Genomic DNA, 72,089 nt, shown 5'->3' with positions numbered 1-72,089 from the left:
TGGCGTTTAATCGAAATTTTGTTATCCGTTTCCCAATTTGCTTACTTGGCACTACTTAATGGCACACAACTTTAACCCACTTAAGTTTTAAACTTAGAAGAAGATCCCGGTTTGAATTTAGGTTTCCGATTAGCTCCTACCGTTGACTTTGGAGGTGATTTATTTTTTATAATTTTTTATTGGATTAAAGTTGATAGAAAGAGGGAATTCTTTAAAATCTCATCCTCATGCGCTCTTGCATTGTATTGGTATGTTCTTTATGAAATGATGCAATGAAGAAAAAGGTTATGGGATATCATTTCATGAAAAATAAAGATTTATGCATACTCAGATTCGGTGATCGGAAATTTTGTGAGTCCGGTTTCCCAATTTGGGGCGTGACAGAAGTTGGTATCAGAGCATAACTTGGGAATACCTGAAGATAACATCACATATCTGCTGATAGGTACTCTACACTTTATGATTGTTGAGAACTTAGAATGATTAGATCCCCGAGTTTGAATAACTTAGAGATTTTCCGATATAGCTCCCTACCGTTGAACTTGTGAGGCTGCATAGTATTCCTTTTTCGATCATTTTTTTATTCCGGATCCGAAGATTAGTAGGGTTACCATAGTGTTGATGAGGCATCTTGGAAGCAAGAGCCTGAGGTTCGTAGGCATTATCCCCATCTCTTAAGTGATCGATTATGTTAATATGTTTTGCGATAGATAGCCCCTTCCTCGGTGAGCTCTGTATTGGTTGTAGTGTGTTTTAAATTTCGAGGACGAAATTTTTATAAGGAGGGGAGAGCTGTAAGACCCGTATCCCAACCCGTACCGTTTCGTAGACTTCCATGATTTTTTTCGGTCAAATTTCGGCAACCTTCGACCCTTAACCAGTATTTACGCGCGACCTTGAGTGTCATTCTGTAATTTCGAGTCGGCTTGGCCTAAGACCTATGTCATTGCGACCGCATCGTCGCTGCGGTTCCAACGCCGCGTCTCGTACGGCGTTCCGAGTTGTACATCAAAGGATATAGGTCGCGCTCTATTTGGACCATTGATTGTGTTTTGGTGGGGCCCACCTATCATGTTGGCACTTCTTCCAAGGCTAGGGTGACATCACCCTAAGCCATCCATGATTTCTAGTCAAAGCAATTATGAACCTAGCCTATACTTACTACCCTTTTTTTCCAAAACATTTATTACCTAGCTAAGAGAGAGAGAGAGCTATCATCATTACTCTCTCTCCTTCATCTCTCTCTTCCCTTTTTCATTCTCTATTTTCCACCATGGTAGCAAGACCTTGGACGTCCCAACTCTCCAAATTCCTACCACCTTTCTCACCTTAGATCCCCCATATCCTACCATCAAAAAGCTCATCTCCACCATTGAAGGAGCCCCATTGGAGCTTTGGAGCATCAAGGAGGAAGGTGGGTGTTTCTTTCTCTCTCTCTCTTCCTTATTTCTTGTGATGGTGTGGCCATGTGGCCCACTCGGATGGACCCCACCTTGATGTATGTTTCATCTATACCATCTTGTACATTTGGTGGCCCACGTGAGCAAGGCCCACCTAGAGATACATGGTATCCAAGATCCGTCCAGCGTCTTTGGACGCTGGACTTCAGTGAAGGGTGAACGGACACTGGGGTGTCTTGTCCGTCAAAGCAAACATCAGGTGGATTTAAAATTTTGGATGGACCCCTCATGTAGGCTCCATCTTGATGTATCGGTCTAATCTAAGCCGTCCATTCCACTCCTTAGATCATTTCAGGCGTTGAGCCGAAAAATGGGGCCAATCCAACCTTCTGGTAGGCCATCCCTTGGAAAACTATAGTTTTCACCGTTGAAAACCCACCCTGATGGTTCTATGCACTGAAGTATGTCCAATATTGGACTCGTTCGGTCCATCTTGATCAGTAGAAACCAATGGATGGAGTGGATTCATCAGATGCGGGCCCCACATGTGATATTCTTAAAAAAAAAAAAAAAAAAAAAAAAAATAATATGCAGCGGCAGCTGCTGCTGCCGCTGTCAGAAGGCAGCAGGCCTGGCGGACGGACGGGTAGCACAGCACCCACGGCTCTAGCCGTGGGGCCCACCATGATGTATGTATTACATCTAAACCGATCACGAGGTGGCCCCCTCCTTGAAGTGGGCCCCCTTCAAAACTCAGGCCCATCCAAAGCTCGGGTGGCCCACACCTCAGGAAACAGTGTGAATTGAATTGTCTACCATTGAAACCCTTGTTGGGCCCACAGGAGTGTTGGATCAAAATGAAATTTGTTTTTCCCTCTCGTCTAGGTATGGGTGACCTTATGAATGGGTTGGATGGAAGATAAACGTGATGGTGGGCCCCACGTGGGACCCACAGTAATGCATGTGTTTCTTTTGCACCGTCCACTGACGGTGGACGGTGGCAACCCATCCTGATTCATGTATTCTATCCGCACCGTCCATTGCATTGGACGGTGGGACCCACCCTACATGTGTGGCTGCACCAATATGTGTGTGTACGTGTGCATATATATATATATATATATATATATATATATATATATATGTGTGTGTGTGTGTGTGTGTATCATATATTAAATATATATATTATATTGTATGTTATATAGATATGTATTATATATTATATTATATAATACATACCTGATGGTGGGCCCTTCGTTGAACCCTTGCCGTCCATCTATGAGGCCACCTTGATATATCTATTTTATTTCTGAACCGCCCATTTGGACGGTGCCGTGTGAAACACCACCATGATATATGTGTTTTTCTCCACGCCGCCCATCTTTTTTTTTTGGGTGTGGGACCCACCCCTCATGTGCTGCACTTGTGGGGGGGACTGGGGCCCACCTTGAGATACGCTTTGTATATCCAGCTGTCCATCTGAATGGGAGATGGAAGCAGATGGGCTGATGTACCTCACAACCAGCTAATAGCTGTTGTATTGACGTCAGTAGTAGTTTGACCATGAGGTATTTATTATATTCAAAATGTCCATCCACTTGGCAGGTGGGGCCCACCATGATCTAGTGTTGTAACCACACCGTCCACTGTTTGGGACAGTGGGACCCACTGTAGTGTGTTTTATCCTCGCCATCCGCCCAGACTGTGGAACTCCACCGTGATGGTTGTATTGCACAGCGTCCGTCTGTAGGGCTAGCTGTGATGTATTTGTTATCCATGTCGTCCAACTCTATGGACCCCCCACCAGCAATTCACTTGTGGTGTCAACGTCAGCAAGTTTGGCCTGATCATGGGTATGTGTTATGTCCCAACCGTCCGTCCATATGGACAGTGGGTCCCACGCTGCATGATGTCAACAAGTTATGTGGGTCCCATTTGATGTATGTGTTCTTCACATCGCCCATCTGTTTTGCCAGGACCCACCATGTTTCATCCACACCGTCTAGGGGGTCTGGACAGTGTTGGACAATGTTTGGATAGTGCTGATTTACATGGACAATGTTTGGGCGGTGCTGACCATCGCTGGTGCGTCATGTGCTAAATAGAACGATAGTGTATAATGATACACATGTTATACCTGCCACTATTGAAATGATTTTAGATGTAATCCAAGCTCTCATCCACATCCTAGTGGGACTCATCGTGATGTATTTGTTATCCAAGCCGTCCTTTGGCTGGACCGTTGGTAGGCCCATCTATGATGAGTAGGCCCACTTGCTGCTGTACAAGGCCCACTTGTGAGGTATATTTGAGGCTTGCCTATTGTGTATTTGAGGCCCGTGTGATGAGGCCCATATGATGTATTTGAGGCTCAGGTGCAGGGCCCACCTGTTGTGTATTCATGGCTCTCTTTGGCGTGGTCCATTTAGCTATAGTTGTGGCCCTTGTGAGGTGTATTGGGCCCATTAGTGCTGCCCATGTAATGCTGCCCATGTAATGTGACCCGCTTGATATTCAAGGCCCATAGGCGAGGCTCAAAGTGATGTATTCTAGACCCATGGGCGAGGCTGAAAGTGATGTATTCAAGGCCCATGGACGTGACCCATTGTGATACACTCAAGGCCCTTGTATGAAGCCCAATGCGATGCATGTGGGGCCCAATGTGATGCATGTATATCCACTGCGTTGCGTATAAATCCCTTATGTGGGCCACTCCTTAGGAGTAATGTTGGTTAGATGCCCTCATTGAGGGGCAATATGGTTAGACGTCCTCATTGTGACCTTCCCTTAGGCCTTGTTAGGCCTGTTCTCTTCGTGGGTTAACCCAAATAAGTGGGCCCCATTCGCTATAGACGGATGACTCTATGCCATCAGATTTGATATAACCACGGCCGAGTGTCGATCTTTATACTATGGTTAATCGGCTGATCACCTATGGACCCCGTTCTGTTTATCTACTGATTATCGGTGCTAATTATCGAGGCCGTTTATCTTGACTGATCGCCGATTAGCGATCGAGGCCGTTTATCATGACCGATTGTCGATTAGCAATCGAGGCCGTTTATCTTGACCGATTGTCAATTAGCAATCGAGGCCGTTTATCATGACCGATTGTCGATTAGCAATCGAGGCCGTTTATCTTGACCGATTGCCGATTAGCAATCGAGGCCGTTATTGTGACCGATTGTCGATTAGCAATCGAGGCCGTTTATCTTGGCCATTGCCGATTAGCAATCGAGGCCGTTTATCATGCCGATTAGCATTCGGGTTTATCTTGGCCGATCCGATTAGCGATCGGAGTTATCATGGATGTGAATTTGGAGGCCCGTGGGTCTTGTGTAATTAAGGCGATGAGGCCCGGTTTTGTATATTTTCCCTTGTTAGGTTAGGCCATTTAATTTGGTCGAGGCCATTTCGAGGGCCAATAGGGTTAAATGCCACTTGTTGAGGCCCTTGTGATGTGGTTCCCATTGAAAGGATGGTAATGTGATTAAGGTCTTGATAAGGCCCATGGTTTGATTTTGTTTGGTGGGTTGGGCCATTATATTTTTAGGGATTTTATGAGGACTTCCCGAAGGGCAATATTTTAAATGGCCAATTTGCGGGATTGATGCATGCGGATTGATATCATTATGGATTGTGTTGCCCTAGCACATGATAAGCCCTCCACAGCATGTTTGGATGGGTGGGACCAGAAATTTCTTACAGGGTGTTATAGAATTCCACGGGGGAAAGTCCCTAAACCCCTTGGTTCGAGGTTGTCAACGCTGGAGATGGATCATGACGGCATTGGGCCCTAACCAGTAGGCCTCCCACCTGTCGTGGTGGCCGGGGAAGGGCCCAAATCCAAGGGGGTGCTATGATACCATCGGGGAAAGGGTCCCTAAACCCTTTGGGGGTTGAGGTTCTTTCAACCCTACCGGTTGGGCATGGGCGCTGGGGGTTAATAGCCCGTTTCCCAAAGGGTTCGGTTGGAATGGGCCTTATGGAGGGGAAGGGGCAATTCTTACCATTCCTCACTTACTCGGGTGGGTCCGCTATTTGACGGACCCGGGCCCGATTTCGGGCGGAAATAGTTTGGAGGTTTCCCTTTCACTACCTTGGTTGGGCGATTTGGGGGCCTTTGGGTGGAATAGCCGGTTATTTCCCCGATTAATCCAGTCATTAATTGGACCTTATTAAGCAGAATTGCAATTTAATTCATTTTCCTTATATCCATCGTGTGGTTTCGTAACTAATTTTGTTACTTCCTTGCATAACCAGGATTTTGGTTGGCCGCAATTGAATTTGGATTTTACCACATTGAAGTCTTATTATAAATTTAGGATGGGACGAGTGCGCTGACCTAGTTTTAGGTGGGTCATCGATCTACAGGAGGACCTGTGATGCTTGATGGATTTCCTTCATGTGCTAGGCACTTATGGAGGTAGCACAATATAGTTGCATTATCATGGACATGGTTTCGTGGATTTGGGTTGCCTTTGGCTGCTTTTTTTCAATTCCAAGCAATTCGGGAATAGTTTACTCTCTTTGCTTCGAAGAATCTGAGTCCTTCGTATCTGCTTGGCCTTTAATAAGCGCGGCCATAATAAAGACGCTTACTGTCTGTTCTTGATTCACTGTGTATTGACATAAATCCCATTGACGACCATTGGGGCGTGACATGGGTAGTGTCCAGAACCGCTCAACTTGAGCCGAAGGACGAGTGCATGAGAAGCGCAAATACCCTAAAGAAAGGAGTTGAAACTTAAGTGAATTGAGTCATCCACTCTTATGCAAAGTTGAGGATTTCGAACCGTCGGTTTGCGACCAAACTTCACACGTGGAGTGTAACGTCCCGTTCAATCGGTACGTTGTCCTGAGGCGTCCACGTAGGATTCTCCGCAGGACCGAACGTTTAAAACATTCGTGGCAGGGATACCATAAACTAATTAACCTGGAATTAGCCCGTTTGAATAAACCAGACAGGCCTTGGAAGGACCAAGTGCGGGCCGCCAAGCTGGATGACCATTTACACTGAGTGACAGCCCGTGCGGGCTATACCGCGACGCTGAAAGGTCAGAAAAATCTAATAATTTAGGGAAGCATAGAGCTCACTGGGCTTGTAGTCCATCGCGGACCGCGGACCCGGCAGACACCTAGAAGCGGGATCTGGCACTGACTAAATGCACCCCACCTATGCCATGACCAAATCTGACGCTTGCAAATGGAACCAAGATTCCAGGTTATCCGACCATCGGATCTCTTCCATATTTACCGTGGAGGCCTAATGGATTTTCGTACACCTACCCATCAACACTGGGACCCGATCGTGGGCCGGTGACTGTCGATCACAAATCGGACCCGTGCGATCAAACCCCTGATCCGATCGTCCCCAAATTTTACGTGGCCCTTTATCGGGCCATGAAGCACCCATCCTAGAAATTTCATAGCCTGAGGACCACCGAAATTACTCAAATCACTAAAATGGACCCCACATGGCCGTTTAAAGATCAAAACCGTCGACTCAAACCCCACAATCGTTCGTCCGTTTGTTCCCAAATTTTACGCGGGCCCTAATCGGGCCATAGGACACCTACCCACTGAATTTGGTGGCCAAGGGAGTGTCAGGGCCGCTCCAACTCAAAAAGAGACCTTGTAGGCTATTTTGGGAATATGAGGGAACTTAAGGCCAAAGGGCCCAAGTCTAGGGAATAAACCCCATCCCTCATAACTCCCTCTCCCATTTGCTACAACTACCAAGAGAGAAAAAAGAGTAAAGGATAGTAAAGAGGAGAAGTGGAGGTGAAGGAAATCCAAGATGGACCCTAGATCAAGGTGGGGCCCCAAGTGAGCAAACCCCTCCAACTCCTTGCCTCTTTTACAAGGAGAAACTCTTCTCCTTGGCTTCTACAACCGTCCGTGGGTCGCCTAGGTGAGATTCTCACCCATCTTTCTTGAAATTCGTGTAGTATTGTGGATTTGGGTTGGAATTCTAATATGCAATAGCTTGATTTAGGGATTCCAACCGTTCTACCCAAAAGCCCTCTTTCCTAGGGCGTTTTCCGAGTCTCCATCAAGCCATAGGTGCGGACTATTACTCCTAGGTGGCCTAGCACCAATTTCAATATGAGTTTAATGATTATGATTGTTTAGTTGATGCATTTAGAGAGTGTAGAGAAAACCTAGGAATTTATACCTATTTTAATGGTATGGAATTGTATGTTTTATTTGATTTCCTCACACGATGCTATTCGTGCTTCTTACATGACTTGTTAAAATTTGATGATCGCTTGTTGATGACTTGTTGGATTGCTCATATGATTGATGCCCTATAGTATGCATGCCCTATTTACCACATGTGTAATTTGTTTCCATGAGTTATAGGAAGTGAGCAACTTCCCCACCAACACACCCAACACACATGCACCATTGCTCATAAATTGTTAGCTTGCTTATTAGGTGAATCTGGATTATATGATTGAGGTATGAGAACATGACGATCTTGCCTGTTGATACCCCTGTCCGTTGACATGTTGTGGACCACCATTCAAACCCTGGGGTTGGCCAAGGAAACAAGGAAAGCTAAGGTGGTCTCGTTGGTAGGACCGCCTTGAGGCTAAACCCATGGATTTGGGCGAGTGTGTGTGGGCGACTGTAGTTAGACTACGTGGGTTGCTTGCACCCGATGTCGTTCCGCCATACGCTTGCCTGGACTTGTGCGGTCTAGTCTACTGTCTGGCCAACCACGATTGTTAACCCTGTTTGCTCACATTTTTATGGAACCTGGGACTCTCTACAACTATTGTAGCCCAACAACAACCCACTTGAAATTGGTCCACAGCCTCGTGAGCCGGGTATGGTGGAATGGGACACTGTGTCTGAGCTGTCGGCCTACGCTGGGGTACCGCGCCTCCCCATAGTGACCGCGAGCGATCCCTTTCTCTTGGCATTCCTCATGTGCTTGAAGTCGGAGATGAGGAACCCGGTGGGATCACGGACTGTGGGGCCTCGGCCTCACGCATTGGGGGGTCTTGGTCTCGCAACCAGTTTAGGGCATTAATAGATGGGGTGTACCAGATTCCCAAATCTGCTGGATGAATGAACCTAACTAATAACTCGACTAACACGACCGCATCGCATCGCATTAGTTAGGTTGGCGACTTGGCAGTCGAGGTCGCACTGAGGGATGTTGGCATTGGCGATCGTTAGACGGCGTCGCACGAGGGAGTGTTGGGCGAGGGCATACATCATATCATCCTGCATACATGCGCATTAACAAGACTAGACAGATGCTGATGATTGATCACTTTTCATTAAATTCTTATTACAATTGATGCTTGTTATAACTTATGGCTAATAACACCGACTGAGTTGATCACTCACTCCCACTCTGGGACGGTGTTTTAAAACACCAACCAGACATTTTCATAGATGCAGGTGACTCAGGACTGGAGGAGCCTAGCGAGGCGAGCCTGGACCAGGAGTTGGAGCTGTCATACTTCCAGCTGATGGAGGGTTCGCCGCCTGCTTGAGAGGCGAGATAGGATGGCTGGGCGCTGGGCTCAGTCTCATTCTTTTGGGACATTATATTCTTTTGCTATTTTGTTTGGGCAACGCCTTGCGCGACCCATTTATTTTTAGATTTGTACATATATACATCGCCCTCGTTCGTTTCAGCAGACTGGTGCTTTCATGTTCCATGTTCAGAGAATTACAAGCTGCACAACTTAAACAGATTAAATGCATGTTAATGAAAATCTGTAATAGTGACTCTCGGGAACTCGGGAGTTGAGCGGATGCGCGACCTTCGATTTCCAGGGTGTTACATGGAGTAAGGATATTTCCCTGCTCATATCCATATAGTCGTGGCCCCGATCGACCATCGGTGACCGTTGAACAGATTTCTAATCATATCTATCAATCGGCGCATCCAAATGGCGGGCCGATCATGTTCATACGTAGATCATCATTAGGGCTAACTATCCTACGGTGTGTATTAATATGTATACACTATAGTGGGCCCTAGATCTTGAAAAGACCCTCCCATAGGTCTAGTATAGTAAAAACCCAACACTTGGGGCTATTTCCACCAAATCTGGCATTATAAAAGGGCCTCATTTGAGCTCTCTCTCTCCCCATACGATTTTACCCTAGAGAAGGAAAGAGAGAAGAGAGAAAAAGGAGAAGAGAAAGAGGAGAAAGGAGGAGAAAGAGAGAGGAAGAAGAGAGTGAAGGAGGGTGTTGTTGATGGTGGGGCCCAAGAAAGCTCAACCTTTCAACTCTCTACCCTTTTCTCCAAGGAAATCCCTCCACCACAACCACACATTCGCTCCGTTGATCGTCTAGGTAAAATCTCTCACCCCTTTTTCTTGAAATTCATGTATTGAGGAGAGATTAATATGGATTCTAACATACAAATGCTTGCTTTAGGGATTCCGGCCGTTCAACCCCAAAAATCTCCGCTCCTAGGTCGTTCCCAAGCCTCCATCGAATTCGAAGGTGTGGACTATTGTTCTTAAGTGGCCTAGGACCAATTTTAATGCGAGATTAATGATTTTGATTGCTTGGATGTTATATTTGAAAGCCTAGGGAAATCCTAGGAATTGTATGTTGGTTGGAATGGTATGGATTTATATGTTTGGCTCTCTCTCATGATGTCGTTTATGTTTCTCACATGATTTGATGTATGGATGATCATATGCTCATGTCGTGTTGATTTTTATACGTTGTTTGCTTCATATTACGTATGATTTCATTACTCTTGTGTACATGATTTCTCAACATGGAGGAAGTGTTAACTTCCTTACCAACCCACACCACACACATACACTTTATTCATAATGTTAATAGTTTGCTTGTTAGATAAATTTGAATTGTATGTTGAGCAACATGAGAACATAGTGTTGAATATGCTTGATGTTACTTTGGTAGTTGGCATGCTATGAGTCCCTATTTCTATCCTTGGGTTGGTCAGGAATTTGAGAAGTGACGGCAGTCCCATCGGTTGGACTATGCTATGGCTAGACCCATGCGTTTGGGCGGGTGTGTGCGGGTGACTGTAGTTCGACTACATGGGTCCTTGTGCTCGATGTCACTCGCCTCATGCTCGCCCGACTCAGGAGGTCTAGCCTACCATCTGACCAACCTTGATTGTTAACCCTGCTTGTTCACACTTGTATGGAACCTGGAACACCATACAACCATTGTAGCTCATCAATAACCCACTTGAAATTGGTCCACAGCCTTGTGAGCCGGGCATGGTGGAATGGGACACTGTGTCCAAGCTGTCAGCCTATGCTGGAGTACCGCGCCTCCCCGTAGTGACCGCGAGCGATTCCTTTCTCATGGCACTCCTCATGTGCTTGAAGTCGGGGATGAGGAACCCGACGGGATCACGGACCGCGGGGTCTCGGCCTCACGCATTGGGGGGTCTTAGCCTCGCAACCCGTTTAGAGCATTGATACGTGGGGTGTACCAGATCCTCAAATCTGCTGGATGAATGGACCTAACTAATCACATGGCTAACACGATCGCATTGCATTGCACTAGTTAGGGTGGCGACTCGGCAGTCGAGGTCGCACTGAGGGAGTGTTGGCATTGGTGATCGTTAGATAGTGTCGCACGAGGGAGCGTTGTGGTGAGGGCATACATCATGTCATGCTGCATACATGCGCATTAATAAGATTACTTAGATGTATGTGATTATCTGCTTTTCATTAAGATCATATTATAATTGATGCCTGTGATAACTTAAGGTTAATAGCACCCACTGAGTTGATCACTCACTCCCACTCTGGGACGGTGTTTTAAAACACCAACCAGACCCATTCATAGATGCAGGTGACTCGGGCTTGAGGAGCCTGGTGAGGCGAGCTTCGAGGAGGAGGACGAGCTGTCCTACTTCCAGTTGATGGACGGTTCTCCGCCAGCTTGAGAGGCGGGATTGGATCGCTGAGCAAGGGCTCAGTTTTATTCCTTTTTAGAGTTACTATTCTTTTGTGATTTTGTTGGGTAACATCTTATGCGACCCATGTATTCCTTTGGACATATATATATATATATTTATATTTGCATTCAGTCTCTTCATTTCAATGGACTTGTGTGGATGTACTTCATGTTCTAGGAGATTCCAGGCTGCGCATTTAGATTTGGTTGCATATTAATGAAAATTGGCTATAAGTGACCTCGGAAACTCGGGAGTCGAGTATATGCATGACCCACGATTTTCAGGGCGTTACACTATCCTAATGCTAAACCCGTGGATTTGGGCAGTTGCATTTGGGCGACAGTAGTTAGACTACATAGGTCGCTTGTACCTGATGTCACTTATCATATACTCGCCTGAACCCGTGCGGTCTAGTCTACTTACTGACCAACCTTGTTTGTTAACCCTATTTGCTCACATATGTATGGAACCTGTAACACCTTCCAACCGTTGTGACCCATTGATAACCAAATTAAAACTGATCCACCGACTCGTGAGCCGGGCATAGTGGAATGGGACACTGTGTCCGAGCTGTCGGCCTATGCTGGGGTGACCGCGAGCGATCCCTTTTCTCAGCACTCCCCATGTGCTTGAAATCGGGGATGGGGAACCTGACAGGATCAAAGATCGCGAAGTCCTGGCCTCGCACGTTGAGGGGTCTTGGCCTTGCGACTAGTTAAGGGTATTGATACGTGGAGTATACCAGTTTTCCCAATCTGCTGGATAAACGGAACTAACTAAATACTCGGTTAACATTATTCATGCATTGCATTAGCTAGGATTTGGCAACTCGGCAGTTGAGGTCACAATGAGAGTGTTGCTCATGTGCGATCGTTAGACGGGGTCGCTCGAGGGAGTGTTGTGGCGAGCTCATGCATCATATCATTTGTCACGCATATGCATTAACGAGATTAGCTAAGGATGTATGAATGTTTGCCTTTCATTAAATTCATAATGTAATTGATGCCTGATGTAGCTTAAGATTAATAGCACCCACTGAGTTGATCACTCACTCCCACTCTGAGACGGTGTTTTAAAACACCAACCAGACTCTCCCGTAGATGCAGGTGACCCAGAGTATGAGGAGCCTGGCAGTGCAAGTCTTAAGGAGGACGACGAGTTGTCCTACTTCCAGCTGATAAACGGTCCTCTATCGGCTTAGTGGACAGGTTTTGGATTGCTGAGTGGTGGACTCAGCGCACTATTCTTTTCGACTTGTCATTCTTTTGTGATTTTGTTGGGCAACGCCTTGAGCGACGCCATTTACATTCTTTTGGACTTGTATATATTTGACCTCCTTTATTTCAGTAAACTAATTGTGATTATGTTTCATGTTCCAAGAAATTCCATGCTGTGCATTTAAACTTGATTAAATGCTAATTAGTAAAAATCAGTATAAGTGATACCTGGAAACTTGGGAGTCGAGTGTATGCATGACCCCCAAATTTCAGGGCATTACAGATATGCATGATTTCACTGTACTAGAAATGAACCCTTAAGTGTTGAAGTGTTATTGAATACAATCCATTTTCTTGGTTGGTCAGGGAACTGAGATTGGTGAAGATGGTCCTGTTGGTAGGACTATCTTGTGATTAGACTATCAAATTTGGGCGACAGTAGTCGGACTACGTGGGTCGCCTACACCCGATGTCGTCCGTTACGTGCTTGCCTGAACTTGTACGGTCTAGTCCACTTACTGACCAACCATATTTGTTGACCATGTCTATTCACGCCTGTATGGAACCTGGGACACCCCTCGCCCACTGAATCCTACCAACAACTATTAAAAACCGATCCACTGTCTCGTGAGACGGGCATGATGGAATAAGACACTGTGTCCGATCTTTCGGTCTACGCTGGGGTGACGAACCCCCCCGTAGTAACCGTGAGCGATCCTACTTCCCAGCACTCCCCATGTGCTTGAAGTCGAGGAAGGGGACATCGATGGGATTAAGGATCGCAAGGTCTTGGCCTCGCCTGTTGAGGGGCTCAGGCCTCGCAAATGGTTGAGGGCATTAATACCGTAGGATGTACCAGTTTTCTCAATTTGCTGAATGAACGAAATTAATTAAAGACTCGGCTAACATAATCATGATAATATTGCATTAGTTAGGTTAGTGACTCGACAGTTGAGGTCGTAATGAGGGAGTATTGGTCATGTCCGATCGTTAGACGAAGTCGCTCAAGGGAGTGCTGTTGCGAGGTCATGCATCATACCATAATTCATGCATATACATTAACAAGATTAGTTAGAGATTTGTGAATGTATGTTTTTCATTAAATTCGTCATAAATTGATACTTGATGTAACTTAAGACTAATGGCACCCACTGAGTTGATCACTCACTCGCACTCTGGGATGGTGTTTTAAAACACCAACCAGACTCTTCAATAGATGCAAGTGATGCTGAGCATGACAAGCCGAGCGGTGCGAGCATAGACGAGGAGGATGAGCTATTCTACTTCCAACTGATGGCAGGTCACCGTAGATTGAGCGGGGTGATTATAGATTGCTGAGTAGTAGACTCAGCGCACTATTCTTTTAGACATATCATTTTTGGATTTTGCCATGCGACACCTTGTGCGGCCCGTTGATATTTTTTGTAGGCTCGTATACATTAGTCGCTTTCATTACAATAACCCAGTTGTGATTGTGGTTTATGTTCCTGTCAAATCTATTCTGTTCATTAAATTGAATTATATGTAAAACCTTAAAATTGATTAAAATTGATACCTGGGAACTTGGGAGTTAAGTGTATGTACGACTCCTAAATTTCAGGACCTTTCCAATATCCATTTCATATGGGTCAAAGTCAGACCCCAGCCTGGACAATGACTCATCATCCACCTTCCTCGCATCATATACGCAAAGTAATCTTGACCGTCCAAATCATGAAGCTAGCCCGCTGGGATGGATCATTGGCTGGCAAACGAAATGATCGAATGATCCTAGCCATCCGAATGGTGAACATTGGATAGATGGCATCGATATAATTAAAATAGTCAGCCGCCAAATTTCAACCGCCTGATTGCTGTGATATTCGAGCTGAACGTGATGTACAATGGGACCCACGATGTGAACGGTACAGATACCTGTAAATGCATGCCACGTGTTCGGCGGAGGCCTTGCGAGGGAAGCGGATTGCCTCTGACCCCGGGCACAGAGATATACCTGTGCCCGGGGCTGTGTGGGGTCCACAGAGAAATCTGTGACAAATTTACTCCGTCCATCTGCTTTGAAAGAACACGATAGGACAGGATTTTAAAAATCAGTAATATCAAAAACTCAGGTGGACCACACCAAAAGAAACAACCGGAAGCGGATTGCATACATACCCTGCCAGTACCGATATCACTACTGATCGGTGCTATTTGGACCACATCATGATGTATGTGTCTTATCCATGCTGTCCATCCATTTTTACAGATATTTTTATATGATGATTCCAAAAATGAGAAATATTAAACTATCAGATGGACCACACCATAGGAAAACAGTGACGATTGAATGCCTGCAATTAAAAGCATCATAGGCCCATTATAATGTTTATTTTCCATCCAGACCGATGATTAGATAACACAGACCTGGATGAAGGGAAATACAAATCTCAGCATGATCCAAAATTTTTGACCCCAAGATGTTTTTTTTTTACGGCAGGCGTTCAATCACTGCTTTTGTATGTGGTGTGGTCCACCTGAAATTTTGATCTTCCTAATTTTTGGTACCATTCTCTAAAATGAGATGAAAAAATATATGGATGGAATGGATAAATCACATACATCATGGTGGGGTCCACAGAGCACCTACCAGTAGCGAGTTTGTTACTGGCAGCCGCAGGGTCAATGTCAGTATGCAATCCGCGTCCGTCTCTACCTCCACTCTTCCTGCGCAAGTATGCTGGGTGGGGCCCAATGACATGTATGTGAGAAATCCATTCCGTCCATCCGTTTTGCAAGCTCATTTTAAGATGTGTGACCAAAAATGAGGTGGATAAAAAGCCCAAATGGGTCACACAAGAGGAAAAATTGGGGAAAGAAATTCCTACCGTTGATGTTTATATGCTCTCCAAACCGTTTATAAGGCTTATTTTGAATTTATGTTTTCAGGCCCAAGACCGGCCCATTGACACCCTAGTTGCTTAGGCCCACATGGGAAAGCCCAAACAGGCCCATTTATGGATGCAGTGGGCTGGCCTTCCAAGTATTATGCAGAGCCATACCCACGTATAATAAACGGACGTGATTAGACGGGCCTAGAAATGGAATTGAGCTTCAGTAAAGGCCTACAGGGGGCCATTCTCACGTTTAACCCATATACAATCGAGAGCAGCTCGAGCAGTCCAACAACAGCAGACGGGTTCAATCATGGGAAGTTCCTGTGAGCAGAAGCTATATGGAGCGCACTGCGATGTTTATATGCCATCCAAACGGTTCTTAAAGTTATTCCCACTGAGATGAACTGAAAAAACAAATATTAACCTGATCTAGAACAGTTAACCCTAAGAAGGTTTTCAAGGGTGAGCATTCAATCTCCATTGTTTCCAGTGGCCTGATCCACTTGAGTTTTAGATCTGCCTCATTTTTTGGTTCCTATCCTTTTATGAGCTTGTAAAACTGATGGACGGAGTAGATACCTCACGGACAACCTAAAGGCCTCCACATAGCTTCCACCTAAAGAAACTTCAGGAGGGCAATTGGCATCCCTTCAAATGAAATTCTTTTTTGTGGACTAATACATTAAAAGCCCACATACCAATAGGATTAGTTTTTGGAAAATAAACCGACTGTAGTTGCCAGAAAACCCTTCTTGTGGAAGTTACATCCAAACAAACCTCAAGAAGATACATCATCAACAAACGTGGAGTTGTGTTGTGAGGACAAACAGCAATTCTCCTCCATAGGAATATAAACTACTTAATTCTCCTCCATATGGAACATATCAAAATTTTCTCCTCCATATGGAAACATACCACAAAATAATTTATTTAGGATTTTTATTTATTTTATTTTATTTTATTTTATTTTATTTTTGAGAGAGAGAGAGAGAGAGAGAGAGAGAGAGATTTGGCGTAATAAGGCAGTTCCATCAATTTTCAAAATATGCCAAAAAAAGTTGATCGCTATTAGGAAAAACCAACTAAAAGTAGAATTTGCAATAACCGTGAATAAACAATTGTGCATGGAGAAGCTAGAAACTACACAAATCTTAAGAAAATGACTCCGAATTTGAAAGATGCAGAGGGCCTTGATCTGCAACAATCTCCACAATGACTCAAGGGAAATGGTTATTGGAGATGTTTTTAAGCCGAATTAGCCAAGATGTGCTATTTCCGCCTTCCTCCACAAGCTCTTCAAAATCTATATCATTCATCTTCTCCAGCTGCCAAATGCTAGAAAACTCTTTCAGTGGATAAGAAGTGAAAAAAGACAGCAAGAACTTGAAGAAGAAAATGTCAGCAATCAAAAGCAATTTGCAAAAGCATTAAATGGGTATTTATGGATGCAATGCATGACATCCATGTAATTTAAGAGAATCTTAACAACAATCAAAAGGACAACACAAACACATGCGACTTAATGAAACGCTTTAAAATGAAGGCTAAAATAGTAACTAACCAAGGTTTGTAGGAAAAATTAGTTACAAGGAATATTTTTCATTCAAAATTTGGGAGAGAAAGGTAATTTCACACACTTAAATTAGCTAAGTAGGAGAAAAGGCTAATCAAAACACGTTCAAGGGCATTTTTTAACCCCTAAATATTTCAAATTTGGAGGGAGAGACTTCGTTGAGTCAGAATGGCGTTTCTGTAAATTTTCTGCCAAGTTATTGCATAAACAATATCCAGACAACCATTTCGTGAGGCCTACCACCGAATTACACACGCATTGAATCGGAGTGATCTTGGTACCAGCAGAAAGCTTAACAAAGAATTACAAAATGGATTCAATGATCAAGCAAACTAGACACCTTAATTAGAAGAAAATGGGCCCTACAAAAAGGCAGTAGAAGTTTAACCGCCTTCCCCCTATCAATTCCCAAAATTATAGTGTGGACCCCAAAAGTAAAATTGGGGCCCATACTTCCTCTATATTAAATTCTAATTGCTAATTTATGGTTCACATGAGAAATTTGGCTCAATTTTGCCACAAATTCAAGTAAATCTTAGAATTTTTAAAACATAACTAAGCTCAAAAATCACAATAATACGACAACAATTTATAAATCCAGGATCATATCAAGGCCATCTATTTTTATCAAATACGATGATTGAGTCCACGTACAAAAGTGAGGTGCCAGCAGTTGCCCCTCTTTGGTAGATGTTGCGCTCGATTGAATGTCAAAAGCAAAACAAATGCTATAAAGGGGCATAAGAATCGTCAAAAAATAGAAACTATCACAGAATTTACATTAAAAGGGATGCAAATACAGAGCAGATGCCCAATGCCTTGCAAACTTACAGAAACCCATCTGTGAAAAGAGGAGCTCAAAGCAAAAATAATCGCTATAAAGGGGCATATGAGAAGAAGAGAACCCAAAGAGAGGCGACTGCAATTGAGGGCATAAGAACCAGTGGAGAAATTGAAACAATCCCAAGATATATCAAATTTCATTCGCAATCGTGCCCTCTGATATGAATCTCATTTGAGCACTTTGATACTGAAGAAAAATTGATCATCGAAACTAATCAATCAACAAACACATTTCAATCAGTCCAGACTCAAAGCTCAAACTGACATTTGGGTTCAATCAGTCTGACACAGCTAGTTAGCTTTGATTGACATTTGGGTTCAATCCACTCAGAAAGTATAGAAAGATTCTTCAATGTCTCCAACACATGTAAGAAGATTATGAAAGCATGAAAACATTCGACCATATGAAATTCATCATTGAAACAACCTCCTTGAAAGTAGCACAAATCCCTTTTTCCAAATGATATTTTCATAATCCACCAAAATAGTGCATATATAACCCCACATATAACAATATACAAAATGAGTTCGACCAAAATGGATGGTGTTGATTTGATCTTAATTAATGTAGTGTTGGGGTATTATTGTGATTTTTTTAAAAGTATTATGACCCAGATTTGTGGCAAATTTGAACCTAATTTCTCATGTGAACCATTACTTAGCAATTAGAATTCGATGTCGAGGTGGAGTGGGCCTCAATTTGACTTTTAGGGTTCATAATGTAATTTTGAAAAGTAATAAGGAGGAGACTGTTAAAACCTTTACACAAATCCAGGGGTTCCAGCATATTTTAACATCTTCTCAAGGGGGTGGTTAAACTTTTCCTGCGCATCTGCATAAATAGCCATTTTTTAGCAATTTTTTATCCCTCGTCGAATGTCCCTTTTTATGATCTTGGAGTCAGTGTTGGAGATTTTAAAGGGCTTTCAAACATGAGATTTGGAGTTGTGTAAAAAGTTGTAGGCCATGCAAGTTGAGGATATGCAATCAATAAACTGAAATTTTTGACAAAAAATAATTTTTAAGCTCATTTTTCTCCCAATTGAAGTGTCCATTTTGCTTGATCTTTAGGTCCATTATAGAGCGCTTGGAGTAAGCTTTCCTTTGGGATCAAGATCCAATCCAATGAGCGTGCAATTGATGGCGAGCCCCGCCAAATAGACGACTGGATATTGCTTTCTGCAATACCTTGTGCAGAAAATGTCTAGAAACACCTTTTGACCCAATGGAGTCTTTGCCTATGAAACTTATTTGAGTGTGAGAAAATTGCCTTTTTCTCCACAAATTTCAAATTTCAAACGAAGAATATTCCTTGAAACTAATTGTCCCTCCTAATCTTACTCAATTACTATTGTAACCTTCATTTTAATGATTTTTCATTAAGATGAATGTATTTGTGGTTGTGCTTTTGATTACTCCTTAGGATTCTCTCAAAGAACATGGATGCCATGCATTTCATGTATAAATACGACTTTCTCTTGCAAATGGATTTTGACCACTGAAAAATTTCTAAATCCTTGCTTTCTTTCTTCTGTTCCAAGTCCTTCAGGGAGTTTTCCAACACAAGAAAAGGAGAAGATGATGAAGGATGGAGATCTTGAAGAGCCTTGTGGAGGAAGAGGTAAAGAGCACGTCTCAGTTGATCCTGCTAGAGAAACAACTTTGATAACCATTAATCTTGAGTTATTGTGAAGATTATTGCAGATCAAAGTCCTCGGAGGCACAACGGCTTCCATACTTGGAGAAACACTACACTTTGATGAGATCTTCTTAACCTGGAGGCAATATGACTTTTACTTCCATTTAACACCTTGCTCTCTTTGCCATCAAGGTTCCATATGAAACCTCTGATTCAAGACCACTTTCGGAATCATTTCCTCAACATATGTGTGGTTTTTAGCTCTCCCTGCAAAATCCTACCATTTCTAAATAATGGACAACTCTAACCTCTTAGTTTTTTTTTTTTTTTTTTTTGACCCTTAATAAAGAAAGCAATGTGTCATCACCTCCTTCAAACTATTTCAAAGAAGGCCAAAGGATGAACATAGGGGCCTGGCATTCTTCTCCACACAATTCTGACAATGTCTTTAATTTCATCATGCTCTATCAATCAATCCAACCACGTCGAATCCGCTTTTGATAAATGATCAGATTAGAGGTTCTCAAGAGGGGGACCTGCTCCAATTTCCTTTTGACAATTCAATATAGAAATGCAAATCCATAGTGACCTTCCAACCTATCCATGTCAACGACCAAACTTTCCTGTTGAACCTTCTCCTTGCATTTGTAATTCCATGGAAGAACTCCGTCTTTTGTCCCTTCTTCATCCATAAGACTCCAGATCTATGCCTCATTGATTTTCTCCTTTGCCTTTTAGACTCGATTTTAAATTCACACATATGCAACATCTTCGGGACGGAAATGCTACCTTCCTCCTTTTTGTTGATCTCTTGAATTTTTCTTAAGATCCTTACTTTGGAATCTCAACTCTCCCAAAGTGCCCCCTTCTCAATTGCTTGATTCTCAATCTATCACCCGATGTTTTACATACAGGTATCACACCCTAGGGATATGTAAACACATTGCAGGAAACATCAGGGAAATATCATTTGTATCGCATAATGAATCACAGCAAACATGAAGCGTGCTTCTTTTTTTAAAATTAAAAATAACAACAAATTATGTAAAATGAACTGCGTGGCAACAAGGAACAAATTTACATCAAGACAATGCATTAGGAATCCACCATACAAAGCATACAAAGAGAAGAACAATGGACAGAGAAGATCTATGGACTCAGCACAAGAATCCTTTAAAAGCTTTAAGCAGTCCAGATCAATGATTTGACTACCCTGCATATCATTTAAAAGCTTTGGGTGCAGTGTTAATGTGCCTATGGACAAAGAGAAGATCTATGGACTCAGCACAATAATCCTTTAAAAGCTTTAGGCAGTCCAGATCGATGATTGGACTACCCTGCATATCATTGAAAAGCTTTGGGCACAATGTCAATGTGCCTATGAAGGTGGGCGTGCTAGATTTTCGGTTTAAATAAAAGAGAGAGAAAATGGAAGTCCTACAGGCATGCTGAGTACAAGCATATACGAGTATTTCTCTCATATGTAGGAAAACTTAGATGCCTTCTGGCATATCTTGATAAATAGAACACTTTTTTCAGATATCATTCTTGTAGAAGGGCAAAAGCACTAGAGAAAATATCCCCAAAGTGTGGGGTGAAGGCATGACACTCAACTAATCTATTCTATTTCCTTTATGTTTGATCTTCGTACAAATCCCTACTAACCTAAGATAATAGCGTGCCTCTCTAGCCCACTCCTCCATTTTAGCAAGTGGGGTCCCGTAAGGAATAATTTGGGAGATGAAAAGATCAATCCAATCAGTATCATCTCTTTCCCTCTTTCCTCGGTAACGGTGCCCGTACCAGGCACTGTTGTTACCATTATGGGTAACAGCCGTTATGGGCGTAACGGCCGTTACGCCTCCTAATGGTGCAAATTTAATTTAATTTTTTACAAAAATTTTGAAAAAATATGGAAAATCCCATTTAATTAGAGAATTGCATATATGTATTCTTTTCTGATTTTTAACATGTTTATGATGGCGTAATGGTCCACTCTTTGGTAAGAATGTTGTCTTGGGCCTGTCTATTGATTCTACGAACCTAAAAATCTTCGAGTTGCTGTAAAATTCATAGTGAGCCACCGCTCACTCGAGCTTCGATCCGTCAAAACTTAACTGATTTCAAGTTTTAATCTTCACAAATATATTGGAAGCAGCTGAAATAACTATAGAATAAGCTTAGGAAGGAAGAAAAATAGAGAGAAGTGAAGGAAATCTGCAAAATGGCCCCCTTAAAAAATTGGACCATTTTTTTACCGCTACACGTAACGGCCAGTACGGGTCGTGACGGCTGTTACGGCCCCGTAACAGCTGTTACTGTAACGGTTTTTTGGGGGCTTGCCGTTACAACCCTATAAGGTGTAATGGCTACAGCTGTTACGTAACCATTTTTTAATACCCCGCTCTGCAGACTTTTTTGAAAGAGTCGAGAAGGTGGTACCATATAGAGGGTTTTAGGCTAGACGATGGTGAGTTGGCTCACATTCAAAACCAGGCTTGCAACTTTGGCTCTAGTAAATGAGAACTCCATTGATGCAACCTAAGTTCGGGTTGGGTTGACTCAACATCTAGTTAGAGAGGATCCATTAAAGCAAATTCTATTAAAGAAAGAGCCCAATCAATTAGAGTAACCTTAACTAAAGCGAACACCAAGCCACTTTAGCCACCTTATCATGAAAATGTGCTTGTTCCTTTTCTTGCAAATTCCCCAAAACAAATAACCTCTTGTGTTCAACGAGCCCCATTTCCACCCTTCGTAGAGCTCTACATCCATTCCTTAGAGAGTTTGAAGGAGCACCATATTCCGAGCCCTACCTTGCATTACAGTAAATAAATAGGAGATTGATCAACATAGCAGACACTTTGTGAAGACTATCAGGTGTTTTAAGATCTAAAATGAGAATTTCGTCGGCGACTGAGGTCTAGCAAAAAGCCATATTTCGAAGAGATGGCAGTTTCCTTGAAACTAGACTCTGAGTGGGACTTGAAAGAAACAGAAGACAGCAGATACTTTGTGAAGACTATCATGGGGTTTAAGATCCAAAATCTTGTCAATAACTGAGGTCTAGGAAAAAAGCCATAATTCTAGGAGATGCCAGTTTCCTCCAAACAAGACTTTGAGTTGGACTTGAAAGTAACATAACTACAATTTGAACCTATTGCCTTGTTATGAATAATTTCCAGGGCGAATGACTAGTGTGATACCATTTAGGATGATGTTGATGTTTACCAACAAGATGTTTCTTATTTATAAACTTGGTTTTTTAATACAGAAACTTTTATCCAATTTCCATGGATGGATCGATTTAATGATCAATTTTCATGGGTGGATTGTTTTGATAACTTACACAATAAGTTAATTGAATTCTATTTAAATGATGTCTGCGGATGAGAAATATCTTAATATACACCCCTTTTTCAGTTTTTTTTTCCTTGAATTTTTCATATTCCTTTTTTTGTCAATATTCTAGAGTATTTTGAACACATCTCCTGATGATTTACAATTTGATTTGACCCTACAATCTGATTTCGATTTTCAGAACACTAACTATGGCAACCACTTTTTAAAAAGTTGCTTTATTGTAGACTAAAGTTCTGCAGTCCGTTCCCATCATTTTAGTCTATTATTCTTAAATGTTGATGATGTCTTTTGGCATTAAAATATATCTAATGGGATGGAAGTGGATGAAGCTAATGTATTAATTCTTTCTGCTAGCCTTCAACATTTAGTTGTAGTTACCATCCTGTGATTTTTACAATGCAATCGATCTCCATTTGCTTCCAGCCATCTGATTAGACATGTCCTTGACTAAATCTTATCATGTTATCCCTACTGTTGGGATTTCCGATTGTGATTTTAGTTTCCAAAATGCTATTGGTTTAACACTTCATGAAGTGGTATTATTCATTGGACATGAGCCCGAGACTTGCAATTAGAAAAGCAGCAGCTGTACACAATGGTGCACATATGACTGTTTGGTTCTGCATGAATCTTATTTTGGTCTATAAAGTGAAGGTTTAAGGCTGTTATTCTGAACGTTTCCCCCATGCCCTATTAAACAAGGTACAGAAAAGGGGATGGTGACTCCAATTCTGGTGGTTCACAGGTACCTCCATAGATGATAGATGAAGCTGAATTATAGGAGTGTAAATCAAAGGAATGCATATTATTACCGTACTTTGGTAGCTTGTTTATTTATTTTGTATGGCTTATATGCTAAACAAGGTTTAATGATGCATTACTTTGGTCCAATGTTTTAAATAGCTATGCTATGTAGCATGTAGCATACACTACATAGCATAACTTAGCTTTAACACTATGTAGCTCATGAAAATAGCTAAAGTCGCATGTAGGCTATGCTACATGATAATTTGCATATTTTACACACTACATGGCTCACATTACAAGTTATTTTTCAGTAAAACATTAACATTAACTGTTTTCAATTATTGGTTACATTTTTTCTATTTTCAATAAAAACTAGTTAATCATTTCAATGCTTTTAGTAAAATAACATTAGTATTAAATCAGTTTCGTTGCTCTTTTCTTAATCATTGCCCTTCTCCTATTACTTTAGGTTGCATTTGGTTGCACCGAATATCATGAAATTTTGTTAAATTTCATTATTAATCAGTCAAATTTAGTGCAGAATATCATGAAATTTTGTTAAATTTCATTATTAATCAGTCAAATTTGGTGTAGAATATCATGAAATTTTGTTAAATTTCATTATTAATCAGTCAAATTTAGTGCAGAATATCATGAAATTTTGTTAAATTTCATTATTAATCAGTCAAATTTGGTGTAGAATATCATGAAATTGGTGCAACCAAGCACGACCATGATTAAAAATCTAGAAGTAGCGCGTAGCTTATGCTACAGTTATGTAGCTTACGCCTCACGCTTCAGAGGAATGAATGCTACATTATGCACTATTCACTATTTAAAACACTGCTTAGGTCTCGACTTCTATTTTACCATCCGGATTCTTGAGAGCATCCATATTCATAGGCAATAATCACTATTTCCAATTTCTTATCTGTTAAACCCTTGTATCATATGTTTTGGTCACTAAGTGAGTGTTGTATGCAATGCAGCTTGACAAATTAAAACTCTGTAAAGTACCTGAAGCGTTGCCTTATTACTCCAGAGACTGTTGATGAAAACTCAGTATTATTACAGAAATTGTCAGATTGGGATCCTTGTTCAATTACACAGGCTCTTAAGTTCCTTGCTCCTCCATATAAGGGTCATTCAAGTATCATGGGTTATGTTCTTGGAGTTTTAAAGTCATATCCTCCTGAGATGGTCAATTTTTATTATGCTGCAGCTTGTACAGGCTCTCCGATATGATGAGGGGGTGAGCTTGCATTTTTCACAATAGATAAACGATCTTTTCGTTCATGTCCTTGAGTCAATTACTTTTTATGTAATGAATGTGTCGTCATCATCATCTAAGCCTTATCCTGATCAATTGGGGGGTCTACTTACTACATAATCATGTTCTGCCATTCCACTCTATCAAGGGCCATAACTTCAGTGAGACCATGAATCATCAAGTGTTTTTTTACTACCTTTAACCATGTCCTTTTGGGCCTTCCCCCTGCCTTTTTAGAGCCTTCAACTTGTACCAACACACTTCTAACTGCTGCAGATCTTTGTGCCCATTTCACATGACCAAGCCATCTTAAGTCTACTTTCCATCATCTTATTACCTGTTGGTGCTACTCCAAAGTTCCTTCAAATGCATTCATTTCTAATTTTTAGTGGATGTGTATTGACTAAAAAATCAAAATTTTCATACTTCCTAGATGTGATATTTCTCTTGATTCTGTGCAGAAGTGACTAGAAAATTATTTGCTTGAAGTAGCTCAACGTAGTGAGATATTTGCGCATAGCTTGATATGGCATCTTCAGGTTTTTCCTCCTCCTGCCCCCTCTTTGGTTTTCCTTTTCACAAATCCATGAAACTAAGGTTCTGCTTTTCTTGTTGAATGAACAGGGTTCTGATCTCCAGCAGAAAGATAAAGGAAAGAAAAAACGAGGTTCTACTTTGACATCAAAAGTAATTAAATGTGTACTTGAATGGCTTTTATCCATACACATGATAACAAATTTGAAAAAAGAAATACACGCATTCTTTCAGTAGAAGCTGTTTTGCATTTTCAGCGTTTTGTATATGAATTATTTGGGTCTTGATGGCTGACAATTGTTGATTTATTATATGAAAAACATGCATCTTGAGCTTCCTTAACTGGTTACAAGATACAAGGCTACATGGGCCCACAACCTTCCTTGAAATCCATCACAAAATCAACATAGAGCTTTCTTCAATGATTAATTTTCCCGAATAAACAATTAATCAAACTAAGTCCTCTAAGCGCTAATAACTTTTCCTTGATCTGCTCTACTTACCTTCTCATTTCTCATAATGCCACCAATTCTGGAAGGGCTAGTGCTACCCTGAGGCCTGAGCACACCCCTCTGAACTTCACAAAACCTTCCATGAATCATCCAGCCCCAATCCTGAAGAATATCCTGAAGTCCATGGCAAACCCAAACCATAAATCTCGGCCCTTCGGAGAGGTTTGGGTATTGTCTCATTATGGGGTATTGGATCTCTGATCATTGAAGGGGAAGAAGTTGAATTTGTCCTGTATATCTAAGATCAGGAACCCTTATGTGGCTAGTAGCTTTTCATTTTCAATTGTCTAAAGGGAGAATCATGAGATAGCAGACACTATTGAAAAAGAGTTTTAGGGGGTTACCCATTATCATCTCATCATTACTGCTCCTTTGAGGCTTATTCTACTTTGTATGTTTTTGCTTCCATCTGGATTTTGGTATCCATTAATGAAAAGGAAATTGAGACCAGAGCAAGCATGGATTCATCTACTTCATTCTCTGTTAAAGAGTGTTTCCTCATTTGCTTCCCTTTGAACATGAGAAATAAATTACCAACCTCTGCTGCCTTCAAGGTTTATCCTCTTAGTTAGCCCATCTTATAATGTTTGAGGGAGTCCTAAGGCCTAGGACTTGCTTCTTCCATTTTTTTGGTAATTTATTTAAATTATTTAGATTTTCTCTCTGATCAACAAATTTGATTGAAAATCAAGAGTATAGTACAATATTCATCAAGATAATGGGCAAGACAAGCTAATGCGAAGATCCGTTAACTTGTTTTCCCATCGTGGAATACATGAAATGAGAACCTCTAGCGAGGAAGCTACAACTTTGATTTTATTTCGCAAGCAAGTAAATCACCACCATCCAACTCCTGGATGCACACAAACTGGTGTTTAGATCCGTTAATTTCACCTCTAGGGTTTCTAATTGCATCCAATCCCCACATTCCCTGGGTTACTTCTTCAGCTACTTCTGTGTTAAGCTTCTAGGAGTCTAAAAACGTAAACCTCGAGGCACTCTTTTTTATATTTATTTCCATGAGTTTTGTATTCCCTTTCCAGATCTGAAATTGACACACTACAGAAGTCCATTACATTTACAGCAAGAGTCTACCCCACTAGGGAATGCTTGATGGATTAGCAACTACTCCAATAAGAGAAATACTATGCAGTTTTTCGTCTCCTTCAAAGTGCCCCACAATAGCATAATGGAGCATGTTGAGCTGTTGACAAAGACCTACCTTGAGGTGCCATATTGATGATAAGTCCTTAGTTGCATGATCCTTCTTAGTGTCGCTCCCGCTTCGAGTTGCGCTTTGGACTCCCACCCGCTCCTGTCTGGGGAATGAAATATGGGGTCCTACGGCCTGCTCAAATCAACCACAAATAAGAAGATGGATTTCTTCACCCTCTCAATTCAATGACAAGGATGGTTCACGAGTGAATATAGCTTCAAGTAATACAGCTACATATCCCACATGTTTCCTTTTTTGCTTTTCATTCCTCCCTATTCTCTCCTCTTCTCTTTCTTTTCTTCGCTTCTTTCTCCTCCTTTCTCTTGCTGTGTAAAATTGCTGGAGATGGAGAGAAGTGAGAGGGAGAGGTTTTTACGGTAGAGAGTGTGAGTTGAAGTTGGTGGGGGTAGGTGGGAGTACTAAGAAACATCACTAATTTTATTTGTGATTGGTGAAACAGGAGTTGTAAAGCAAACCCCAAATCGCTAGGACAAGGCTAAGACGGTGATAATCAAACTGAATTTCAACTTCTTCTTCGTCCTTTTTTTTCCTGCTTGAGAACTAAATGTCCACAATTCATCAGAAGGGGGTCAATCATTTGCGCATCCATAATGTGCTTTTCGAGACAACACATTACGCGCTACATAATGGTAACGGCAGTAGCCGTTATGCATTACGGGGTTGTAATAGCCAGTCCTGTTACAGTAACAGCCGCCGCTAAGCATAGCGGTCAAAAAACAGTCTGATTATTTTATTTAAAATTAGATTATTTTGTAGATTTTCTTCAATTCTCTAGGTTTTTCTTCATTCGTAAGCTTATTTTATAATGATTCTGGGTGCTTCCAGCATATTTGTGAAGTTTAAATTTTGAAATCAACTAAGTTTCGACAGATCGAAGATCTAGTGAGCAGAAGGCCATTATGAATTTTGTAGTCAATTTAAAACTGTAAGGTTCATAAAATCAATAGACAGGCCCGAGACAACATTCTTACCAAAGAATGGACTGTTACGCCATCATAAAATTTGGTGGGGGGGGGGGGGTGGTTTATGCCCATAAAAGTAACGGCATTGCCCGCTACGTGCATTATTACCGTTACAGAATACCTTGATTTATAGTACTTACCAAAGGCTTCTTCTTGATATTGAGTTCTATTATTTGGAGTACTTTCCAAAGGCTTCTTCTTGATATTGAGTTCTATTATTTGGAGTCTTTCCAAAGCTTCTTCTTCTTCTTGATATTGAGTTATATTATTTGGTGTACTTTCCAAAAGCTTCTTCTTCTTCTTGATATTGAGTTATTTGGAGTACTTTAGAGCATTGATACAACTATAGGAAGCAGAGCATCCTGGATTTCAAACAGGCCTCCTGTCAACCACACCAAAGCTTGACTAGAGGACCCGAACTTGGCAAGCTGATTTGCACCTTCATTTGCTTTGCACCCTACGTACATAAAAGATACATCCTTTCGACTAAAAACCTCCGGTGCCTCTTCCATCATATCCAAAACCTTCCATGGACAACTTCCATAGGTTGCCCAACCTATTACATTCCACAAATCACCTTCTACCAATGCCAAGAATGTATTGAATTCTGACATAACCATAATTGCTAGTAAGAGGAGTCACAGTCTCCACTAAATTTGAGTCTTTAATTTTTATTTTTTATTTTTTATTTTAGATGAAAATTGAGTCTTTAATGCCGATTGGACCTGAGAATTTGGCCATGGTATCACCACTGTCATCACGAACAACACCCCATGCCTGTTGGGGCAGAGTTGCCAAAAGAGTACACATCAAAGTTTATTTTGATGTATTGCTTTATTGGGTTTCTCCAAAAGTCGAAGAACTTCCTCCCATTTGGAGGCTGTTATCACGGTTGGAATTTTCCTTAAGCTATCGCCTGCTCTGGCCCATGACTATAGGATTCTGAAAATCGAGTTCATAATAGCCCCAGCTAATGCATTCTTGCCTTCGAATGTTCTATTATATTTATCAAATCAGACGTCCAAAGATTCATGTGGCCAACCATCTTCCCAAGCATTCGACCAACATCACCCCAAGCAGCCGACATCCCGCAGCAAGACCAAGCCCAGTAGCCATCCAAATTTCTCTGGTAACCTCATAGTCAATCAGCAGATGATTCAAAGAAAAGAAAAGAAAAAAAAAACTCTTCTTTACAGCACATTAGACATCTATTGGGCTTGGGTATCATCATCCCACACTATTAAGATTTTCAATAATTTTTCCTCCTTTTTTTCAAATAAGCAGCCTGGATGAAAGACATTACTTTTAAAGGGACCCCAACATTCCAAATGTTAGAGAATGTTCACAATTTTATCTATCCTTCTGATAGGGCAAAGTAACTAATTTTTGGAATAATCATTATGAATAGAAGAATGGAACTCTATATGCATTATAGACTTGCATCAATGTGATTCACATCCTAGATTGGGACCTGATGGGTGAGAAAACTTATACATTTTTTGTTGGATCTTTCAACAGAAGAGACAAAGTGGCCATGATTTGCTGTGGTACCTCCAAGAATTCAGATTTTTGGCCAGGCAAGTATGATACATCAACTTATAGTGGTGTATTTAATGTTTACCTTCTTGTAATTTTTGTTTTCTTTATTGATAAACTCGTCATCATTCGAACAGAGAGAGAACACTGTTTCCTTTATCAATAAACTCATCATCATTCAAAAAAGATGGAGAGCAAAAAAGAGTCTAGTATCCCAAGTATGATATTAATCAAATTAAAGCTTGGAATCAACCAAGTGGGGAAACAGGAAACCTTCAAACACATATTAGAAATGGATTAGGAAACAGATTCTCTAATAAAGTTGTAACTACCCTCCTACAGCTCAAAGTATCAAAATTCCACTTATTTGACAGCCTGCTTCGATTATTTAATATTTGAAGCATTTCTAACCTATGCATCTATAAAGATCGCATGCTTATTATGAAAAAGTAAAACATGTAGAGAGGGAGGGAGGGAGGGAGAGGGGTTTCAGCAGGAAATAATGGATATTTTGAAATCTGATAGTATAGGGCTTCTTCTTCTTCTCCTCTTTTTTTTTTTTTTGGCAAGTTACGATTGAATGGGTTTTAGGTGAATATTTCCCTGCACAAACGCATATGCCCATGCATTCACATACATTTTGGTAATCACCATCGGCTCTAACTTACCCTGAAAGGCAAACATATATTCATAGTACCAACAACCTGCAGAATCTTGAAGAAGAAAAGAGGCTAGTAATTGTGCTTAATAAGAATACCATACTAAAATTCAGATTCTTGCCTCAGGCAAGGTTTAAAATTAATAAACCTTTAGACAGTATGGAGATGGTGAATGGCATTGTATTTTATATTGCCAAACGATACATCATGGAATGGGCTAGTACCCGAATTTGGAAAACAAGAAGCTTAACACAGGAGCCACATACCTCCTTGTTTAACCATGTGAATATCTGAGTATCTAAACAAGGACAGGAAAAAGAAACAAATGTACATTATCATGGAGGATTAGAACCCTCTCTTACTGAAGGCGATCTCGACCCCAAGCTGTCATCTCTTCCAAACCTAGTCAAACTCCTGCCTGCTTTCGGAGTCCCTATGCATGGGCTTGCGCCACGGTAGCTTGCTCGAAGGGATTCATCCACAGTGCTCGTAGACTTCGAGATGGCATTCCTCACAAACTTCTGTGCGGCTGGAGAAAGCGTCCGGACATTCGGGCTCATGCTGCCCCCTCTAGCTGGTGAAGGCAATGGTGGCTTCTGAAACATCTTAGATCTCTCCCTCAGCTTACGGGCGGCATCACGTGACAAAGAGTGGGCCTTCACGTCTCTAGTTGGTGGGAAAGGGATTCTAAAATGAGGCCCCTCACCACTGCCCCCTATACCAACCGGTGTGTCTTCTTGCTCCAATCTCAATGGTGTCCCTTCAATCTCACCCCATGTAATGAAAGGTGATTCGTCGACGCCTGGCGCAGGGGACGGTGTTCTAACATAATTATAACCATCCTCAGACTTCTTCGTGGATTCCACGTAAAAGGGATTCGGTGTCTTTCTCAAATCATCCAAATCATACTTCTTCAACCGCTCTGCTTCACGGCTCGAAAAGGGCCAGGCAGCTGCAATGGCAGGCGTCGCACCAGCGACCGGAGTGTAGAGAATGGCGACCGGGTCTTCCTCTTTTGGCCTAGCATCCGTCAATTTCCCATGAAACCGAGTGTTCGACCGTGCAATTTCCTTCGTCAGGCCCTTAATCCGCTCCGCACGTTCTGCCTCTGTCAACGGAACTTCACCCTGATCCACAGGATTATACATCAAGAGATTCTTCGCGGTGTATTTCCACCCTTCTAACGTGCTCAAAGGCTGATCAGATGTACCAAAGCCATCGGTAATGCGATCCCTCTTCTCCAATTCCAGGGCTTTCACTTCTTCCTTTTCACCTTCCGTCAGATACCCAAACCTCTCCTTGCGCTTCCGGTTCACCTTTTCCATGATTTTCGAGAAGCTCTCATTGTCTTCGCTCGTGTAACGTCGGAAGAACTCATCAAGCGACAGCAAATCATCAACCATGGCCGAGTCTTCCGCAGCAGATGCGGACTCTCCCGTCGCAGAGAATTCCGGACCGGGATGGGCTGGGGATTTGTAGGGATCCAAGGGAGTAGGCGAAGAAAAGAAACTCGAGGCGGAGGACCGGATTTTACCATCGGATGAGGCGGGAGTCGCGGTTCTTCCACCGCCGCTGCCGCGGCGCTCAAGGATCTTCAACTGGGCATCGCGGATCTGGATAGGGTCACCTGATCGGACGGCCTCGAGCCAATCAAGGCGATCACGGAGCTTCGGGAGGTCAGGGAAGAAGTCGCGCTCGACAATCTTCTCGATCGCAGCAACGTACGTATCCTCGTCGAGGACGCTCGAGGTGGGCCGCTTTCTAGGGTTTTTGGAACCGTCTGAAGAGGATGAGATTTCTAGGGTTTCTGGGGTTTTGTCAGAGACGTGGCGGGGAGAATGGCCTGGAGATAAGAGCATGGTTCCAGAGACCTAGGGTTAGGGTTTCAGAGGAAGAAAGGGGGTATATATGGCAGGAGGTGCGGATTCGGCTACAGTGCGCAAGGTGCGTTGGTTATGGAGATTGGGAATTCGAAAAAGGGAGAGGGACGAAGCGGGATTTGTATAGAGGCTTAGGTTGAGACTCGAAAAATAGGTTTGGGCTAAAGTGCACCTGGTGCGTAATGGAGGAGATTGAGATTTGCAGATGGGAATATGCGAATATACGCTTGTATGTAATGGGATGACGCGAAGGGAGGCTGTGGTTGGATGGCAATATAGAAGGTTTTGGAATATATAAACGCGTAGGAAAAGATGCGGTAGAAGCGGTAGCATCATAAAATGGTGGATCCCTATCTCTCTACAATATACGTGGCAGGTTTCTTTTCCATTTGAGACCGTTCATCCAGTGGCCCCTACCATGGATGACAGATCAGATCCATAATCATGTGCATTATAATATTCTAATCTTCTCATCGATGGCCTCGAATTAGACGGTAGAGAACAAAAATTGTTAAATATCATCTTTCATGGCTGGCACCGATGCACGTGGATTGCCTGCGAAAGTTCAAAGGAACTTCTTTTAGAACGCGGATTGCGTCCTACACCGTCGGGCAGGGATCTGTGGGGCCCACCGTGATGTAATTGTTTTATCCAAGCCGTTCATCGTTTTCCTCAGTTCATTTTAATATATTATCCAAAAATTTAGTGAGGTGCAAAGGTTAAGTAAAACACAAAGTGGGGATTGAATGTTCACCATTAAAAACTTATTGGGAGCTGGAGAAGTTTTGGATCAAGGTGATATTTGTTTTTTTCACTTCATAACATCTACATGACCTTATGAATAGGTTGGATGGTAAAAAAAAATATCACGGTGGCCCGTAGAAAGGTTTCAATGGTGGGTGTCATTATCACTGCAGCTTCCTTTGGTGTGGTCCACTGGAGAGGTACACCTGCCTAATTTTTAGGATCAAACCATAAAATGATCTAAAAAACGTGATGAACGGCGTGGATAAAACACTTGCATCAATTTGGGCCCCACGGAGCGGGGTAGGACGTAATCCGTGTCCCTTTGCCACCGTGATGCTCATGAGAAATACACCGCGTCCATATTGTTTTTTTGGAAACGGATTGGCTACTCCCCTGCCACCAGCCAATGGCGGGTGGTCGGTGCTCTGTGGGATCCACCATGATTTATTTGTTTCATCCAACCCGTCCATATATTTTTACAGATTATTTTATTATACAATGCCAAAAATGAGACATATCCCAATAAAAGGTAGACCACGTTACAGGAAATAGTGTTGAATGAGCGTAGACCATTAAAAACCTTTAGGGGGCCATGAAAGCTTAGTATCAAGCTGATCTTTGTTTTTTCCTTTAATCTGGGCCTGAATGACCTAATCAACAGATTGGATGTCAAATAAACAGTACAGTGGGCCTCAGGAGGATTTTAATGGTGGATATCCAATCACTATTGTTTTCCAGTGGTATGGTCCACCTGAGATTTATATCCCTCTCTTTTTTGGTATCAAGCCCTAAAATTATCTTTAAAAATGGATGAACGGAATGGATGAAACACATAGATCATGATGGGTCCCACAGAGTATGTGGGGGTGTGTGTAAAAATAAAAATAAAAAAAGTGGACCGCGTGGAAGGAAAAGGTCAGTCGAGAAATGTTTACCATTAAAATCTCCCCATAGTCTATTGTGATATTTATATGCCATTTATACAGTTAAATCTATACCCTTGATGAGGGTATGCAAAACTTTTATGGCCCTATAAATATTTTAACGGTAGATGTTAATTCTTCACCATTTCTCATCATGTAGCCAACTTATGTTTTAAATTTGCTTCATTTTTAGTCTCATATCTTAACGTAATAATAATTAAAAAATAAAAATAAAAAGCTGTTGAATGAAGGATATCTCACCAGCATTAGGTTGGGCTCCACTTACCTTGAGAGTGGATTGCGTCCTACCATGATGTATGGGTTTTGTTCACACGGTCTATCCATTTTTCTGTATCATTTTACAATAAAGACCCAAAATTGAGGTAGATCCAGTAGCCAAGTCGGACAAATAATGAGTATTATTGAAAATTTCTTGAGGGCCACATCTAACATTTGCGTTTTACTTCTTATATGTCTATATAATTTTATAAATATATTAGATGGCAAATAAACATCATGATGGGCTTTAGGGAAGCTTCAACTGTGATAATCATTACCACAGTTACTTCATGTGGTGTGGTTCACTTGAGCTTTAGATTTATTCAACTTTTGGTAATACTTCATAATTTGGCTTCGAGAAACCCACATCATTCATTCAATTTTTCCTTATCGTTTCGGTATATAAGCCTGAAACTTAGGCAAATCCAATGCTCAAGTGGACCACACCATTAGAAGCAACGTTGATAATGATTCTCACCATTGAAACTTTTCTAGGGCCCACCATGATGCTTATTTTCCTTCCTGCCTATTCATAAATTTATATGGACTCAGATGAAGAGAAAATACAAATATAAGCTCGATCCAAAACATTTGTGGCCCTCAAGAAGTTTTCAACGATAAGAGTTTGATCCCCATTGTGTGGTCCGCATGTGTCTTGAACTTTCCTTAATTTAGGGCTTACATCCTAAAATGATACGGAAAAATGAATGGACAATGTGGACAAAACTCATACATCACTGTGGCCACTCAAAGCTCATGCCCTTTCCCAGCTAGATACGTGCAAGGTAGGACACAATCCACATTCGTTCCACAAAGAGGTGGGTGGGGGCTATTGTAATGTACGTGCCATCTTGTCAAATCATGATAGGACATGAGCCCAAAAATGATGCAAAGCAGGTCGCGGACACTTTCATGTCCAAGGTGGACCAAAGAAGTCCCGGTCGGAGGCGAGAGTCATCGAGACCGTCAGAACCTTAAAACAGGCATATCTCACAAATCGGAATGAGTTACTCGACGTACCATATATGATTTTGGGTAAGACAAGCTACTTTAGCTAACCAACCCGGCATAGCGGGGTTGCTCATGCCGAATTTGTCATCGTATCGACGGCCGAATTCTGTGTTTAATTTCATTTTTACTATAAATAGTAAGTTTTAGTTTGATTATAACTCTTCATCCATTGGGCTTTAGGAGTTGTGCCCAACATTTATAAAATTTACGAGAATAACGTGGTTAAGCCAAATAGGACAATTACTGTAAATACAAAATTTCTATTTATAGTAAGTTATGATATTTACGGAGTTTTAGTTATAGTTTAATTTATAAACTTCTTCAAAGTCTTAGTATTCCTATTTAAAGGGTCGTAGACTCATTTATCTATCAATCAACAAATTTCTTTCATATGTTTTAAAATTATTTCTATTTCTTTTACTTGTGGATTTGAGAAGTTTTTGTGAGGAGTCCGGAGAAGCTCCATGAATTCAGAGTAGTTATCCTTGAGGAAGACAATGATCGACCTCGTCACGTTGATCCCTGCGTCAAAAAATAAAAGCAAATCCAATTCTCAAATATGTTGCATGATGAAAAAAGGTAGGGAAATGCCTACCATTGAACTCCTCGCCCCAATGATGTTTATATGTCGTCAAAACGGTTCATAAAGTTATTCCTAAGCTGAGCCGAAAACACAAAAATATTATCCTAATTCAAGATGTTTGTAGCCCCATAAATGTTTCAACGGTAAAGGTTCATTCCTTACTATTTCCTGTTGCGTGATATACTTGAGTTTTTTATCTGCCTCATCTTTTAGCCCATATCTAAGATGAGTTGAAAAAAAAAAAAAAAAACAAAACAAATGATGGTGGATTACTCACAAACATCACCATGACCCATCTAGCTTCTAAGTGAAGGAACTTTCTGCAATGGGGAGTCCGAAATATGAAGAGTAGTAGTGGCTCGTATTGACTGGTGGGTCTGATGTTTTACAATGTGGGAGTTTGGATGTGATTTTCAATATGTATGTTTTTTTTAAAAAAAACACACGCACACACACCCCCACACACTCACGCCGTAGTGGGCCTTCACCACCTATGGATACTCGAACCCTTGACCGGGTGTTAAAACTCTTGAGAGTCTACCACCCGAGCAAGAGCAAGGATCCTATGGTTGTGAATATTATGAGCAATTCATATGGCAAAGTATTTTTACCAAGAATTCAAATCATCTGCCTACTACAAGCAAAAAAATCATGCTTGTTGTAATCTAATTGGACCACATTATCACGTACCGCAATTAATATAGCAGTGTTGACAATGTTGTGATAATGTAGACCAATCACATTATAGGAAAGCATAATTTTTTTGTTGTTTGTAGCAAACAAAGGATTTGGATTTATTTATTTTTTTGTGCATTTACACGCGTGAATGTTATTAGCATTTACACGTGCGAATATTGTGGCCAAGAAAATCATAGCAATATGATCTAAACGTTGGATGAAAATGATTTGAGAGGGTTAAGCAATCAAAGATAATTCCTACATTGGCGGATAGTCTGCATCAATGCTTGAACCTCTATGGGCAATCAAAGGTGGGCCCAATCCAATGGACTATCCATTTCAATGCTTGGACTTCTATTGCGTATTTGATACACTAGACAATAGGGATTGTTGGATCCACCTTGTCCATCAGGTGTACCGTTACATTTTCATCATGGATTATAAAATCAGCTAAAATAAAAAACTTGAGTGGGCAGTAGGCCGCACTAAGAGGAACTATGTAAAAATATGGATAAAATATCTAAAATCATACAATGTGGTCCACATGAGTGTTGGAATGCATTGGTTTTCAGGGAATACATTCATTATGATATGGTTTGTAATATGAGTAGATTGTTGTCCTGGTTTGCTTAGGGCGGTACACACTTAATAAGATGGATTTCTCTCGACATTATTGGAAAATAATACTCTCGTGCTCATGGCTTTGTATTGGAAAAATTGGTAAGATAGAAAATACATGGTATTTGTATATGCAAGCACATCCTTAATAAAATACTTTTTCCTGTAAACTATTGATAAACCAATGTACCTGAAGTTAAAGTCTTAAAATTAAATTGGCCCAACAATCATAACGTTGAACATATGTTTAGCATTTTTCATTTATAACCATTCAATGAATGTCCACTAATTTATTGTGAATTATCAAATAAGTCAAATAAATGTAAATTTTATTTTATAATAATGTAAAGCTGGCCGCAACCAAAGTTTTCGCAGATAAATTAAAGACATTAATCATCATTAATATTATTATTGAAATCTCATCTGTCCCTCAAACACGTTCCACAACCTCTTCTTAAATATCCTTAGATTTAATTAAAACGTCTTAACGTCATTAAAATATTCAAGGTTCTACGGGGGATGCCCAAAATCTAATAATGTTATATGTACTACATACTAGGGCTTTTGTGTTGTCATGTGATCATATATGTCATTTTGGAAGCATATGTTACACATGACACAGTCCATATGCGGACCTCATGATCGTGGCCCACTCGTCGAATTGATGTCATATTTTAAGTTTTACTTATTGTTATTATTTAGAACATCGTGAATGCTTTGGATTTTTTTGTTTAATTTTTTTTTTTTAGTTTACTTCACCGACAAGTAATAGGTTACGCACATGGTGCAAGTTTTGGGTATAAGATTTTTCCTATAAATAAGCACCACTTATAGTTTTTTTCATTCATTCAAGCTTAATAAAAAAATCCTGCTTTATTTTTCTACTCTCTTTGTGAGTTGTGGAAGAATTCAAAAGTGGGTACGAAGCCCTCCCTTTTCGAAGGGCTAACTACATGGTGTGAAGCCACATCTATCCTCATCCATCCCTACTCTCTCCCATCCATATATCTCATCTTCTATCATTATTATTGCTTTGAATTTTTCAGCTTTTGCAGCTATTCATTCCCCTACAGCCAGTTTTCAAAATTTGGACCTGTAGGAGGGCTGAAATTTCGGCGGAGCACTACGCCTCGACCTTACGTTGGATTGTTGTTAAACTTGGAGAGATTGGGGGTCTCCCCTAGCTGACCAAGGCCTATGTGTCACTTTGGGAGACAGCTTTCATCATACTACGGCCGATTCACCCGAGCACATGTATCGGCCGGGTCACCATCTCGCACACATGAGGCTCGGTTTTCCTCTGGTTTTCCTCTTTTCATTCCTATTTTCTAAACCTTAACCTTAGTTTGCATTAACTCTAATTTATTTGCCCCCTTTTTTCACCCTAGGTTTCCTTGAATTGAAATTGGAGAATCCCTTGGATTAGGAACTGATTTTTATGCATATGTGGTTGATTTCTATTTCCTTTTGATATCGTTTGGTTTATAATTTTTATTGGTCCAATTCTAGCCTATGTCGGCCTAGACCGCATAGATTCCCCTTTTAATTGAATGATTTGAATTGTCATATGGGATGTGAAATTTGTGTAATTGTTTATGAATTGGTATGATCTAAGCTTGAATTCTTGCATCTCATACTTAAATTTCATGTCCCGCATCAAATTTGGTATCGAGCCTAGGGTTCTTGTAGGGAATTCACCGCATATTTAGGGTTTAGTTTGCTTGAGTCCTTCATGCATCCAGCCCATCATGATTAGGTGGTTAGAATCATTAATATATATAGTTGAATTTTGGTAACGGTGTGTAGTCTCATTCATATAGAGTCTCGTAAGGTCATTTAGTTTTTAGATGCATATAGTTGTCGTGGCAGGTCCTTAGGTTGAGCAAGTCGGTGTATGCCCACACGTACGGGTCGTAGTTTCGGTTTGCATCCCACACTAAACATGGAGCAACTGCAAGAATGGCCAAGTTAGCCCAGCAAGTTGAGTCCTTAAATAAGCACTTGGAACAACGCATAGATAAACACCTGAAGAAATAGAGGTCTCCTTCGGGCAAACCCTACCATTGGGGAAGATGTCCAATCTCAGGCAGGTGGTCAAGAGGTTATACCAAGGAATGGAGGTGGCCAAGGAATTGGTCATGAGCGCGCACCCATGCCCCCAACCCGCGAGGGTCATCATGATCAATATGACCCAATGCACAACTCCTTAAGGGAATTAGAGTATATGCCATTTCGTTTGATGGACATTTAGATCCTAAAGCCTTTTTAGACTGGCTGACGGATATAGACCACTATTTTGAGTGGTATGATATGTCGGATGCTCGACGAGTCCGATTCGCCAATATGAAGCTTGTGGGTCAAGCAAAGAGGTTTTGGGCGACGATTGAGCGAAAGAAAGAAAGAGCGAGGGAACTCCCAATAGTTCATTGGGTAGAGATGAAAGAAATGCTTAAAGAAAAATACCTCCCTTTCTCTTATCCCTTTCTCTTATCGCTTACGATTGATTGAGGAGTGACAGTCTTTTCGACAGAGTTCCATGAGTGTTGCGAACTATATCAAGAAGTTTGAAGAATACTCGACCCGCTATGAGGTTAATGAAGACCCAGTACTTACCCTTGCTTGTTTCAAAACGGGTCTACGTCCTGACATCAGGAGAGAATTGCTCGCCAAAGAGATAGACACTATTGAACAATTATACCAAGTAGTGTTAGATGTTGAGTAATATCTTAAAGCATCTGTGGGAAGGCAGTTTGACTTTCGCGAATGTGGTGCTAAGGCCAACCCCTCTGGGGCTAAACCTAATATGGGATTCCAAAACAAACCTTCCTCTAATGTTTAGCCCAGACCCAAGGATGATAAGGGTAAAGAGATTGTCAGGTCTAGTTCGCGTGGAAGCGGAGCCATTAGGTGTTTTAAGTGTCAGGGATTTTGTCATTTTGCTCACCAGTGCGACACGAGAGAGGGCACCAAAGTACTCCTTATTGATGGGCAAGTAGAAGTAGTGCCCCCAGAGAGTGATGGTGAGGAGGAGGAATATGAGCCAGTCGAAACCCCTAGTGATGAGGAAGAGGGAACGCAAGAGTCTGCGACCCTCACAATTGTGCGTTGCGCTTTGGCTCAAGCCAAGAACACTGATGACTGGCGCCGCAACACGATCTTCTATACTTATGCAAAGTGTGGAGAAAAAAGTTGTAAGTTGATCTTGGATAGTGGTAGTTGTGCCAACATGACATCGACTAGCACTGTGAGTCGTTTGGGTTTGAAGCTGGAAGCCTATCCTTAAACCTACATAGTCTCTTGGGTTGATGAAATATCCATTCCAGTCTCGCACCGTTGTCTTGTCCCTATTCAGTTTGGATGATATAAAGACATAATTTGGTGTGATGCTGTTCCTATGGATGTGGGTCATATCATTTTGGGTAGGCCGTGGCTCTATGACAGGGACGTCACCATATTTGGTCGTTTAAATGTGTGTACGTTCTGGTTTGAGGGCAAGAAAGTCAAGTTAAATCCTTTGCCACCCAAGAATACGACTGGAAAAGAGTCCACCACACAGAGTGGTGCGAGCGGCCCAAAAGAAGTGGAGTCGAAGTATAAGTCCAAACCGCTTCATTTTTTGAATGCCAAAGACTTTGAGTGAGAAACGGAGGCGAACTCGACAATATACGCCCTTGTAGCTAGGGAGAGTGTACCAGAGACTAACGTAGAGTTACCCACTGAAGCCATTCAGGTAGTACATGAGTTTCGTGATGTCTTTCCTGATGATCTATCGAATGAGCTTCTCCCTATAAGGAATATACAATATGCCAGTGATTTAATCCCTGGGGCGACTCTACCAAACCTTCCGCATTACAGAATGAACCCAAAGGAGCACGCTAAGTTGAAGAGGCAGATTGATGAACTCCTAGAGAAGAGTTTCATTCGAGAGAGCATAAGCCCGTGTGTCATGGCACATGGAGGATGTGTATTGATAGTATGGCCATCAACAAAATCACAGTCAAGTATCGGTTTCCCATACCGTGTCTTGATGACATGTTAGATATGATGGCCAATGCTACTATCTTCTCAAAAATTGACCTCAAAAGTGGGTATCACCAAATCTGTATATGCCCTGGTGATGTGTGGAAGACGGCCTTCAAGACGAATGATGGGCTATATGAGTGGCTAGTTATGCCTTTTGGGTCAACTAATGCCCCAAGCACTTTCATGCGCGTGATGACCCAAGTGTTGAGACCCTTTATGGGAAAGTTCCTGGTCGTATACTTTGATGATATCTTGATTTATAGCATGACTAAGGAGCAACACCTCAATTAAAAAAATATAAATGATTTAAAAGGGCTACGATGGCATATGCAATTGTACAATCACATCTGCAAACAATTGTCTTAAGTCACATATTATCACTTATACTCTTTTGACCGCACTGGATATGTTAATGGAGTTAGCTGGCTTGTCAAACTTTTTAGCTTGACTTTGGATTGGAGTATCATGTATGAGGTAGCACACAAATTTAAATTTCAACCCCACTTATTGATCGAGCTAGGCTTAAACCATATATAGTATTCTGTTAACCTAGCTCATTAGGGTTTGCATGGATGTGCATATATAACAATTCTTAAAAGTGATTTGTGATGGATGGCTTGGGTGGGCCCATTATAATGTTTATGTGAAATCCACCTCGCCCATCGCTTGAGTTATTCATGTTATATCCAGTGTAAACACCTCGCTCAAGGCTAATAGCTTGGCAATCATAGTGCTCGATATGCGATGGTTCTTGACTCTCAATTCCCTAAAAACCCAAGCCTAGCCGTAACCTAAGTCATTCCCTAAACCTAGCCAACCCTAAAATCAAAGCCTAACTTGAGCCGAATTGAAACTTGAGTATAATGAAAAGTCCAAACGTAAGATCAAATTCAAGCCCAACACTCCTTAAAACACATCAATTGTTAAAAATATAGTTCCCAAGATATTAGAAACCCAAGTGCTACACCCAACCACAATTTGTGGCAGATAGCCCATATGGACCTTGGACAAAAACATCTCGGGACGGGAAAAAAGGTGTCTCTACCTCAAATGGGGAGTCCATCCCTGGATTCCCAAAGTACCCTCCCCCTTTTACACTTCATATTATTCATTTGACCAATGAGAAAGTGTCATGTGTACGCTCCTCTCTCCTCCACCAATCACCATTTACCACCTCAGCTTTTACCCCTTAGTGGCATTTCATTAACCTCATCCCAAAATCTTATAAATACTCCCATTATTCTCATTATAATACAACACATCTTAAGAAGAGGGAGAGGAGGAGAGCCCACTTGCCCAAGCCATATCATTTCCAACCCCCTCCCCATCCCACTTTACAACCCATCCTCCAAGCCTTTGCTCATATTGCCCATAGGTCCCGATCCCTTAAGACCACCATTCTCACCCTTTGCCTCTAGATACTACATCTACCTACATCCTTGGAGCTATCAAACACCGCTCATCCAAGTCCTAGCCTACACCCAAGCCATTGACCTCTTCGGTCCAGGACAACACGACGCAAGAGATTAGGGCTAGGGACAAGAGCTCTAATTATCTCCTTGCTCAAAAGTGTCGGGATCCTTGGTTATTTGACTCATATATACATCAAGTTGCGAATTCAAGCTTGTCATTCCTTGCATTGTTTCTCATATTTGCATCATTTCATCCTCTCCAACCTCTCTTTTTAAGACATTTTTAGTGATTACCGACGACCATTAAAAGGCGCTGGTAGTTGTAATACAGAATTTAACTTATTTTATTTTATTTATTTTTATTCATTCTTTGATACCGGTTGTTGGGTGGAGCGCCTCCTCGTGTCTCTCACAACTATATCCATATTGAACTCTAGTGGTTATGAGGTACATAACTAACCAATAAAAGCTAGATCCATCATTTTCTCTATATTTTCTAGTTAGTATTGGATAATTATGAGAGAAGCTTGAAAAACTACTTCAACACAATATAATTAGTCACACCTGTTTATAATCAAGTTAATTACACAAAGTATAAACTCACGCTCGGCAAACATGTGCCTAACTCCTCTTTTTATAAATGACGTCTCTTACTCAAAATTTCGTGTTGCATATTGAAAGTTATTATGAATCGGATACTCCGACTCTTTAATTATCGAGGACTCTATATGACATAGCCAACTATGAGATTGTTGTTGATAGATGTCTTAAATATGTAAAATCAACAGTCATCGAATGAGATTCGATGTTATCAAAATCCACTCGATGCCATCGAGTGTTTTTGAGATTTTCACCTTGGTTATTAGACATATTGGCGCCATTTTTCGATGACATCGAATAGTGTTCGATAACATCGAAGATGTGTTTGATGCCATCGAAGTTAGTTTTGATAATATAAAAATAAATAAAAAATTCATGTCTTGTCTCTAGACTGATTGGGTATTTGTTCGATGCCATCGAAGTGGCTTCGATGTCATCGAAGGATAAGTTTCGATGACATCGAAAGGTGTTCGATGACATCGAATGTTTTGTGTAGAATTTTAGATCCGTCGGATGTGCGAAATTTGTTTCCAATTTCGTTTGGGATTCTCTTATAGGCTATATATATATATATATATATATATATATATATATATATATATATATATATATATATAGGGGTGTAAGCGGGATTAAGAGGTATTCTAAGAGTTTCAAATCATCCAAGGGTTTCAAACGGTGTAGCAAGGATAAGATTCAAGGTTGTTCGAATTGGGTGATCTCTCTTTTTGTAATTTCTGCTTTCATAGTGTTCTTTTGTCGCTTTATGCCATGGTCTTTTTTCGAAAAGATTTTTCCACATTAAATCTCTACGTTTTTCTCAATTTTGATTGGTGCTTTTGAATTCCTATCCTAGATCCATCATTGTATGCTTCTACGGTTTCCCAATAAGTGGTATTAAAGATAGGTTCACTGCAGACTTAAATATGAAGGATTTGTATCAATGGGAAACACTAAGTATGATATTGAGAAGTACTTAAGAAAATATAATTTTGAGTTATGGAAGATTAAGATGATTAACCTATTAACTAAGCAATGCGAAGATGGGGCTCCTGAGGAGCGACAATCATCTATGAGTGACGAAGACTAAAATACTCTTGATAAGAATGCCTTATCCTTTATCCGATTGTGTCTCACAGATGACGTTCTTTACAATGTTTTGAGGGAGAAAACCGTAGCGAGCATATGGGCGAAGTTAGATGACGTTTATGCGAAAAAGTCCCTTGAGAATCGCCTACACTTGAAGCTACAGTTATTCAACTTCAGGATGACAGAGGGTGGAGATGTGGAGGCCCACATCGGTAGTTTTAATAAGTTGATTTGCAAATTACTAAACATGGATGAAGTGGTTAAAGATGAAGATCATGCGTGTATTTTGTTGAATTCTCTTCCAGCATTGTATGATTTATTCAAGTACTCATTATGCACCTGTAAATCGTCCCTGAGTGTGGACACCATTATCTCATCCCTTCAGGAGAAGGCTATGAGAAAGATAAACGGTAGCATAACGACCTCTTCTAATGTACTGCTTACGAGAGGCAGGAATACTGAATGAGATACAGGATCTTCAAGGTCTAGATCCAAATTCAAGGGCAAGGGCAAAGGCAGGTTAAAGTGCTAGAATTGTGGGATGACTGGACACATGAAGAAGGATTGCACAAATCCTAAGTCAAAGAAAGAAAACTCATAGGCTTCTTCCAGGGAGGCCAATATTATCACATCAGATAAAGAGACAAACACATGTGAGGTGTTGTCTATGTCTATGATCGGACACTTGTACTACGATCGTAGAGACGAGTGGATTCTTGATAAGGGAGCGTCATATCACATGACTCCTCATCGAAGTTGGTTCGCCAGTTACAGAAAGTGTGATGATAGACAGATCTTTATGGGCAATGATAATTCCTGTAAGGTCGTGGCTATTGGTACGGTGCACATCAAGATATTTAATGGGATGGAGTGTACGTTGACTGATGTTAGTCATGTTCTTGATATGAAGAAGAGTTTGATTTCTCTCGGTGTACTCGAGGCTATAGGATGCAAGTTCACCGGTCTTAATGGTGTCCTTAAAGTTTCAAATGGGGTACTCGTGGTTATGAGAGCGCAAAGGCACAAAAACCTTTACAAGTTGATTGGAAGCACTTCAGTAGGTGCAGCAGCAATGATTTTTGTGGATTCCACGTCTGCACGTATGTGGCATGCTTGTTTGGGCCACACAAGCGAGGGGCCATGAAGGTACTTTCTGATCGATGTTTGATTCTGAGAAAAGATTCACATTAACGTGAATTCAGCGGATATGCTCACCAAGGTAGTTCCTGCAGAGAAGTTCAAGTTTTGTGCTACTTCTTTGGGCTTGACGATGACATAAAAGAAGGACGAGTATTTGAAGCATTGATGCAAAGTAGAGATAAGAGAAGAGGACAAGAAACTACACGTTTAAAGATTGAAAACATGGTGAAGATTGTTGTTGATAGATGTCTTAAATCAGTAAATCAATAGTTTGTCGATGATAGGTTCGATGCCATCAAGTATTTTTCCCAGATTTCCTCTTTTGGTTTCTGGACATATTGGTGCCATTTTTCGATGACATCGAGTAGTGTTCGATGACATCGAAGATGTGTTCGATGTCATCGAGCCGGGTGGAGTAATCAAAAATTTTTCAAAAACCCATGTTTTGTCTCTGGCGATTTTGGTATTTGTTCGACGTCATCGGGTGTTTGATGACATCGAAGCGTTATCGTGCAGAATTTTGCGGATTTGCCGAAATTTATTTTCGATTTCGTTTGGGATTCTCTCATAGGCTATATATATGGGTGTAAACAGGATTGAAGGGTATTCTAAGAGTTTCGTCTAGCAATGGTGAGATTTGAGGTTATTCGAATTGGGTAATCTCTTTCTCTTTGTAATTTCTGTTTTCATAGTGATAATTTATTGCTTCGTGTCATAGTTTTTTTTCGAATGAGTTTTCTCCATGTTAAATCTCTGTGTTCTTTTCCCTTTTGCTTAGTGCTTTTGCATTGTTATCCTAGATTCATCTCTGTGTGCTTCCATGGTCCACCCAATAAAGATTTTAAACTAATTGGCTAACTGCGATTCAAAGTTACATAAGCTATATACACAAATAAATCTACATATATTAAAAAATATATAGAAATGCAAAGGCGGTAAAACCCTGTAGCATTTATACCATGGAAAGAAAAAATTAGCCTTATCCACAATTTAAGTGAACCATACTATTGGAAGCATTAAGGATAATGTTACCCTTTAAATTATTTACCTAGGTGTGGTTGGGCTTTGTTTTTGAGTGCAGGGATTAAACTTTAGAGTTGTTGAGTGGATTTCATATTATCATCATGTGCGCCTAAACTTTGGAGTCGTTGAGTGAATTTTAGAGTTGGACACGAACCGATCTAGTTCGGTTAACTTGCTTTGCTCGGCTCGACTTGACTTAAAAGTTGAATTAAGGCTGAGCCAAGCTGATTTTTTGAGCTCGAAAGAATTTTGAGCTGAGCTCGAGCTAGCTCGAGTTCAACTTGCCTCAGCTTGAAGCTTGGCTTGAACTTGACTTGATTTGGCTTGGCTCGAGTTATAACTCAAATATATTTTTATATATAATTTAATTAATATATTATATATAATATATAAAAAAGAGTTTGCTCATAAAAATAAAAATAAAAAAAAGTTCGAATTCCAATTCCGCTCGAAAACTTGGCTTGACCTAACCCAAGCGGCTGACCGAACTGAGCTAGCTAGCCAGTTAAGCTCGAGGATCGAGCGAAGCCGAACTCTTGTGCAGAGCTATGCCAGGCTCAACTCGTGTACAACTCCATTGAATTTCATATTATCATCACGTGGGCTGTGTAAAAATCAAAGGTGGACCATTCTTAACTATTTTATTCCGTGTGACATGGATCATTGGTCGGCTTGAATTTTGGGGCTAGGCCTGAAGTGGAATTACATATCTAATGGCCGTATTTAGGATATATGTATGGGCCTTAAAAAAGTAAAAGGATCCGCGTCCTTCTCCGGACTGGGATTCGGTCCATTGCCAGAGTACGGAAGTTTGTCTCTCCCCCGTCTTCATCTCTTTTCGGGCTATGTTAAGAATGCCGCCAGGCTTTGGCTTTTGGGGTTAGGGTTTTTACGATATCTAGGGTTTCTGCTTGTAGATATCTGCAAATATCAACAGATTTTCGCTGCAGGGCTATTAATCCACTTCTCTAATTCTTGGGCTTTCCCCCCCTTTTTTCAACGCAGAAATGGCTTCCATGGAGTCGATTTCCGCTGCGATGGAATCCGTCCCTGAGAAGAAGGAGAACCTCCGGAAAGCCTTCGAAGAACTCCGATCGCATTCCTCGTCTCTCTCTTCCTTCACCATTCAATGGAAGGACGTCGAAAATCACTTCAACAAGGTCGAGAAACTGATCCAGAAACGCTTGAAAGATCTCGAATCGGATGGCCAGCAGCAGCAACAACCCTCGGTGGAATCTCAGTCGTCGGATAAAAGCTCGAAAAAGCAGAAGCAGAAGCCGCTGCAATCGGACGTTGAATCTCAGCTGTCAGATAAGCAAGTCAAAGATCTGAAATCGAAGGAGCATCTGCAGCAGCAGCCTCCTCAAGCATCTGTTGAATCTCAGCCGTCGGATGCGGAGAAGGACCCAGTGAGGAAACCGGAAGCGAAATCCACAATGGACAGGGATGGATTGCGGTCTCTCATTGAACGGAACTTGAAAGATATAGGGAAAACCAGAATGGAGGTCTGCGAAGCCTTCCGATCCAGGCCGGACGCACCGCAGCTTGCATTGGATCTGATCGAGGGTTTCAAGGATTGGATTGTCAATGGGTTCTTGCTAGACTGTCTGCTGTCAGTCTCACCTCTGATCGAGGCTCCAGTGAAGGAGAGGGCGATGAAATTGGCAGCCAATTGGAAGGGGCAGATCCAAGCCTCTGCCGGAGGACGCAGAGCTATGGCTTTTTTGAGGCTTTTAGCCGCTTATGGTTTGGCTTCTGCCTTTGAAGCGGATGAGCTTTTGGATCTTGTTGTCTTTACCTCTCGGCGGAAACATTCAATTCCTTTGTGCCAGCTTCTGGGTCTCGAGCATAAGATTCCTGGTAAGAATCCAGGACACTGCAATTCTTACTACGGGGTCGTTTGGATGCCTGTAACTTTTTTAGTTCTAAACAAGTTGCACCTGAAAGTAGGGCTGTCAATGGGCCGGTCTTGGGCTAGACAAATAAAAAGTTCGAATAGGGCCAGCCCGAACAGTTCAAAATCCGGGCTGAATGACAGCCCTACCTGAAAGCGAGTTTCAGGTGTACGTGACATGTAGATAAAGTGAAATCACTTATTTTTCCGAGGATTTCAAATGCACTGAAAATCTGCAAGTGACTTACATCTTGTAACTCACAAGTGAAATTTCTTGTCCAAACACCACCCGTAAGTGAGTTACAGGTAAGTCACTTCCCACTAATGCAGCTTACTGGCATCCAAACGATTTTCACCTGAAAGTGACTTTCAGGTTGAAGTTACTTTCATGCTGCCTGTTTGGAAGTGACTTGCAGGTTGTAAATATCTTACCTATAAGTGAAAACATCCCTCTTCCTCATGTTTTCAAAGGCACATTTTACCTGTAAGTGTGACTTATAAGTTGTAACTCACAGGTGAAATTTCAACCCAAACACTACCTGTTAGTGAGTTACAGGTAAGTCACCTACAAGATATTAGTCCCCTGACAATCAAGCCCTGAATTCCATGCTTCATATACCTTGCTTTCCAGGCTAGAAACCTGACCAAGATACTTGTGTGAAACACCATTTTTAATCACAATCTACTAGGCTGGTTGTGATATTATGTTGCGTAGATAATTGAAGGCAATCCACTAGTGCCCGAAACTCGGCAATAATATTGTTACAATTCCCATAAAAAGCATATGAAGGAACATTGTTACCCTTATCATTTCTAGCAAAGCAAGATGTCAAACTCCAGCTCCTGGGTTTCTACGGGATGCCCCCTCTACGTAGCTTCAAGAAGTCTAATGAGACTGAATCCGTTTTGTGGACATTAATTTTCTTGGTTTAACTGTTGGTACTTTACAACTTTAGATTTCTAATAGATAATTAGTTCACAAACTTGCTATCCTTCTTAGATTCTCTAGGAATGTTCAGGCCTTGCAGCCAATATAAGACCTTTGTAATAACTGCTGAAGGTTGATGAAGCATACCTTCAAATCTTCATTGATTACGCCCCTTCCATAATTCCTATGCTATATGGTCTGAAAGCATGCCCATAGTCCAGAGAAACTGGTTTCTACAGGATGCACTGTTAAACCATAGACATGATCTTTGATTGAAAGGAGAATCATCAACAAGAGGAACACCCATAATCATGCTAAAATAGTTCCAGACCTCAGAAGCTAGATTATCAGAACTGCTCATGGCAACATTTGCATAACAAAGGGACAGAAATACCCAGCTTTTGAATCAAACAATCAATTGATTTTTTATTTTTTATTTTTCCATTCATGGTTTTCCAAAGTAAAAAACAAGATTTCTAGGGAAAGGTAGTTGTTCGAAACTCTGCAATAATATGCCCATTCCTGTCGCCTATTTCTCTAAAATTCCAAGCTGATTTAGTTGAAAAATTCCCATATGGGGCTAGTGTCTAGAACATTTGTGGCTTGATTTCTGAATATATTGGTTCTTATTTGAGATCTTAATCTCATGGCTATCTGTATAAAAGAATTAATTTGTGTTGGTTAATGGATGTTTTTGTCAGAAGATCATAACTAACTTCTCATGGAATCAATTCCAAAGTCTGTTGTATGGATCAGCTTGACGAACGTGTGGAGCCCACATACCTACACGTGGAGCCCACATGGGGTCCACTTGTTGGTGGGAAACAACTAAAGATATTTTCTTTATGCTTGTTAAATAAGAGGGAATGGTCAAAACTACCCTTATTAGAACAGGTAAGGAATAGTGCTTAAGTGAGGTCTGGGTAGTAATTTCCACCTTATTGGGGTTTTAATTTTTTAATTTTTTGTGTTAACTATTTAAAATTGTGTTGGGTTTTTGTTAAAGTTTAAGAAAAGTTTGAGAATGAGCTTTGTGAGGGCTTTGTGCTTTGCATATGGCATGTATTTCCTCTTCAATCTTTGCTGTGTTGCTAAAATCTTCATCAAATCGCCTATCGATTCTTCCAGCTGCATCAAGTGGTATCAGAGCAAGTTTGCTCTGGGAATTGAGTGTTTCTCCTATTCCTTTATCGCTTCTTTTTTTCTTTCTATTTCTATTATTTATTGCTTTTCCATACCCAAAAACCTACCATTCCCTTTCACACCCCAAAAAAATCCCGAAAGCCTACTGTTCCCTTTTGCCATTCCCAAAACTGTAATCATCCTCTAACTTTGAAAAAGTAGAAAAGAACCCTCTTATTCTTTATGAATACAAAACATTTAGATCTACCCTCCCTAATCCAAAGTCCTACCTTCTTTTAATCTCAAATAATAATGGTTCATCCGTCTATTTGTTAGATCTCTCCATTCCAGATTGGTTCTTATACATCATCAAGGATATGTGGAAACAATGTGTTCAAACATGTGGTTGAATCTGTTAGTTACACGTTCTTTATTCCATATTTGCGATATAAGTGATAGAGTTGTTGGCTTAAGAGTTGTTATGCCCACAACAAGAGCGAGGTGTACTACAATCCAGGGATGACAAGAGAGGGCCAATGTTATACGTTCCAGAAAATTCTTAAACAATTCAGTCAAATGAATTCCCAACTGGCATCTATTGAGGATGAACAATGCAAGATGAACGCTCGAGTGACGGCTCCGGAGGTTAATGGTAAGAGAGATATTAAGATCCTCAAGCTAATCATGATCAGAAGTTGGGAAAAGGTCTCCTAAAGAACCTAGGTTACAAGCTATGGGTAGAGATGATAAGGATCACGAATATGAGAGGTTATCAGCAGCTTCTCTATCTTATCCTTGGGCATCTAGAGGTCATTTTCATGATTATACTGATCGGGAAGGTCTCACCTACATACTAGTTGTAAATGCAACTAGTTGGGGTGTGGGTCCCACTGTGGTGTATGCATCTAACTGGTCTAACATTTTTGCCTCATATTGAAAATGGTTTGCATCAAAAATCACGCCAATCCAACCATCAAGTGGGCTACCATGTAAAATTCAAGGTTCATGATGATTGGATTGGCATGCTTTTCAGCCCATCCTATTTTCATGATGGGGCAACCCTATTGGATGGATTTCATGTCTTACATACACAATGGTCAGCCCCACACGCAGCTATTTGCATGTTTTTTCATCTACAACTAGCTGTTGTGTGAGACCTCTTCTACTTATTATGTCAGTCTCCTCACATTGAAGATCCGACCGAGCATGTGGAAGTGGAGATTGAAGAGTTTAGTGGTAACATAGACCTGAATGTTTTCCATCATTGAGTAGAAATTGCTGGTAAATTATTTTGAATGGTTTCAGATGATCGAGGAAATCAAGATACAATTTGCAGTATTCAAATTAAGGGGATGGGCCCTAAAATGGTGGAACTCATTGGCAAAGGATTTGAGATGTTGTGGCCTTCCTCTTGTTTCGTTCAAGGAACTGTTGATCTGCAACTAGGTAATTTAACTTTTGATGAGTACAACCAGAAGTATTATGATTTGACATTGAGTTGTGACCTGGTGGAATTCAAAATGAGCTGGTGGAGGTTTTGGTCAAAGAACTATAGATGAAACATATCAGATTGCATTGCTAGTGCATGGGAAGCACTCACAAATGACTGCTAATTCATCTGCTTACGCAGTAATACCACATACTGGAGACTGTGTCCAACCTCCCACGATCACCAAAAGGACAATCAAAGGATCCCACAGAATAATGGTCCTAAGGATTTAAAAGGAATCACAAGAGGCATTAAAGGGAGTACTCAGGTAGAAGTGTGGGGCAACAGTTGCCTGGTAGTCCTGATCTGGACAAAGAACCTCAACACCAAATCCTAGATGATGACTTAATCATGGTTATTTCATCTCATCCTTGACGTTTCATTTCTTGTATGAGAGACACCAGCAGCACATACATGCATGCTGGTGCCCACGCTGACACCCTTCTATATCATTTGGCCTGTCCTTGGTTTTGTTTATCCATGTTTGGTGAAAAGTGAACTTTCTTATTTATTTAATCACAATTGATGATAGTCTCTCATCTTAGGAAGATTTTGATTTTTGAGTCTGTCTCCAACCTGTCTCTAGATGTATCAATCCTATAACAGTAAGTTTGGCGGATGTGTTGAACATTCTTAACCATTGCTGCAAACTTCTCTTGACTGTCCAGAATGGTTGATTGGTCCATTCATTAATCTATGTTCAACAACAAAAACGGTTAGGATTATCCATTCAGGGGTTCCTCCAGGACTCCCTCCCACCATTGTGCCCATCATATGAGAGAATTGGATTACCTAAAGGTGGGCCCCTCACATCCAGATGATCGATTAAGCATGCATATCTTTATATATATAATCTAAGAAATGTGTGGAATTTATTTTTAGTTCTTACCATTAATTAATTTATTTTTATTCAGCATTACAATTGTAAGATGTGAGAGAATGAAATCAAGTCACAAGCTGTCTACTTGTATTAGATATATTTAATGCTTCTATATCCATAGCATTTTCTTTTAGACTTATAGTAGGTGAATGCCGAGGACTCTGTGTGAGAGGTTAAGGAGGTGATTCACAGGATTAACGTCAACATGGCATGTCTGCAAGATCCGTCAGGTGGAACCTGCTGTGTAGTGCGACCATATCCTGGATCCAAAAGTTTGGAGAAAGAAATTACAGTTTATAAAAATGATCAATGGTCTATATGCAATGTACATGCGGTGGCCCACTTGACAAGTGGACCGGCCCAATTGTTTCAGCCAGGTCATGTTCACAATGTTCATACCTTAAGGATGGCTTTTCATGCACACCTGTGCCACGCTGGCATGTGTTCTAAGAATCACCTCTTCATTTCAGGCTTAAAATCACCTTAGTTCAGAAACAATTACCCAAATTCCATATCCCACATAAAAAGTCCAAACATTCAAGTAAAGGGAAATCTATGTGGGCATATACAAGCTAAGACTGGACCAATAAAAATTATAAACCAAACGATGGTCAAAGGGAAATAGGAATCATCCACACATGCATAGTAATCAGTCCATAATCCAAGGGATTCACCAATTTCAAATCAAGGAACCCTAGGGTAAGAAAAGGAGCATAAAATTGGAGATTTGAGTAATTTTAGAGATTTTGGGTGAAAGCGGAGTGAAAGAGAGGAGAGAAACGAACCAGAGAAGTACCGCACGCATGGACAACAACAATGGCTCAGACGCACATGTGTGTGATCTCAGCCACACGTTTGTGGGGTTCACTATTCAGAAAAAAGCTACCTTGGCCCTGGTCGGATAGGGATGAACTCCAAAACCCCCAAATCTCAGCTCGATCCGATGTACGGTTTGTGCGTGGTGCTCCGCTGAAGTTTCAGCCCTCCTGTAGGGCCAGATTCTGAAATTCCGATGTGGCGAGGAGAATTGCTACAATAGATGATTGATTCGAAGTGTAGATGATGGGGTGAGATGAGAAGAAGGGATGGTAGAAGATGGGTAGTAGAGATGACGATGGATGAGGACGAATCGGGATAGATGTGGCTTCGCACCACGGTAGTTAACCCTTCGATGAAGGGAGGGCTTCGCACCCAATTAGGCTTCACAACTCAGAGAGTAGGAAAACGCAGAATTTTTATTAATCTTCAATTAATCAAAAGAACTACAATGGGTGTCTATTTATAAGAAAACCCTATACCCCAAAACTCGCGCCACGTGCGCAACCTATTACTTAGCGATGAAGTAAACTAAAATAAAAACCAAACAAAAAAATCTAATGCGTTTATAATGTTCTAAATAATAACAATAAGCAAAACCTAAAATATGAAATCAATCCGACTAGTGGGCTATGATCATGAGATCCCATGATGAGCTTTTCTTGGCTAACGGGCCCACTCTCTTGAACCAAAACTCCGTCTTCTAACTAGGAGGCTCTCCCTGGACGTCATCATCGAGCCAGATCGACGATGGGGCCCTCCCTCGTACATACATACCTTAAGGATGGCTTTTCATGCACACCTGTGCCACGCTGGCATGTGTTCTAAGAATCACCTCTTCATCCTTGCAATTTGTCCTGGGGCTGTTTTGGCATAGCTTCCAAAGGGGCTAATGGGGCTGAAATGGCATGTTGTCGTGCATTTGGATGCACTTTGCATATCTGTCTCATATCGTTCTTGACAAAATAGGCATGAAAACACTGACTCGGCAAAGACCAACCAGATTGGTTTTTGCCGAGATCACTGAAAAAGTAGGCTTGAAACAGACGTAAATTGCATACTGACACTGCCAGTAGCCACAACACTACTGGACGGTACTCTGTGGGCCCCACCATGATGTATGAGTTTTATCCATGCTGTCCATCCATTTTTTCATCTCGTTTTAGGGCATGAGCCCAAAAAATGAGGCAGATCCAAATCTCAGGTGGACCATGCCACAGGAAAGCAGTGGTGATTGAACGCCCACCATTAAAAACTTAATAGGGCCCACTGTAATGTTTATTTGCCATCCAACCTGTTGATTTGGTCACACAGACCTGGATGAAGGGAAAACACAAATATCAGCCTGATCCAAAACTTCCGTGGCCCCCAAGAACTTTTTTTTAAGGGTGGGCATTCAATCACCACTATTTCCTGTGGTGTGTTCCACTTTAGATTTGGATCTGCCTCATTTTTGGGCTCATGCCCTAAAATGATCTGGAAAAATCATCCTCCGGTGTGCATAATAAAACACATACATCAGGGTGGGGCCCTCAGAGCACCATCTAGTAGTGACTAGCTACTTGCGCCACTGGCAGTGTCAGTATGCAATCAGTGAAGTGTGTCCGAACAGCCCCTTATTGTTTCTTATTTTAGTATGGTTGGTTTTGTCATTTGTTCCACATTGTGATCTGCTGAATAGCACCTGCATTTTTTTAAAACCCTCCATTCAACAGATTTCATTCGAAAACTTGTCAGCTCTTGTAAGCATGTTGCCGCCCTTAAGTTTGTACGCGCTTTCGAGCTTGAGGACAAGTTCCCTCCTCCATCGCTGTTGGACGGATACTTGGAGGAGTCGCAGAAGGCTGCTGAAGACATACGTGAAAAGGGAAATAACTCAGTTAAGTCACAGGTATGCATCTTCCATCTCTGGCCCACCGATCATATATTTTGATGGATGTATTTCCTGTTTCAAGTCACATTTGGACCTATATCTACAACAGAATATGGCTGCTGAACACGAACTCGCTGCCCTGAGAGCAGTGATCAAAGCCATTGAAGATCACAGGCTCGAATCTGAATACTCACGCGAGAAGGTTGGTAAGCGAATGTTGGAGCTAGAGAAGCAGAAGGCTGAAAGGATCACGGCAGCAGCAACAACAACAGAGGCGGCCCACAAGCCTCTTCAAAAGAAGCCTCGGATGGCTGGTGCAACTGCAACGAGACAATTTAGACCACCGGCACAGCCTGCTGGCCATGGCCCGTTTGTTGGTCAGATCAATACCAATCCCTACTTAGATTTGTCGAGTGGGCCTTATGGTCTTGTGGGGTCCAGTGAAGGACTCCCTGCACTACGCAACCATGCAGGAGTTGGCGCTTTGGGAATGCCTTTGGGTTTGGGTGGGAGCTTCCCACTGATTCCTCATTCTTCAGAGCTTCTTTCATCTACACCATATAATAATCCAACAGGATTGCTGCCTCAGTATGGCCGGCCTTTCTAGCACTTGCACCATTGGAATTTGTTTTGATGTAGCAATGCAATTCTTGTGGGTGTAATGCATGCAGTATTTATCTGGCGTCGTGAAAATCGGGTTCATAATGTATATATGCTGTTGAGCTGCACCAGGCTAATGCTCTTGGATGTTGATGGTGTGATGGCCCACTGCAGTTTTGGCTTCTAAGCTCTTGATAACCAAGAAAAAAATAATAATTCAAGACCGCCCTGAATAACCATTTCAACTGTAGAAATGATGGGTTTGATGCGGCGGTTGAATGGGTTGCGGCCATGCTATCATGCAGGTTACGATGAGGATTAGCAGATTAAGAGTCAGTCTTTGTGAGTTGCAGTGGGCAGTGTGATTCTCATGGTTGTTACAGTATGTGATGAAGAAGATTGGGCTACTTTGGTTGGAAGATGTAAGGCAGAGAAAGGGTAGCAGGTGGGCCAGATCTACCAGATCAGATGGGCACTAGTTGGTGAAGGTTTGAAGACATCTCACTGATTTATGAGCCCCTGTTATATAGTCTGCTTACATAAACATTGTGGTTGTAGTCTGCTTGATGTCTCCTCCACTTACACCATTGCTATTAAGGGCTTGTTTGTGTTTAGCAACACAACATTCCCATGAGTAGAAGCAAAAAAAAAAAGAAGAAAAAAGATGCACTTTTTTCAAGTTAGTTTGTTAAGCACCACTTTAAAAGTAACATAACTGATTATTGTCTTTTTTATTTTTTTATTTTTGACTTTTCTACTTTCTCTTTCTGATCTCTTCGTGTACTGGACAGTGGACACTATATCAAAAGGTGGCCCCGGCTGATGGACGGCCCACATCTAAGTGGGATCCGCGTGATGGGCAGTGGACATTGAAGGTGGGCCCCACATGAGCGACAATTAACATTGATGGTGGGCCCACATGATGGATGACACATCAAGGTGGGCTCAACATAATTGATGGTTCATGTCAAAGGTGGGCTCCTAATGATGAATGGCCCATGCCCATGGTGAGCCCTGCACGATGGACGACCCATGTTGAAGGTGGGGTCCAGATAATGGGCCGCGGATATGATGGTGGGCCTCACATGATTGATGACCCACATTAAGGTCGGCCTAAATTATGAATGGTCCACATCAATGGTGGGCCCCTAATGATGAATGGCCCACATCCAAGGTAGGCCCCTCACCATGGCAGCCCACATCTAAAGTGGGGCCCATGCGATGGACGGTACACATCAGAGGTGGGTTCCACAAGCTGGGTCCCATGTGATTGATGACCCACATCAAGGTGGGCCCCACGATGGACAGTCTGCATCAAAGGTTGGGTAGGCCCCACTTGGACTGCCTGCTTTGAAGTTAGGCCCTGCATGATGGACGGTCCACATTAAAAGTAGGCCCTGCAGTCTGTGACGGACTGCCCACTATGAAGTTAGGCCCTGCATGATGTGATGCACGGTCTGCATTAAAGGTGGGCCCTACCTGATGGACTGCCCACTTTGAAGGTAGGCCCTGCATGATGGATGCCCAAATCCATTGTTTGACCCTGCATGATGGATGACCCAAATCCAACGTCTAACATAATGGACGGTTCATATCCAAGGTGGGTCATACACGATGGACAAGCCACATCAAAGGTGGATGTGGGCAATGCATGATAGATAGGCCACATCACAGGTGAGGCCTGCAAGGTGGATGGTTCACATTGAAAGTAGGCCCACACTATGGATGTTTCACATTGAAGATGGGGATAAGGTGGGCATATCATGACGAAACATACTTTCTACTTTTTGGGTGATAGTGTAAATAGCTTATGTGTGGATGGGGGTGTAGATGATACATGGGACAACCAACCATTAATTTAGAGTGCCTTTCCACTATCGTGTGGCAATGATGTAGAGTAACATCCATGGTGATCATCCTAATCATTTGTCTACATTACGGGTAAAATGGAGCTAAACAAATGTACGAGATAGATGAGATAACCATTAATTCAGAGCGCCTTTCTGCTATTGTGTGGCGATGATGCAAAGTAACATCCATCGGATGATCATCCCAACTAGGGCTGTTCATCGAGCTGAGTTGAGTCGAGGTGGGCCAAGCTTGGCCCGACTCATCTATACTATACTCGAGTTCAAGCTCGAGCTCGCCCTCGAGCTCAACATTGAAATTTGGCTTGTTTCCCAAAGCTGTCGAGTCGAGTTCGAGTTCGAGTTAGTGGTTTGAGTCGAGTCGAGTTTACTTCGAATTGAGCTCGAGCTTGTTCAACTCGACCCAAACCCTAACCAACCCACCCCCCCCCCCCCCCCCCAATCGCCCATTGCCCAATCGGCCAACCCAACCCAATCTGATTATTTTTGAAAATAAAAATAACTAAAATCATAAAATTATTGTATTAAATGAAAAAATAAACTTACCTTTGTTTGTGAATACTTGGATGGTGGCCGAATGAGTTGGCTGCTGAGCGGGGCCAAGTCGGAGAATGAGAAAAAGGGAGAGTAGAGGTCAGGTCGGCGGCGATTGGCAGGCGGGCGGGCAGCAGCTGGGTGGGGCCGTGCGAGGATTGGGTTTGAGAGAAAAAAATTGAGAGAGAGAGAGAGAGAGAGAGAGAGAGAGAGGTATGGGCGTGGTCGGGTGGGTTTTTTTTATTTTAATTTTTTTATTTAAATACTTGGCTCAAACTCAACTCGAGCCTTAGAAATTTAGCTTGACTCGACCCAAGTCGGCCATTCAAGCCGAGACAATCCAAGCTGACATGAGCGGAGTCGAGCGAGCTTTTTGAGCTAGCTCGACTCATGTATAGCCCTAATCCTAACAATTTATTTATGTTATGGGTAAAATGGATATAAACAAATGCATGAGACAGATGAGTCAAATAACAAGACTCCTGACCTGACTTCATGTACCAACCTTGGATACTAACATTGAGGATATCGACCTCTACCTTATAATAGAAATATTTGGAGAGAATCTTACAACATATAACAATAAGATCAATCCGTGAGGTTTTAGCTGAAAATCAGCTTAGGCTCAGAAAGCATATAAATACTCCCGCCATGTGTAAAAGGTACGAACAACTATCTCGATTTTATTATGCCTATTGTGAGTCTATATCCTAAATTATAGATATTCAACTGCTCGCAAAAGAGAAGGCGGGATCAACTAGATCTAGGCATCAATACTTCAAAATGAACAGTCAAAATCAACTTAAGAAACAAAAATAGGCGAAGTTATCAACTTGAAACAAATAATGAAGTAGACCCTAATATCACATAGATCAAGCCATACAAGAGATAATGGTTATTGAATGGGCATGCCTTAGGTGGATTTGAGGAGGGTGGGAACCTTACCTTGGGGCTTAGAGTGATATATGTGCCTTAAATTCACTTAGTCCAACCATTTTGATAACTTATTTTAAGGCATGATTCGGAAAATGAAGTTGACCTAAATCTCAAGCCTGTTTGGCCGGGCGAATCCCATGGGATTAGGAGGGATGGGATGGATTTTAAGGTAATGATGGTGGTGTTAGTGGATTGGTTTAAGATCCATGGGATTGATATATCCCGGGACAAGTTCACTGGGTTTGCTTGGCACGCCCAGCATATCCCGGGATTTTACCTTCCAATCTGTCCAACCAAGGGATGGGATCAATTTTAAGGTATTGATGGTGATGTCAGTGGATTGTTTTAAGATCCATGGGATTGCTTATATCTCAGGACAAGTTCACCAGGTCTGTTTGGCTCATCATACATATCCCGGGATGTCGGGATCCCATCCCTCCTAATACCATGGGATCGGTCCGGCCAAACAGGCCCTAAGTGGACCGCACAATATGAACTAGTAATGATTGAATCCCCCCATTAAAAACTTCGTGGATTCTACTGGAATGTTCATTTGTCATTTAACCCGTTGATAAGGTCACAAAGACCTAGATGAAGAGGCCACACAAATGTCATCTTGATTTAAAGCTTTTGTACTTTACGATGCTACTCGATAGGACAATACTGCATGTAAACTTCGTTTACGAATCTCTATTCTAACATACGAATCTCGTGCCAATTACGTCCATGTCATTGCAGATAAAAAATGATAAGCATTGTGTCGTCTTGGTGGGACGTAGGCCTGAAATATACATGTGTTGGGACGATGCTCGGTTTGAGGTGGAGGGCTTTAGTGGAGCGAGACACCGGGCATTCAAAAACTGGAAAGAGGTAGTTGTGTGCTGGGATGGTCACTTCAGTAAGGCATGTGCACTGTCCAGACCTTGCACGGATTCTCATGCGGTTCAAGTTGCCGCATTTTCTAATGAGCTGGACATCTGCCATTCTTCGTCTTCGTCCATCCGACAGACGATGTAGACGGCACAAGCGACGCAGGCCATGATTTCTAGGGCCGTGTCGACTGATGATCTTCCCCCATCAGCCCGATCAGATAGAGAGTTGTTCTGTGCTTTTCTAATTGGCGTCGCTATCCTTTTTTTTGCCATCCTTGTAATTTTTAAATTATAGCCCAACACGGATGACTGTAACTCTTTATATGTCACTTGTTTCTTTTCCTCTCCTTTTCCCACACAACTTATGTTTGACATTCTCTTTCATACATCGTTATTCTAGGTAGCCATATATTTTTTGGAATCTATCTCTATCACATCACTACCACATGATGTGGTCCATGCGGATACGTGGACATGTTCCCTGCTGATAGTAATGTTGAATGAATTCACTAGATATTGCCAATTTCATGAGACATCATCGGTGGGCCCCACACAATTTTATGACCCTTGAAAAGCTATATGAATGTCAAGGTAGGCAACGGGACTTGCTACTCCCACTAACACAAGCTAATGGCTTGTGGCCAAAGCTCTGTGGGCCACACCACAATTTACACAATTTCATCCTTGACGTCCATCCTCATTTGCACATCGTTATACAGTGTGATTTAACAAATTACATATATCCAAAAGTCTTGTGGACCACATTGCAGAAAAGGAAACAGTGTTGCTTGAGGGTCGACCTTCGAAAACACCAGTGGGGTCCACATGTAGTTAGTAGTCTTTGATATCTATTTTATATCTCCATCTAGGCCTGTATGGCAGGTATGAACAGATTTGATGTAATAGTAACTGGCAAAATAAAAGGCTGAGTGGCTATATGTTGAGGTGTTGTGGTTCACCTGAGATATATAGCCCTCTAATTTTTTGGGACAACGGTGTAAGATGATATGTCAAAATGGATGAAGGGCATGGATGAAACATTTTCATCATGGGTGACACAGAGAGCACAGACTCCCCTACCACGGACTTGATGGCAGGACACCAATGCAATGTATATGTTGGCGGGAAACGGTTATAACCATCCTTTCCAAGTAACTGTTGTAGGGGTAATTCAATCCCATGGATGGCATGCAATCCCCCCATTAAAAACTTCGTGGATTCTACTGGAATGTTCATTTGTCATTTAACCCGTTGATAAGGTCACAAAGACCTAGATGAAGAGGCCACACAAATGTCATCTTGATTTAAAGCTTTTGTGGCTCACAAAAGTTTTTTAATGGCCAATTATCACCGTTTACTATGATTCATCTAGGATTCAGATATACTTGTTTTTTGGATCATGCCCTAAAATGAGCTTTCAATACGGATGGATGGTGTGGATGTAGTCAGATACATCACTGTGGGCCCCACAGTCAGGGTCCCACCCACCTGAAGCCCCTAATTGAACGCTCCTGGGCCCGTAATGATTTTTTAACATCCAACTCGTTGATAATGCCACGTAGACATTGGTGAAAAGAAAAACAAATATCAACTTAATTCAAAACTTCTGTAGGGATGAGAAGTTTTAATGATCAATTACCACTGTTTCCCATTGTGGGGTCCACCCGAGATTTGGACGGCGTGGATGTACCGTAAATACATCAAGGTCGGACCCCCACTGTTTCCTATTGAGGTGTACGCACTGACAGCAAGTGTGCGTTGTATACACCGTCCATCCTTTTCTAATTCGTCCGTTCCGGTCATACCCCACCTTACCAGCGGATCGGACCGGTTCAAGGTCATGATGAGTTAAAGGTACCTCTGATCTGATGAACGGTTCCTATGAATCACACGTGTGCTATGAATCCATTTCAATATCTCGTCTTCCTCTCCAAAGTACTCATCCCTCCCTCTCGCCTCTCCTTGTTTCAGATTCTCGGGATTTTTAGGGTTTTTGAAGTTTCTAGGGTTTTTGCTCCCAATCGTCACAAATCCTTCTAGGGTTTCTGCGCCCAATCTTCACTATTCCTTCTAGGGTTCGATTCCAGAGCCCCTTTCTCGACCTTTCTAGGGCTCTCTCTCTCTCTCTCTCTCTCTCTCTCTCTGCAGGAATGGCTTCCGTTGAGTCGATTTCTGCGGCGATCCAATCCATTGCTGCAAAGAAGGAGAATCTCCGAAAAGCCTTCGAGGATCTCCAATCGCGCTCCGCCACTCTCTCCTCCTTCGCATTTCGTTGGAAAGATCTTGAAGATTACTTCGGTCCGATCGAAAAATCCATCCAGGAAAGGTTCGAAGATTTCAAAAAAGAACAGAAGAATCAGCAACAGAAGCAGAAGCTGCAGCTTCCATCCACCGTCGGATATCGACCGTCGGATGAAGAGAAGTCTCTGGAGAAGGATCCGGCAAAACGAACGGCGAAATCGGCTCAGGATCGGTTGCGGGAGCTGAAATCGCGATGTGTTGAGATGGACAGGAAGGGATTGTGGTCTTACATTATTGAGAACAGGAAGGATCTCGAGGAGTTCTACGACGAGATCACTGAGGCTATCCGAGCGGCTCCGGATCCTGCAGAGCTGGTTTTGGATGTGATGAAGGAGTTCGGTCTCCCGAGTTCAAACTTCTACTTGATGGACCAGCTGAGGGTTATTGCGCCAGAGATTAAAGCCCATGTGAAGGAGAAAGCAGTGAAAGTGGCAGTTGAATGGAAAGAAAATATTCCTGTGCAAGATAGGAAGCCTAAGCAGGCACTCACGTTTCTGAATCTCGTATCCATGTATGGCTTGGCTTATGCTTTTAATGCAGACGAGCTATTGGATATTCTCATGCTGGTTGCGCAGCGGAAGCATGCGGTTGGTGTTTGCCGGGGTCTGGGTCTTTCAGAGAAGATTCCTGGTAAGGGTTTGAAAATTTTGACCTTTTTTTTTAAAAAAACCCATCATGGTTGCTGCACTCCCTCCATGTTTTTGTTGCTTCTGTGTATATCGGATCGTTCAACATTTAGATGCTCCAGGAATAACCTAAGTATCATACGCACTCTACTGATGCGTGTAGTACAAAACTGTACATCTTGTCCGAAAACAACTATTTCTCAACACGGGGTTGGCATTGCACTGAGTTGCTAATGAGAAGCGAGAGCAATGAGGTGTGATGTCTAAGGCCCAAGCACCAAGAATGTGCAGGGTTGCTGCCCATATCAAACTACCAAACCAGAATCTGCTACCATATGAGTCAAACGGGATAGACGACTAGGAGGAGAGCCCAACTGCAACCTTTGGTTTTTTTTTTTGGAAAGATGAAGCAAATTTATTAAGGCAAAAGGCCAAAAGAAATAAAAACAACACAGGAACTAAACAAACAGAAAAAATAGGCAAAATACAAATTCACCTAGCTACCCAACACCCTAAAAAAGCTTAGGGCAACTATGAAGACAAAGATAACAAGACCTGATTAAGAGCTATATACACTGGACTACTCTTATTACAAAAAACGGATTGTTCCTTTCCAACCAGATTGCAGCCAACAGCATGAGCCACCATCTACCCAACCCCCCAACATGCCATATACAGAAGAGGCTATTGATCAAATGAGGCATCACCTGGGAGATATTAGCATCACCTAGAGAAAATCTCTTTTAAGTTTATCGATGCGATCAAGGATAGACTTAGGGCACTGAAATAAGGATAGGAAATAGAGGGGGAGTTGGATAGAGAAGATATCTCCCCAGGGACAGGAGCTTGCTTTTCGAGGGACCAAGTTTTCTTTTCATACGTTCCACTACTTTGTCCCAAAAACAAGTCGCCAGTTTCCCTAGGCATAAGGGGAAGCAAGATAAGAGGAGGGGAAAGACCCAGCTTCGGGACGAAAAAATATCAGCTAAATTAGAAAGATCCTCCTAGGAAAGATGAATGCTGAGGATTTCACTTTTGGACAGATTGATCTTTAACCCTAAAACAACCTCAAACCATTTGACTACGGCTTGAAGATTAGCTACCATAGACTCCTATGCCTCACAAGGTGTCTCGTATCCGTTACGATACGACCGTATCGGCCGTTACGTAATGATAACGACCCAGGCCGTTATGCGATACGGGGTCGAAATGGGCACCCCCCCTCCCCGATTCTGTGACCGTAACGGCTGTTACGGGCCATAACGGCCGTTACGGACCCGTAACGACTGTTTCGGAAATAGGGTAAAAGAAAAAAGGAAAGAAAAAGAAAAAGAAAAAAATACATACATTTTTTTACCTTTCCTCCTCCTCCTCCTCCTTCTTCTTCTCAGGCTGCGGCTACGGCCCCCTCTCTCGTTTTCTCCTTCTTCTTCTTCTCGGGCTGCGGCTGCAGCTTTTGTTTTCCCCTTCTCTCTCATTTTCTCTTTCTTTCCCCCTCGTTTTCTTCTTCTCTCTCCATTTCCCTTTCTTTCCCTCTCATCTTTTCTTTTTCCCTCTCATTTCACTCTCCCTCTCTCTCGGTCGGGAAAAGAATGGAAGCGGATTGGCTGGTGTACCACACACCAGCTATATCGCTGCTGTAGGTACATGTCGTGCGAAGACGAGCACTGACGTTGGAAGCGGATGGGCTGGTGTACCACACAACAGCTATATAGCTACTGTAGGTACGTGTCGTGCGAAGACGAGCACTGACGCTCCTCGAGCCCCGAGCTGTACGAACGGTTCAAAGGAGATCAAAATTACATGGGCCCCATATTGATGTATTTATTATATCTAAACCGTTAATCTATTTTTAGAGATCATTTTAGATCATTATCCAAAAAATGAATCATATCCAGAGATCAGGTGGACCACACCACAAATAGCAGCAGAGATAGTGATTTTCACCGTTAAACAATTCGTAGGGCCCACCATAACGTTTATTTTCAATCCAATCTGTTCATAAGGTCACAAAGACCTGTATGAAGAGGGTTTTTTTTTAAAATTTTTTTTTCATATTAATCCAAAACTTTTGTGACCCCAGAAAGGGTTTCAATGGTAGACGTTCAATTCCCCACTAGTTTTTGCAGTGTGGTCCACTTGATAGTTAGATCTGTCTTATTTTTCGTCTCAAGCCTTAAGACGACCTTGCAAAATGGATGCACGATTTGGATATAACACGTACCTCATGATCAAACCCACAAAACTTGCTGACATCAATACAACAACTATATAGGTGAGGTACACCAGCCAATCCATGCTACCCACCAGTTTTTCTTGATCATTTCAAGGCATGGTCCCTAAAATGACGCAGATCCAGATCTCAAGTGGACCACACAGAAGGATTGAATGCCCACTGTTAAAAACTTATTATGGCCCACTGTAATGTTTATTTACCATCAAAACTACTGATAAGGTTGCATGGACTTGGATCAAGGAAAACAAAAGTCGCAGCTTAAAAAAAAAATATAATAATAATAATAAAAGTTTAATTGTGGGAATTCAATCCCTACTGTGTGGTCCACCTTAGATATGGATCTACCTCATTTTTGGACCATGCCTTAAAATGATTTGATAAAACGGATGGATGTCATTGATATACAATACATGCATCGTGGTGGGCCCTATGTACATGGCCGTAAAAATTGTCCATGAGGCATACATTATCTCAAAATTAATAAATTAAATTATGGCACTATCGTTGCCATGTCACAATTCCAAAATTAAATTATTTAAATGATTTTCACCGTTAATTTGCAAACACTTGCTTTGCTGAAATAGGATCATTTGATATTTTTCATTTATCACTGTTCAATAAATATCCACCAACCCATTAGTGAGATAAGTGCCAATAGATTGCATGAATTTAACATTGATTTGGGGCATCAAATGGTCCACCAAATCAGTTCTAAATCAACAACACTATTTACTTGAATATAATTTCAAATTTTTTCTTAAGATTTATTGGGAAAAATTATATTAATTTGTTAGATATATGAATTATATAATTGGACATAAAAGTCCCTAGATTGTATGTTGAAATAAAATGTACACAAGTCACAAGGTATGTAATACACCAAACCTACAAATATGAGATATTTTGGTATTAGATTCTTTCTAATTAATTCATATTGATATTACATAGTTAAATAATTAAATATAAAATATCTATAGCCAATACTAGGTTGTTTGGTTCATAAATTCATCAGATAGTCCAATACAGCTTCTCACCAAAGAGTGGACCGTTACACCACCATAAACATGTTCCAATTTATGAATGAATGCATATTTGGAATGCTTAGAATATTTCGGATTTAATCCATATTTTTTCATATTTTTTTGGCAAAAAAATAAAATAAAATTGTACCGTTACGGGCCGTTACGCCCCCGTATCGCCGATACACCCTTTATCCGTATCGGTATCGGTGGGCACCGTTACGCCAACCAATACCGATACGGGATACCTTGATGCCTCACAAAACAAAATAGTGTTACCCGTAAATTGGAGATGGTTAATTAGTTGAGGAAAATTCTTGACACTACAGCCCTTAAACAAACCCACTGATTAGCCTCTTAATAGCATCCTACCCTTGGCTTCAAAAACTATCATGAAAAGGAAGGGAGATGAAGGATCTCCTTGCCGCAAGCTTCAGGAGGATTTAAAGAAACCAAAAGGGGAGCCGTTGTTAAGGATCGTAAGCTCAGTCAAGGTCACACATGACTGTATCCAACTTCGCCATTTATCCCCAAAGCCCATTCTACCAAGAAGATAGTTTACAAAGCACCAGTTAACATGATCATGGGCCTTTTCCGCAAACTTAGACATTCAAGGGCAATTAGGGAACTGTCTAGGATTTGCCCTCTAGAAACAAAAACACTTTGGAATGGCAAAATCACTTTGGGAAGCACAATACGAAGCTGTTAACTCAACACCTTGGCTAAAATTTAGTAAATGTTTAAGTTTTTTTTAAACAGTATGCACCTTCTAGCTTTGGGATGAGAGCCAAGAAATTGCAACGTAATTAGGAGGGAATCCTAGCTGAGGCAATAAAAAAATCCACAGCAAAGGTGAACAAATCCGATTTCACCAAGTCCTAGAAGGTCTGGAAGAATGCTAACAGGAAGTCATCGGGTCTCAGAGCTTTATCCCACTCTAAATCCCATACCATGCCCTTAATTTCCTCCAAGCGGAAGGCATCTCAAGGTAATAGGCCTCCTCTGACAAAATAGAATCAAAAGACATTATCAAGGAGAAGCCTATACCGACACTTATCTGAAAGAAGATCCTAATAAATTTTAACAATAGCTTCACAAATGGAATCTTTATCAACTACTCTAGTATCATCAACCATATGAGAGGAAATGCAATTGGCATGGGCTCGGGTGTTAGCAATACCTGAAAATACTGTGTCTTAATTTCCATCCTTTAGCCAAACTGGAAGCCGCCCTCGAGCACTGGCTCCATTTGATTTTCTCCTCTCTGACCCTAGATGACTACTTAGGAAATAACGCATGTGTTGCCCCTTCGATCTTTGTGTTGCTAAAATCTTCATCAAATCTCTTTCCATTCAGCTTGCCTCACCATTGTCACTTTAGGTTGGCAATGGTTTGGGTTTGGGTATAACAAGGATGGGTCCAACCAATCCCAACCCATTTATTGAATGGGTTTAAAATCTTGGCCGTAACCCAAGCCATCTATAAATGGGTCAACCCAAACTCAAGCTACCTAACCTATTTAATTTAAAATATAAAAATAAATTAAAAATAAAAAATATTGTCATTTTGTAGGAAAAAAAAACATACAACTATCAACTACATATCTAGAACTCTTAGTTAATATAATTAAACCCTTAATATAACCAAATCATAACTGTCATAACCAAGTTTGGTATTTTAAAACTTATAAATTTACTTAAGTTTTGGCCATGGCTCCAAGAGGGGGTCCACTAATTGGATGTTCTGGATGCATCATCAAAATGCATCTCTCAAGGGTTGTAGGATGGATTTCATTTATTAAGGGGTGTGATCCAGTGGTACTGGACCGCCATAAGCTTACGATGATACTGGGAAGATGTGGGGCCCATGTGATGTATTCACACAATCCAACCCGTCTCTAATATGATTCACCTCAGAAAACTCCCAGAGTCCAAAAATCAGCCTGATCCAAAACTCAGATGGGCTGCAGCATAGGGAACGTATTGAGAGGGAACCCCTACCATTGACTAGCATGGGTGGCCCACCATGTTGTGTATATATAATCAAGTCCATTCAGAACCTTTATCCAGTCCAAATGAAGGGTCAGGACAAAACAAAGGCTGTGTGACTTAGGTGGGCCCTTGTCAATTTCAAGTGTGAGCGCTCCCTCACAGTTCATTCCCTTTGCCATGGCCCACCCCAGTTTTGGGTCAGGTAAGAGTTTTGGGTCCTAGAGATTTTCTGAGGTGATGCAACTAAATATGTAGATTGGAACACATTATGTGGGCCCCACATCTGCCTAATACCAGTTCCCTTGGAGTGCGCCCCTTTATTAAATGGTATCGGACATACATGGAATCCTAGATGATGACTTGATAGTGGTTAGTTTATTGTGTCTTGGGCAAAGATTGCATTACTCAAATACTCAGCATCACATTAACGAACCCACACCCACTCCCATGCCCATGGCATGCGCTTATATATCATATGGCATCTTCCTGGTTTTTGTTTCTCCATGTTTCTTGAAAAACGAGCTTCTTCTCTCATCTCAAAAGATTCGATTTTCGAAGACAACTCCAACATGTGTTTCAACTTACAACTCACAGGAATGGTAAATATATTGGACCTGATAGAATGTGCACCATTCATGAGTCAATGATTAAAATTAGTGATTAGGAGTTCATTATTATCTGATGTTTAGAATCTCCATTGTGACCATTGCCACAAACTTTTCTGGACTGTCCATAGTTGATTGATCCAGTCATTAAACTGGGCCCATGGTTCTAAAACTTGTCTGATGCAGCTGCGACTTGAACGAGTTGACTTGGATTTGGTGGTACTTGCACCTGACTTGGGCGAGTGGGACCGATTCAGCCCCCGACTTGGGCGAGTTGCAACTCGACTCAGTGCCGAACAAGTTTGTCCGAGTCTGTGTCTGAAAACCATGATGGGGACCCAATAGAACAATTAGCACCACCCATTGTGGGAGATCTCCAAGTCTCCCATCCACCATATGGGCAAATTGGATCACCAAAAAGTGGGCCCTCATGCATAAATGCTTGATTGAGCATATGCATTTTGTTTTATTTACGTGTATGTTTCTGATAGGTAGCTGGTCTTGAAGTCGAGACTTCATTTATTACTTCATTCAGCATTACTTAAGATCAACATGGTGCCTATCTGCAAGGTCTGTGCCAGTCATCAGGTGGGGCGCACCTTTAGCGTGTCTGTGTTGGCACAAAAAATTACGCTAGTTGACTCATTGAAGCCTCATGGTTTAAAAAATGGATATAAAAAATGACCAATGGTCTATAAGCAATGTACATGCAGTGGCCCACTTGATGAATGGACCTGGTGATTTTTTCGGCCAGGGCTTTGTTCACAAAGGCCCTCTCCTATGAATGGCTTTTGTTCCTGCATGACTGCATCATGCTGGCTTGTGTTCCCCTTTTGTCATTGTGCTGCTTTGTAGTTGGTCAAATGAAACCCGTATTTTTCTGTCCAACAGATTTTGTTCAGAAACTCATAAACAGCGGGAAGGAAGTTGTGGCCGTTAAATTCATACGAGCTTTTGAGCTCGAGGACAAGTTCCCTCCTGCATCCCTGTTGGATGGATACTTGAAGAATTCACAGAAGGTTGTTGAATTAATCTGTGAAAAGGGAAACAACTCGATTAAGTCACAGGTATGCTTCTTCTTTCTCTGGCCCACTGATCATATGTTTTGATGGACGTATTTCCTGCTTGTAAGTAATGCTCCATCATATGTGCATCTGCAACAGAATATGGCCACTGACAATGAAATCGCTGCCCTGAGATTGGTGATCAAGTGCATTGAAGAACATGGGCTCGAATCTCAATACCCACGTGAAAAGCTTGATAAGCGAATAGCAGAACTAGAGAAGCAGAAGGCAGAGAGGAGCAGCGCAGCACCAGAGAAGCAGAAGGCAGAGAGGAGCAGCGTAGCACCAGAGAAGCAGAAGGCAGAGAAGAGCAGCGCAGCAAAACCAGCAGTGGCCCACCAGCCTTCTCAAAAGCGGCCTCGGCCAGCAGCTGCAACTCCTGTGCCGATGACGAGACAACCTGGACTGCTGCCACTGCCTGTTGGCCACACCCCATCTGTCAATCAGGTTGCTGCTCCCTATGTAGGTTTGCCGACTGGGCCTTACGGCCTTCTGGGGTCCGGTGAAGGACTTCCTCCTCCGCTCTACAACCAGACGGTACTTGGCACACTGGCAACGATTTTGGGTCTGGGTGGGAGCTTCCCATCAATTCCTCAAAACTATTCTTCAGAGCTGCCATCTACATCACATAATGTTCCAATGGGCCACCCCTTCCCCAGCGGATTGCCTCCTCAGTATCGTCCTCCTTTCTAGCATGAATTCGCTCCTTAATGCATGCTGGATTTGTCTGGCATCCAGAAAGATCGGGTTTTCAATGCATATATGCTCCACCTGGTAAATATTCTCTGGATCTCTCAATGGCGTGATCCCCACCATGGTTTTGACTCCAAAGCTCTGGATACGCGGAAATTGTGATGGCCTCGATACAATTACCCTTTTCAACTGTACTAAAGATGGTGTGTTATGACAGCTGCCGGAGGTGCTGGTTCAACTGCAATGAAGGTGACACCATGTGTCTGGGCAATATGATTCTCATGGAGTATAGGATTTTGTGGAGTACTGCAGTTGGTTATTGAACTGTGATGAAGTTGGTTCAGGTGGGCCTGATCTAAGATCAGATGGGTGCTGGTTCATGAAAGGTTTTCGCAGATGTTCAGGTGGGCCTGATCTAAGATCAGATGGGTGCTGGTTCATGAAAGGTTTTCGCAGATGTCTCGCTATTTCATGAGCCCGTGTTTATATGGTGTGTCTAAGTGAGCGATGTAGGAGATTGATGTTGATTGCAAAACCTGTTGATTGATCAAGGGGCAGTGCTGATCATAGTGACAAATCTCGGCAATTTCTCAGAATTTTCGGGAGATTCTCAAATCCTGAGATTTTTCTCGGGAGATTATTAGAAAAATCTTGCCAAAAATAAAAAAAATATTTAATTGGAAATTATTAAAAAATTAAAAATATTACAGGAATATTAAAAAAAAACTTTTTTTCAAAATAATAATATTTTTGAAAATCATGCAATATGCTTAATGCCATGATGTTTTCAAAATTTCGGTGATATTTGTCAGCTTGATCTTTGGGCCAGGCCATTTTCAAAATTTCATCATCGGGACGCTAGAGATATGCCACTGTGGGCCATACACCCCAACTAGTAGCATTTACTAGTTGTAGGTGGGCCCTCCTAATATTATGACAATCACATTGTATATCCTTAGTGAATGTATCGGAGGGACCCATCTTACCCGATCTATCGTCTAGTTAATGTTGGGAAGCGGATTGGCTGGTGTAGCCTACACCAGCTATAAAGCTGCTGTATTGACATCAGCAAGTTCTGTAGGTCTGATAACGAGGCGAGCTCCTCTCAGGGCTTGACAACGAGAAGTAGGTCTGATAACGAGGCCAGCTCTTCTCAGGGCTTGACACAGGCTTGACACGGAAAGTAAGACAGATCTAATTTTCAAATCAAGTGGATGTGGGAGTGAACGCCTACCATTGAAACTCTTTTTGAGGTCACAGAAGTTGTGGATCGATATGAATTTTTTTTTTCCCTTCTTCATTCAAGTCTTTGTGACCTTATGAATAGATTGGATGGAAAATAAACGTTTTGTTGGGCCCTAGATATGATTATTTTTTGGATAATGCTCTAAAATGATCTCTAATATATGAACGGTGTAGATAAATACATCACCGTGGGGC

At 41.6% G+C, this 72,089-nt stretch overlaps 2 protein-coding genes across 2 annotated transcripts; one reads left to right on the top strand and one right to left on the bottom strand.

Annotated features, from left to right (window-relative positions):
- Window positions 1-30,375: 30,375 nt before the first annotated feature.
- On the bottom strand, window positions 30,376-32,432 carry LOC131219529 (uncharacterized). Its single transcript, XM_058214723.1, has one exon. The coding sequence runs from the start codon at window positions 32,153-32,155 to the stop codon at window positions 30,632-30,634; it is 1,524 nt and encodes a 507-aa protein (XP_058070706.1). The 5' UTR covers window positions 32,156-32,432; the 3' UTR covers window positions 30,376-30,631.
- A 14,642-nt stretch (window positions 32,433-47,074) lies between these two features.
- On the top strand, window positions 47,075-71,245 carry LOC131218214 (uncharacterized). Its single transcript, XM_058212895.1, has 7 exons — window positions 47,075-48,162; window positions 55,147-55,322; window positions 55,414-55,910; window positions 56,463-56,511; window positions 62,121-63,045; window positions 69,784-69,959; window positions 70,056-71,245. Exons 1-7 carry the CDS (start codon window positions 47,310-47,312, stop codon window positions 70,647-70,649), a joined length of 3,270 nt encoding a protein of 1,089 aa, XP_058068878.1. The 5' UTR covers window positions 47,075-47,309; the 3' UTR covers window positions 70,650-71,245.
- The last annotated feature ends 844 nt before the right edge of the window (window positions 71,246-72,089 follow it).

This window comes from Magnolia sinica, chromosome 11 (assembly GCF_029962835.1).
Source record: "Magnolia sinica isolate HGM2019 chromosome 11, MsV1, whole genome shotgun sequence".
In the NCBI taxonomy this organism is placed as follows: Eukaryota; Viridiplantae; Streptophyta; class Magnoliopsida; order Magnoliales; family Magnoliaceae; genus Magnolia; species Magnolia sinica.
This window is presented reverse-complemented; position numbering and strand designations above follow the sequence as displayed.

Bases quoted from the DNA above. Each gene is read 5' to 3' on its own strand.
- LOC131218214 (XM_058212895.1), top strand. From the start codon at position 47,310: ATGGCTTCCATGGAGTCGATTTCCGCTGCGATGGAATCCGTCCCTGAG. The intron at 48,163-55,146 runs GTAAGAATCCAG...TCCATTCAACAG, and splicing joins TCTCGAGCATAAGATTCCTG to ATTTCATTCGAAAACTTGTC. The intron at 56,512-62,120 runs GTGTTTAGCAAC...TGAAGTTTCTAG, and splicing joins TTGCTATTAAGGGCTTGTTT to GGTTTTTGCTCCCAATCGTC.
- LOC131219529 (XM_058214723.1), bottom strand. From the start codon at position 32,155: ATGCTCTTATCTCCAGGCCATTCTCCCCGCCACGTCTCTGACAAAACC.